Source organism: Pteropus vampyrus, unplaced genomic scaffold, assembly GCF_000151845.1.
Source record: "Pteropus vampyrus isolate Shadow unplaced genomic scaffold, Pvam_2.0 Scaffold2, whole genome shotgun sequence".
Classification (NCBI taxonomy): Eukaryota; Metazoa; Chordata; class Mammalia; order Chiroptera; family Pteropodidae; genus Pteropus; species Pteropus vampyrus.
In genome coordinates, this window is record NW_011888783.1 from 15,290,618 (window position 1) to 15,361,895 (window position 71,278).

Genomic DNA, 71,278 nt, shown 5'->3' on the forward strand with positions numbered 1-71,278 from the left:
TGGAAATTGTTCTAGTGTAGTATGATTTTGTTTGCTTTTAACCTTGCAGTACAGAACATAGTTTTCCTACTCTTCAACATCTCATAACATGAAAGTTATAAACCAGAAACAAGCGGAGAATTGTTAGAGAATCTCTATATTTTGTAATATTTTTCTCATATAACTACTGTTACAAACTATATACTAATTATATAAGATATATAGTGAATTATTATAGTGCATATTATTTACATAGAACTTAAACTCCTGTAAGGTTTTTTTAATTTAAAATTAAAAAATTTTTTTTTTAGTTCAGAATCTTTTAAGAGTAAGTTGCCAGCAGGATATCCCATTATCTTCAAATACTTTGTTTTCTCCAGTAAGATGTTCTCCTACAAAACCACAATATAACCACGAAAATCAAGAAATTAACATTAATATATTATTACCATCTAATTTGCACATCACATTTATGTCTTGCCACTTATTCCAATCATGTCTTTATAGCAAGAAGATTCAGTCTAGAATCTCACATTGGAGTTAATTATGTCTCATTGGTCTTTATCAGTCTGAAACAGTTCCTCAGCCATTCCATGATGACTTGAACACTTTAGAGAATTATAGGCCAGTTAGTTTAAAGAGTTTACCTCAGTTTGTGTGTAATATTTCTTGATAATTAAGTTTAATATGTCCTCAGTATGGCTGTCATGGAAGTGATGATATGTCCTTTTCATTGCACCCTTTAGGGGGCATGTGATATTGATTTCCCTTGCTTCTAGGGTTGTTAACTTGGATCACTGGAGTAAGGTGATGTTTGCCAGGCTTTTGTACTATAAATTATTCTTTTGCCTTTAGTAATTAAAATGTATTTTATAGGGAGATACGTTGAGAGTATGTAAATATCCTGTCTTATCAAACTTTCAGTTTATTCTTTTATATCAGTAGGAATTAATGAAATCTTAATTTATTCACGATATGACCCATTACTATCATATATTTTGATTCTCAAATTATTCTAGATTTGGCCACTTTCTGGCCAAATCCATATGTAAGTCCTTCTTTACTTTCTGAGACAAGATATTCAAGGCCCATCTGTACTTTCCCTGCCCCAGCCCTGGAATCATCCAAATTTTCAAGGAGCCCAAGTTCCTTTTGGTGGAGATTGGTATTTAGACATCAAGATCTGGGTGCTAAGTGGGCTTCTAGCTATTGCGATATCAGTGTTCCAAAGCCCTCTCAGTGGACACAGCTAGAGAAACATAGAAATATATATGCACGTATATATGTACACATATATACATATCTTTATATCTATATATCTTTATATCTATACTGAAAGTCATGAGTTCACACCAATATCTCTAAACCTCATCTAATACAAAGGTTCGTTCTGTATAAATAATTACCTTCACTCATAATGTGAATTTGCCTTCACCCACCACATCCTTTATATTTACTTATTCATTTAATCCCTATGTGTGTATATAATTAATTATATGTTTTTACTAGATCCTTTCCTCCTCATTGAGCAGATGTCTTTTTGCTTGGGCCCTGATATCCTTTGCTAGACTAGTGCCAACCCTCTTCCTTACTTCATGTGGATAACTCCTCAACCTGCTTGGGCACTGACATCCCGCATCAGGCTATGTACCCCCTCCACATATTTTCCTCACCCAACTCAGACTCCCCTCTAGCACAAACCCCCTTCCCCCACCCGTAGACACCTTTATCACCCTGTCCAGGCTCTGACACTCTGCACTGGGCTGCCTTCAATGAAGATACCCTTAAATATTTTTTGTTCTGGGGCTTGGCTTTTATATTAATTTTAAGTTATAAGAAATGGTTTGCCAGTTAATTTCTTCCATTTGCTTCTATTCATCTTTTCTTAAAGTGTTCTATACTATTTTCTTATTGGCATTTTTTATTATGTGTGATTTTAATAGGTCAGTGGAATAACTCTACAAGTCCCAAAAGAGTCTGTCTATACTATTTTTTTAAAGGTGGTTTATATAAACTTTCTGACTAGTTGGTAGGTATAGAATAGCAAGGTATAATAGTTGGTATGCTTAGTAGAGCAAGGCATACCAGTTGGTAGGCACAATATAACAGTAGAAGGGTTCTTGTCCCATTTTTTACCTTAAGTAAGTCATTTCAGCTCTTATTATTACAAAAGGAATTGAAGTTAAATGACTGCATTTCTCTTTCTTCTGCTAGAATGAAAGTTTCTCAAGTGCAGGGGCTTTTTTCACCTTTGTATTTTGGCATTCATTTGGTGTTTAAATGTTTCTGGAACTTAACTAAGTTTAAATATTACTTTGGTTTTTAAAAGCAATATAAACTGCATTTTGTTATTAGTTTTAGAAGGTTTTTGTTAGGTAAAGTGAACTAAACTTATTTGACTTGTTCATATCTAATGGCTGTCTATTCATTCCTTAATATTTAATGAGTAAATGATATGAACAAGGCACTATTTTAGGTAGTTAACCTGAAGATAAATTCCTTGCCCTCATTGAGCCCACATTCTACTGGTAATGACAGAAGGATAACCTATATAGGTTATTCTAGTGTTCTTTTCCCTCTTAGCACAGACAGCATGGTAAAGTTGGATATAAATGAAGAAATGGAATCCTACCAGATACAAGTTTTGCCTAAGGCCAGGGAAAAACTTTCTTCGTCCCATCTCCCATACCAGATCACTCTTGACTCTAGGACTCAGAACTGTGGCTATTTACACATTTCTCTACACGAATTATCCACTTTTTCTGACATTCTTGATACCATAATTTTATAAGCAAAATTATGAAAAATAAGATTTCTTTTCTCTGTACCATTGGCTTATTTGAATAAGTGTAAAAAGTTACTCTCATCACCACCAGATATGGTTTCAATGATTGTAAGATGAAATAGTATTAGCAGAATTTTAAAAATGGATCACTGACCTGGATAGTTTTAGTATATTGTACTTGTCCTTAAGATAATAGCTAAGTAAGTTATAAAGTTATGCTTATATAGACTAACTACATTATGAGACAAATAGGTTTTGATGAATTAGACTAAGAACCTGACCACCACCAACTACATTTTAAAAAATTTAAAAGCCTTCTGAATAGGTATTTTGAAATACTAGATCTCATCTTTTTCAGGCTTTTCACCCTCTCGCTGGTTGCTCTTCAACCACAGCCATAAAGGCTGAATTAAATGTTTCTTCCTCTTTTATCCTCTTTGTGTGGAATTGGATATATTAATATATACCTTTGTTTAAGGCATTTACATCAGTGTTCATATTTCAGAAGGAGTACTCTGTTATAAAAGATTCTTAATGACTGGATTTCTAGATGACAGTAATGTTATTGAGTGTTTTTACTTTCTACAGTGTTTCAAGAAATGTTTCAAAACTATTATTACCAGTGGGAAACCACTTTGTTTTTCAGTATCCTTGCCATGAAAAAAAGGACGTGATAAGTTGCTCAACTTATGAAATTCAAGTTACGTGTGAATTCTGCCAGGTGTGTATGCAATATTTGGTATTAGCCATTTTAAATATTTTAGATTATAAAAGTTTTCAAAAGTTGTTTCTAAATAAATATTTTAGTGTTTTCTTAAGAAAATACTTATCTAGTATGTAGTTTAGCTGATACTCCTATTGTGTTTTTAAATTATCAAAGAGAGCATCAAAATATACTTAACTATGACAGACATAATAATACTAGTCCCATGAGATATTCTGTGAAAAGGGATTCAGATAGCAAATGGGTGTGGCAAAATGCCATATTCTCTGTGCTCCTCCAGTCATTGCACTTGAACATGTTAATGACTCTGAAAAGTCCTACCAAAAAAAATTACTCCAGCATTTCCCAAATTTTTTGGCCACATACCTTTGTTCTGTAATAACTATTGTTATCCTATTGAAAATGCTTTGGGAAACTGCTGTGAAAGGTAACAAGCTAGTGTTGAAAAGGAGCAGTGTTATAGAATTTTTAGTTGAGTCAAATACAGTTATTATATATGTAATTTCTAGAAAGAAAGCAAAAACAATAAAAACCTACAAGTTTATAGAAGAAATAATTGGGAACTTAAAATCTAAATCGAAAAGTGGGAATATAATCTTGACTCAGAAAAGTCTTTTTGTAGTTGTTTTGTTCAAATCAGGATCCAAAAAGGTCACCATATTGCATTTGGTTATTATGTTTATTAAATCTCTTTTGACCTAAAACAGGTTCCTCCCTACCTCCTCTCTTCTTTTGTTCCCCATGATATTTATTTGTTGAAGAGATAGGTCTTTTGTCCTATAGAAGTTAGCTAATTGCAACTTGGTATTGTTTTACATGATTTTACATGTTTGTCTCCTGTATGAGATTCAAGTTTGACTTTTTTCCCCCAAGAATACTTCATGTTCTTTCCATTGCATCATATCAGGAGACGCATAATGTCTTTGTGTCCTAATTTAAGACTGACCTGTGAGTTCAGGTGCCGTTAGCCTGATCCAACCTAAAGCCATTATTTCATTAGGGATTAAAGTGGTGATTTTCTAACTACAGTATTTTATTCTTTCTGCAATTATACTGTTGAACAGAACAAATTTAGCCTGATAGTCTAGAGTTCCTAATTTTTTTTTCTGTAGTATAAAATCTGCATGTTACATATATTTGTCTACTCAAAATGGAAGAGAGGGTTAAAATGTCAGTAAAAGTGTTCCATTTCACATCCAAATAAAGAGTTAATAAACTTAGTGAAAATAAAGTATAACATTTTAAATTACTCTTTATTTAAAAATCTGTACTGTAAAACATTTAGCCATCTTTTAATGTTTTATTATAGGCAATACAAGGACCTGTGGAATATGAGTGATGACAAACCCTTTCTATGCACTGCCCCTGGATGTGGCCAGGTAATATATAAATTACTTTAAATCATTTTGTATATTCACTTTTATTAAAACACTGATGACAGTATATGTTATCATTAAAAGGATTCTCTTACAGTGTTTTGTACAATTTTGGAGTTAAATGAAAATAATCCAGAAAAATTTTGGAAAGAAATTTTTCTTTTTCCTCAATAGCATTATCTGAGTTTTTAAAAATTCGATCTAATATAAGGGAAAAAAATGAAGTCATATAATGGAAAAGTAGAAAACCTGGACGGAATCCAGGGTTTAAAAGTAGTTTCATTTGACCATTATTGGTTGAAAATCATTGTAAGCTGCCTAAATGGAAATCAGATGTACATTATCTTATATGAAAATTATTTTACTTGTGAAACTTAGGAAATTAACTAAAATATTTACCTGAAGAATATTACTAATGTATTAATGTTAAGTCTAACATCTTTAATACAGAGCATGTGTGGAAGAGTTTTCAGAAAATAATACCCCAGTTTGTTTCCGAAAATAATATTTTAGTGTTTTTAACAGACTATATTAATCTATTGCTATCATAATTAATCTACTCCTAAAATAACTAGACACTAGGAATGGAAGAATAAATTTAATGCGTACTGAAATTACAAAATACTTAAATATACAAACTATAAATGATAAACGAGCATTAAAGTGTCTTATGGGTTCTTATTTGTTTTGTTTAGTTCATTTTTTTTTATTTTTTTAGTTCATATTTTAAATTGAGGAATATTTGATATAAGTAAACTTCACATACTTATAGTGTGTAATTTGATACATTTTAACATATATATACCCATAAAATCAACATAATATAGTGAACAAATTCTTCATCCCAAAAGTGTCCTCATGCTCATGTTATCTCTTCCACCCCTCCCACTCCTGTCAACCACTGATCTGCCTCTGTCACTATAGTTTGCATTTTCTAGAATTTTATATAAATGCAATCATACAGTAGGTACTTTTGTCTGGCTTCTTTCATTCTACATAAATGATTTATAATTTCTCCATATTATATGATCAATAGTTTCTTTTCATTGAGGAGTAGTGTTTTGTAATTCCACAGTTTTTCCAAATATTTGTGGACATTTGCCTTATTTCTAGTTTTTACGTATTACAAATAAAGCTTGTGTGAATATTTGTGTACAAGTCTTTGGACACATACTTTCTTTTCTCTTGGGTAAATATGTAGGAATGTAATGGTGAGATCATATGATACGTATATATTTACTTTTTAGGAAATTGTCAAACTGCTTTCCAGGATGGTTGTGCCACTGTACATTCCCACCAACAATGTATAGATTTTATTCCATATCCTTGCCAAATTTGGTGTTGTCAGTCTAATTTTAGCCATTTTCATTGTGTGTATACTGATATATCTTGTGATTTTAACTTGTATTTCTTTGATAACTGAAAGATGAGCACTGTTTTGTGTGCTTATTGGCTGCTTGTATACTACATTTTTTGTGAAATATCTTTTGAAATCTTTTGCCTCCTTTTTTCTTTCTGGTCATTTTAATTAGGACCCCTGGCTATTCATTCATTGAAATATAATTGACTTGTTCTCCTCTTATTTTTATAATAGACACTCTAATCTAGACCATGTTTATTTGGCTAATAAGAAATGTCAGGAAGAATTGGAACTTTTCTGCGTGTCCCTATTAAAACGGAAAACATGCTACCCTGTCTTTTACATGAGCTGCAGTCATTTTGCATTGGTCTCATTTTGCCTGTTTTTAAAAATTGGGTTGTCTTTTAATTATTGAGTTGTATGAGTTCTTTATATATCCTGAATACCAGTCCATTGTCAGATAGTTGCTTCAAGTCTGGTTAGCATCTTAGTTTTCTTAATATCTTTTGGTGAACAGTTGTTTCCAATTTTAATGAAGTCTAATGTATTAATTTTTTCTCTTCTGTGTTTGTTGCTTTTTGTGACTTGTTTAAGAAACCTTTGCCTACCCTAAGTCACAAAGATATTCTCCTTTGTTTTTCTCTGAAAGCTTGGTTTTTTGTTTAGGTTTTTGTTCTATCTTGAATTAATTTTTGTATTTAGTGTGAGGTAGGAGTTGAAACTTAATTTTTTCCCATATGGTTTTTCAGATATTCTAGCATCATTTGCTGAAAAGATTTCTTTTTCTTCATTAAATTGCTTCAGCTTCTTTGTTGAAAATCAAATGATTATATAAATGCGGGTCTATTTCTGAGCTTTCTATACTGTTCTTTTCATCAATACGTCAACATTTATGCCAATACCATACTGTCTTAATTACTCTAGCTTGACAGTAAGCTTTCCAGAAAGGTAGGGTAAGTTCTCCAAATCAGTTTTCCTTTTTCAAGGTTGTTTTGGATACTCTTAATTATAGTCATTCTGGTGAGAGTGTAGTGGTATCTTATTGTGATTTTAATTTAACCTGATGTCTAATGATGTAGAGCAGAGTAAAGATAGGAGTTACTGGAGTTGTGCTCTTTTAGATAGGTCGATCAGGGAATGCCTCTCTGATAAGGTGACATTTAAATAATGACATGATAGTGTAAGAGCAAATCCTACACATACTTGGGGGAAGAGGTTTCCAGACTGAAGGAACAACAAATATAAAGGCCCTGAGGAGAGAATGGGTTTGTTGTGTTTAAGAACAGAAAGATGATTGTTGTGGCTAGAACATATAGCAATCAACAAGGAGGAGGGTAAAAATGAAGTCAGAAAGATAGGGAGAAAAAAGAGTCACTATCCTGTTGGGCTTTGTACACCGTGATAAGGTATTTGGGTTTTATTCATAGAGCAGTGAAAAGCCCTTACTGAGCTAAAAGTGGAAGCAGGTAGAGCATAGACTGGCAGCAGTCAAATGAGAGACAACAGCAGCTTTGACTAGGTGGTAACAATGGACATAGACATATACTGATTTGACATTTTGGAGATATATTTGATGTCTCTTATTTTTATAAATTCAGGAAAGCTAAAAATAACAGTTCCCAGAATCCCTTGCAAGTAGAATTCTGGATATGATTTTAGGTTCCACCAACCAGATTTTTTCATTTTGGTAAATCACATTTACTCCTTGGATTAAGACTGAGTTAAATATAAAGAGAGGTGGCATTACTCAAGATATCCATTTTGCTGTAGTAGATTGAACAAACACAACATGACTCTGTAATCCCTGGATTGCAGTGAATGCAGTATGTTTCTAGAGGCAGGCTTTAGATAATGACCAGTTTTGCTATGTTGTTCTAGGAATTGTTCTTAGAACCTCAGTCTCAAACAAGCCCCTAATTCTTCTCCTTGTCTTTTCTTAAAGTAGTAAGAATTGTTTGTTATTTTGTGATTGACTTATTACTAATGTTATTTTTTAATAAAAGCATTACATTTAAATTTAAATTCAGCAGGACAAAAAGAAACCTATTGCCGAATATAAGAATATATGTTGTGTATTGTAAGATTGTTTCTTAAAAGACCTCTCTAATAGTAAAAAAAGGAAAACATTAAGTTAGAATTGTTTTTTAGACTCCTTATTATGAAAGGAGTTAACATTCATGCTTCTTACCTCTCCTAATGCCTGATAATTATCCTAGTTTTACATTTTCAAGATTTATAAAACATTTTGATAATCTATAATTCCCATATTTGCTTAGTTTTACTTTTGTATTTAAATAGTATAGAGAAGAAGGGAGAGAACTAAGCTTTAAGACACTCCAGTGTATAGAAGTCAGAAATGAGGAGGGTGGTGGATGGAGCAGGAGACTGAGAAGCAAAGACAATGAAGAAAATTATGTCCTGGAAGTCAGTTAGAAAAAGTGTTTCAAAGTAGGGGGAACAATGGAGTCATATAGTTGATAGGATATGGTGAGAATTCAGTAATTACTATTAGAGGTTATTAGATACCTTAATAAGAGTAGTTTCAGTGAAGTGTCAATGACAACAATGTGGTCAGAATAGATTGAAGAGAAGGGAGAACCAGAAGTGGAGACATTATAAGAAAGCGAAGAAAGCTCTTTCTTGGAGTTTAGCTTAAAGGGAACAGTAAAATAAAGCCAGAGGAAGATTGAAGATGGCGCTTTTTTGTTTGTTTTGCATTTTAAGGTGTAATATCACAGCATATTTGACATCTCAGAGACAGGGACTGTTGCAAAGTTGGGGTCCATAAGTAAATAAGAGAAGATGGGATCCAGTGCTCAGGTGGTGGGGCTGGCCTTAAATAGCACCACAGACAATCTATAGTAACTGAGTGAAAAGCAGGGAAGAGGTGTAGGTTTGACTAAAGAAAAGAAAGCATATAGATATATTTCCTTTGATATTGTCACCGTAAAAAAACTACTTTTCTCTTTATTCCATTGCACAAAAGAAATTACCTTTAGAGGCTGTCGTGTTGTTTTAAATAGTCTTAGGGGTGACACATTTTTAGCCACTTGTATTAGGATGCAGGTTAAGACAGAGACTCAATCTAACAGTAACTTGAACAGTTTCTTTCTTTCTTTCTTTTTTTTTTTTAATGTAACAACCCAGAGGTAGGAGTTCTGAGCAGGCTGGCTCTCTGCTATCTTAAATATGCGACTTCCATTTCTAGGTCCAAGATGGCTGTTCTAAGCTACTGTCATCAAGTCTACATTCCAACAATAGTGCGAGAGAAGGAGAAGCAGAGCACACACACATATCCACCATTTTAGGCACATTAACTAGAAGTAATGCAAATAATTTTAACTTATTCTTTTTGGCAAGTACTTGATCACATGGCCACCTAATTGCAAAAGAAGCTAGAAAATATAGTTTTTATGTTCTGGGCAACCAAGTACTCAACTAAAATTTGGAAGTTCTGTTCTTGAAGGAAAGAAAGTAATAGATATTGAGGGACAGCTAGCAGTCCTTGTCATAGTTTTCAGAGATGATGTTACATTGGGGGACATAGCAAAATGTCATTTGGAGCCTGAATCTGGTTAAGCTGGGTATAGTAAGTCCTCCATGTTGTCAATAAGTTCTTTGACTTTAGGCCAGATGACATAAAATGAAACCAGTTGTACCATAGACAAATTGATAAAAACAAGAGTTAAGTTCCTACAGCATTTCATCAATGTTATAATGAGAAACATGAAACACAGTATACCAAAGTCTGGGGTTTAGTTATCAATAATATATCAGTGTTGGTTTCTTAGTTTTGATAAAGGTACTCTGCAGTAAGGTAAGATGAGGACATTAGGGAGGATTGAAAGTGGGTAATGGATATACAGGAACTCTAGTACTATCTTTGCAACTTTTCTGTAAATTTAAGATTTTCAAAATATAAAGTTTATTCAAAACCATCACTAAAACTCTATCCCAGGAAAACACACACACACACACACACACACACACACACACACACACGCTGCCTAAGTTTGAACCCAAGCCTATTCTTACATTACATATATAGTGAGTCATCCCTAAAAAGAATGTTCAGACTTCAAGGTATATTTGAATACAGGTTTTTGCATATGTTATCTTTTCAATTAATATAAAAAGTTTTTATTTCCCCTTAATTACAAAAGTATCATAGAAAATATCGACAGGTTTAAAAAGACAAAATACGATCCAGAAAACTTCTGTTAACATTTAATGCATTTCATAAATTCTTCTCCCCTTTTATTTTTAAAACAAAATTAGGACCATACTGCACACATAAGTTTTGTTTTCTCTTTGTATGCAGATGACATTGTATGTGTCGTGAACATTTTGTATGTTAACTAAAAACATTAGTTTAAGTTGCTGTGTAGCCTATCCCATAATTTATTTGCCTATTCCTCTCTATGGGCTTTCATAATTTTATAACTTATAATTTTTTAATAAAATTTAATTTTATTTAAGTTACATAATATATGTTATATAAGAATATAAAATATAAAGTAACATACTATTTTGTAATTATATAATTTTATAATTCTAGTGTTATAAGCAGCATTGTGATGAATAGCCTTCTACATAGCCCTTTATATGCATCTCTAATTCCTTAAAATACATTTTTAGAAGTAGAATTACTTGGTCAAAATATACACATATTGGAGGTTTTTCATACATTTCGTCATATTATCTTTAAAAGCTAAACCAATTTTTCATTCTAATAGTTTAAGCACTGTTTTCATCATGAACATTCCAATTTAGGTATGATTACTGTTTTTCTTTTTTACTTATGTTTGTTCTCTAAGAGACTTAAAATAATCTCTGTGTTGTAAGAATATAACTGTAAATGATCAAAATAGTACCCTGGCTATTGTCAGCATCACATTTGTTAAATAATGCTGTAAGAGAAATGGTATAGTCTCTATTTAGATTAAAATAGTATTTCCTAAGAAATCAAAAGTTCAAATAAAAATTGATTTTAGAAGCACCAATTCAGTGATGATAGTGCAAATTATTTTTTGTCACAACTAAATGATGACATTATTCCAAATTTGAATTTTAGCTTTAATACACTTAATAGACTTAGTCAAATTTAAATTTTCAAATAGATCTTTAAAATTTAAACTATATTTTGTTGATAATATCATTTCAGAGAGAGACCTGTAGAAATCAATGCAAAGAATTTTAACTGTTGACTCTTGATATTAAATCTTTTTTTATATGCCTCCATCACTATTAAGTATTTCACAGAGTTCTGTTAATTTCATTTGTTTTAAAGATGTTCCATTGACTTCAGTTAAAGAGACAAAGTGAGATAATTTAGTGAAAGATTCATTTAACATTGGAATTCTTCTGTTTTATTGATAATATTTTTGCTTTTGGTGATATTCTCATTGAAAATTGTTTTTTTTTTGGTAGAATGTAAACATTATAAACTATTTTATGAAGGAGATAAAGATTTGTTTTATTTAGTCTAAAGTTTCAGTGGAGAGATATGTGTGTGTTTGTGTGTGTGAGAGAGAAAGAGAGTTAATCAGTAACTACCTGATGTTGAATAGAATCCTTCAACTAATGTCCTGATGGCTTTATAATTTAGTTGTATCTATTTATCTGTTAAATAGGAATAATACTTTACATTGTATATGTAAATGCATGTATTAAATGCAAGTGACTGATTTCTTAGGAAGTTAATTCTGGTGAGCGTTCAAGCCTTGGAAACATGGATTTCTCAGATATCAAAGCTTATATCAATTTATTATAGAAGCATCTGATTCATGTCCCTCCCATCTCTCAGGCTACCCTTTTTTTAACCTTTTAAGATAGTTATCCTGTCCTACCTTTTTTGACTGCCTTTCCCATTGTTTACTCAGTTGTATGCTCAAAGTCTTGTTCACATCTGTACTCAAAATACTGAATGCATCTATAACATTTTACATTTGTACTCTCAATTGCTTGGAAGAAAGAAATTATATGCATTCAATATGTTGTTATTACTAGCAGTATCATTACAATTTTTGTACAAAACTTATTTTTAGACTAAATTTTTAAATTTGACCGTGAAAGCAATTCAAATATATTCTGCAAAAATTTTATCTTAGCATGTATTAGCTCCTTTATAAGTATTTGAAAAATACGTGTGTGTGTGTGTGTGTGTGTGTGTGTGTGTGTGTGTGTGTGTGTGTGTGTGTATTTATACATGTATCTTGGTGACTGCCTTTTGACAGGATTGCCTTTTGACACTATCTTTAGGTTTCTTGTTAGAGGTAAATAAATTTTCTTACATGACAGCCAAGGTTAAACTCACCTGTATCAAGGGCCAATTTCAGTATATTTTTTCCATGTATGTATATAAAGTCGCTTTATAAATAGCATTTAGGTAAATTTGATCTGTAGATCTTACATGAGACTTTGTAAATTCATATTTCTTGTATTTCCTTTTTAATATTAATATGACTGTAAATGTTTTTAAGGATCCTTTTAGTGGCTCCTTTTCGCTTAGAATCAAAATCTTGGTGCCATTTCCTCATGTTTGGTACAAAACAATGTTACATATCCTATACGTAGTTGCACTTGGATATTTGTGGTCAGACCAATCCAAGCAGAGATACTGGTAGAATAAAATTTCTAGGAGATAACTCTGCAAGTTCTTATCTGTTAATTATGCTGACTTTGCCATTTTAAAATCTAGGACGTTTACCAGAATGCATTCATTTAGAATTAATGATTGTCTTCTGTGAAGAATCCACATTATTAGGTTATTTGGAACATAAAGTGCATTTTGCTTTGGAATGTAAGACATATACATTTAAAACTATATTGCTAAGTAAAAAGCAATGAAATAATGCCAGTAAACTCTACAGATATGTTCATTCTCTAAGAGCTTTGTTTTTCAACAGTCTATCAAAGGATGACAACTTATTCCTCCAAAATTGGGGGCGGGGAGGTGGGGAGGGGGCGGTTCTTACAATGATAAAGCAATAGGAAAATAGCACTCGAATGGGAGAAGAGGTGGATTATGATCCCAGTGCCTAAGTTGGTGCTCAGTAAATATTTGACAAGTGAATAAGTCAAGGGGTAGAGGTACTATTGCGTTTGAACACTCATCTTCAAGAAGGTTCTGAAGAGGGGTTATATAATGATGATTTCCTGTTGGTGTGTACAGTAACCTAAAGACTTGGTAGTAAACCATATTTATTTTGATAGCAAAATATAGCCAAATTAAATGAAAGCTAATTCACTTTACTGTACAGTCTGTGATTTTCATGGGTTTGTTTTTTCTTTAGACTGAACTTGAAGATTCAACTTTTTTATTGTAAGGAGCTTATTCTTTCAGTGAACATTTATTAAATGTTTACTATATGCTAACTTTGGGGGAGCTCAAACAGTAGGAGCTCAGCTTACTTAAAAGGACAGACATACAAAAATATCAATATAATGTTGAAAGGTGCTATGATCAAGGCATTGTGCAGAGCATAGTGGAACATAAATGAGGCATTAATTTCTACAGATTGAGGATCTGGTGGGCAGCGCTAAGGATGAAAAAGGTACTCAGTGACATACTTTTAGAATAATTAAAAACTTTTAGAATAAAAAGTACAATGGAAAGACATGTTTTATTCTTTTACATTGTTTTAATGTTACCCTAAAGCTACTATTATTAGATACATGAAAGGATATAGTGATTGGATAGAGGGAGGAGGGACCATAAGAGAAGGAATTCATTTTGATGGTTTAGGGGAACCAAGTTCAAATATGTAAAATTTTAACATCCCCATTTGTAAGGACATAGTCTAGAGATTGACTTTATTTATTTAGTTTCCCCTCTTTAATGCCCCCACTTCTACCCCTGACCTGTGGATGTTGCCGTTTCCCCTTAAGAACTGGATCTCCTCCCACATGCTCACGGCATGCGCCCGGAGCCTGCTGCACCCAGAGTCTGGCACACCCAGGGGGGCTGGCGCACCTGGGGTATGGTCCATGGCTCTACCAGGACCTTTTGCGTGCAAAGTAGACGTGCTAACCACTACACTATGGAGCCACCCCTAGAGACTGAATTTAGATCTCTTAATTTGGCATTTTATTATAAAATGAAATAAAAAGTAAGTGCCCCCTATTTTCAATTGTAAATGTTGCTCAGTAAAGAGCATCTTTGTAAAGCTTGATATCCAGACATGGGAGATATTTAAATGGTGCATTTATTATGCTGTAATCATAAATGTTACCTTTGGCATGCAGGACCTATGCAAGTTAAGTGTATCTATAAAAATAATTTGGCTTCATTTTTAATATAAGAACTGTGATGAAACAAAGTGAAGAAAATATCACTTTAATTATTTTAAGTTAAAAATTTAATCGTATTTTAAAATGAACTGTATTATTGTATTGCTTGCTGTTTCTTCACTGAATTATGACAGAGGCATTCTTTTTTTATATGGTAACATAAAGAACCTGATTTACTTCTTAATTCATCCAGGAGTAATATTTTTATTAAAAAATTCTCATTTTAAAAGTGGTAAGTAACCTGAAGTCTATGTAAATACAGTACTTCCTTCAAAAGTCATTACACCATGGAGCATATATTTCTACTATGATATGGCAAAAAATTAATAGTGTTCTGTTTTTAATGTCCAAAGGAAATTCATATAAAGTTTCTTTGCCTCAGGTTTTGTTTTTATATGCTCTCAAATGAGCTATGTGACCTAGTAATATATTAGTATTGCTTATTCTTGGGTAATGAGTTTCTCTATGATTATTTGAAGTCTAGTTTGTTTATCTATACTAACAATAGATTCTTTTATAGTTAACAAACTGCTATTTCATTGTTAATGGTGGTTTTACATGTTGTGGAAATGAATTTCCTTATTTTACTTATTTGATCAAATTGAAAATCTTAACTATATTTTAAAACTTTTTGCCACAGCGTTTTACCAACGAGGATCATTTGGCTGTCCATAAACATAAACATGAGATGACACTGAAATTTGGTCCAGCACGTAATGACAGTGTCATTGTGGCTGGTTAGTATATGCTTTTATTAATAGCTTATATACATATTTCACCTGGAATGTGCACAATTTTTGTGTATTCTCTGTAAATAATATAGTCTGGTGATATTCCAATGATTTCATTTACATTAAATGTTGGCAACATGTATTTTACCCATTACATCTCCATGTTTCCTTCTGATCATTCATTTCACTTTTTTGTATGGTTTTCAAATGTAGTTTCGATGTCAATTTTGTGGAAGTTAATTAGAACTCTGGGAACATTCATATCATCTCCAAAGTTTACATTTAACTGATAATTGAACTAATGTGATGTTTAGTCATTGTTTCTTTTAGCTGTTTATACCTGGTCTACAATGCTGTGGGAAAATAGAAAATAATCAGGCTCCTCCTATTGGAGGAGCACAAAACAGATTTTTTCATTAAGATTCTGTTTATGTATCTTTTTTGGACTAAACATCTGTGTTAGTAAAATATTCTCAGTACTCTCCTGAATTCATTGTTTTTTTTTGGTATGATCCTATGAACATACAGTATTACCTAAGCAGATGATTATCCTTCACAGTACGTGAAAAGAGAAACTCAATTCATACATCGATTTATTGTTCTCTATGCTATATTAGTTGCCCCATTTTTGGTATTTAAATATATATCAACACACATCTATGTTTATGTATGCACAGATAATTTGTATTTCACTGCATTTTATATATTTTAAAAGTATGATAAGGTATATAAAATTTAATATATTTACATTTATGTAAATTTCAGGCCTTTTGTGTCATTACCACAGATTCAAAGATCGTAAATATTAACCCTAAAATCTTTTCTCATGTAAAGCTTAGGCTATTCTATTTGTAAATCTATAATACTGCATATTCTTAATACTTTTAAATTATTACCCAGACATAGAGATCAAATTGTTGTATGCAGTCTTTGGAGAGTTAATGAGGCAAATATTAGGTGGTTCTACCTGTACTTTCAACATCAGAATTTTTGTAATGAAAAAATTGGAGGTAACAAAAAGTTGGTAATTTATCAAAAACAATTTATTTATGAAAATGTAAGGGAATGTTCAGCATATCTTCAGTTCCATAAGTAAAAGTGAGCAGAAAAGAGTAAGGTGTGCATTTCTTTAGAATATTATACGTCAGATGTTAAGAACGAGAGCCAAAAAAAAACAAGCAACATCACAACAGCCTGGAAGGGTCACTTCATGCCTAAGACACTTATCTGAAACAGACTGCTTAGAGCAGTGTCTCTCTCTATAACTTTTTAACTCAAAAATGTTTGAGATTGCTTTGTAGAAATTACTTTCCTATTTACATTTAATACAATAGAAAAATAGAACACATTCAAACATAGCACTTGACCATTTTTTTACTAACATTGAGATGAGTAGTTTAGCATTACTGTAAAATATAATGCATGATGTGTGTGATATATATTTGATGATCAATAGCCATAAGCCATCTGCATGTTTAAATGAATGTGCCTGTGTTGACGTTTCTTAAACTTGATCATTCCAGTAATCACTGCTAAAAGTTATTTATGCATATGCATTTTATTTTTTTAAGACTTTAACACAAATTAGGAACCCTCCGTTGGGCTTAGATAAATAAACTCTTTAAGTGTCAACAGAAGATTCAAATTTATATTCACCTTACTAATTCAGTCATGATGGACCTAAGCTGATACATGCACGCTGGGCCCTTACCATAATATGATTTTGGAAGTCTTTTCAGGAATAGGGAGTATGTAAGTTTCAGACTAACTAATAGGTAAAATGATGATACAGTAGAGCTCCTTCAGTAATTCTGGTAATACTAATAGGCCTCCATTATGTCTAATGTGTGTGACAATAGCGTTAACTATATATGTAGTAAACGTTCATACCTTAATATCATATAGGTGTGGGGGCAAAGATAAAACAGTAGGTAATACCTACTTTGGAGACACAATAGTTAAATATATGAATTTTAAATTCCCAAAAGATTTTATGAGTATTTTATGTTAAACAAGGAGTCATCTTTATACTTTTATTTAGCTTATATCCATGGTCTAACCTGTAAAATTGATGCTTTAAAATGTATAAAACGTGAATGGAATTTGAATGTACTCCCAGCTGTGATCAATATGAACGAGTAGCCGTGAAATTAATAAGACTAAAAAGGCAAAATTCATAAATTATTTTTTTCAACATGGACCTTAACTGTCACTTATTCTATAACCAACACATGTACACACATGCATTCAGTACATGTGTTAATGCACATTATATGAGTACATATTTAAGTATAGTTAAAATATTTCAAGTTTTGAGAATGTAGAGCTGACTATTCTTCTGCTGCTTAGAAATTAAGCTAGAACATTCCATAGATATGAAACTTGTACAGGCTTGAAAAATGCATTAAAATAGAAAATTGGTTTCATAGATGGTAAAAAGAAAGGTTTTGTTTTTTGTTTTTGTTTTAGAGCTCTTGTTTTAACCTTCTTTTCTTCCTTATAGTATTTTGATCTACCTACTAAAGATTTTGTTTTATCTTAAGCTTGCTTTCATATAGATTATGAATACTAGTGGAAGGGCCAAGTTAGAATGAATATATACATGCTCTTCTCCCCAAATTGCATGTATTTTTAATGTAATTTTTTATAATATAAATATTTTTAAATTTTTGCGTTAAGTAATGATAATAGTTGATCTCTGCATAGAAGACTCTTATGTCACTCTACTCAGAGAGATGATATGAACTAAGGAACAAGGAGGACTTCTTTCATACTTTTATGGTTCATAAACTTGGAGGAAGTATCTCGAACTGCAAAAGAACTTAACCAAATTTTGTTTGCCTTAAAGGAAGAGGTCTTTCCAAAGAGAGAATTAACAGCTGACTGAACCAGTCCTGCTAATTTGTTAATTTACTAGCTATATTTTAGGGTCTTATATAATATTTAAATCTATGTGATTGCTTTTTGACATTTATTTCAGATCAGACCCCAACACCAACAAGATTCTTGAAAAACTGTGAAGAAGTGGGTTTGTTCAATGAGTTGGCAAGTCCATTTGAGAATGAATTCAAGAAAGCCTCAGAAGACGACATTAAAAAAGTATGTTGTTTAGTAAAAAAGGGGAAGGGATTAAGGAGTACAAATAGTAGTTACAAAATAGTCATGAGGAAGATATAAAGCATAACAGGGAATATAGTCAATAATATTGTAATAATTATGTATGGTATCAGATGGGTACTAGATTTATCAGGTTGATCATTCCGTAAGGTATATAAATGTCTAATCACTATGTTGTACACCTGAAACTAATATAACATTGTATGCCAACTGTAATTGAAAAAAATTATTGTAAAAAATTTTCTGATGGACTACATAGGAAAAAAAAGTATGTTGTTAACCATGAAATTAAAAAAGAGTACTTCTGATAGAACAATAATTAAAGTTTACAGTTCCTGTTTTCTTATTTTAGATATACTGATTTCTTATTTTAGATATACTGATTTTTAACTCCTAACATTTTCTTTAACGTTTGCATTTATCTTAGATGCCTCTAGATTTATCTCCTCTTGCAACACCCATCGTAAGAAGCAAAATTGAGGAGCCATCCGTTGTAGAAACAACTCACCAGGATAGTCCTTTACCTCATCCAGAATCTACTACCAGTGATGAAAAGGTTAGAAATTTGTATTTATGGTAGAAACACAGACTAAGTTGAAAAAATCTCCCTGTTTTAATATTTGATCTACATAAAATGTTAAGAGAATAAGTTATACATAATTCAGTGTCAGGTTGTAATAGTCTTATGTGTAAAAGCCTGTGAATACTCATAGAAATTTCAAGGAAAGAATATTTCATTTTTGTAGGTAATTAGCTTTTTATTACACACTGAAAAATTATAGGGGCGAATAGCAGTCATTTTAGATAAAACTTATTTTTGAAAGGATATATAAATTTATAAATTTAATTTTTCTGGGTTTTATTTTTCACTACTTTTATATGGTTACAGCTTAGTTAAGAATCTTTACAACTAAAAATTATTTGAACAAAAGTTATTTAGGCTTTTAAAGGGTTAAGGGCATAGTTACTCATTCTTAGCAATGGATCTACTATAACTACATAACAACTACGGTGATGATACTGCCTGAGTACAGGTCTTTGTAGGTGTAGATAGTTTCTGCATCTTGAACAGCCTGGTAACTTGGGACCACCTGGACTGTCATCTTAAACTTAGTATGTCTTAATCAGAGCTCTTGATTCTTTCTACAGATTTCCTATCTCAGTAAATTTTCTCCCCATCCATCTAGTTGCTCAAGTCAAGAATTCTTAATTTCTTCTTTTCCTTCACACCGAAACCAACAGCAAATCTTATCAGATCTGCTTCCCGAATATATTTTTAATTTATCGTCTTTTGTCTTTAGCGTCACTACCTTAGTCCCAGCTATCATAATACATTTATGTCACTTCCCTGCTTAAAATTCTTCACTGGTTACCATTGCATTGAAGGTAATTCACACTCCTTCCATAAGTCCTCACTGATCTGGGCTTGTTTACCTATCCATCCTCTCCGGTGTGTGCATCATATATTTCAAACTTTTTCCTGCCTCAAAGACATTACTCTTGGTGTTGTATTCTTCCCCCTAGAATGTTCTCCTTATCCTTTCATTATCAGTTCAAATGCCATTTTTTCAAAGAAGCTTATGTTACTTCACTATGCTATCTAAAGTAGCCAACTCCAACCTTCCTTTGGTTAATCTTTCATGATTTATTATGTTATACTCTTACTCTAACACATTTCAATGTGAAATTTTCTTGTTTGTTTTACTTGTTTATGGTCTCTCTCTTCTCACTAGTCCTTGAGGGCATGTTATAAATTCTCAAACTTGTTGAATAGATGAAGTTCCAATAATACTAGATTATCTTTCTTCCTATGTTGCTTAATAAGATTTTGATGCTAAGTGGCAGCATAAAGGCCAATTCAAAGTTCACATAGACCCAAGTAGTTACTACTTTTATACTAACTAGTGAAGGAGTTACGGGTACCCTTAATCTGTTTTCTGATCTGTAAAACTGGGGGAAAGACTATCTGTAAGGTCCTGGCTAACTCACAAACTCTGTTTTTTCTTTAGTTTGGAAAGACGTCACTTTAATAATTATTTACAATTATATAATTATTTTACATTCAAGATATCAATATTGGCTCTTTGATACTGAGAAATTATTGGTAATGAAGGTGTTTTGTACGGCTTTAAAATTTGTGTTGATTTTGTATTGCTTTAACATTTTTTTAAACATTTCTATTATTGAGTTTGTATCAACCATAACACAGTCTTCCTGGATCTCTTTCCTCTTTTTGTAGTGATGGAGTAGGACTACCCAATCCCTTCTGAATTTTAAGTTCTATGATTCCATGAGAAAGGATTGCATTTTTTATTTATTTTTACTAAAATTCTCATGGAATCATAGCTGCGTTGCTCAGCCTAACTTATTTCTGGATTAATAGGAAAATAAGTTGCACTGAAAATAACACTCAGGTGTTTTAAAATTAAATTATGAACCTTGTATTTGAAACCTTACAGGTGCTTAAAAATTTTTCTTTTAATTAACTTTAGATATTATTTGACTTCGTGGGGTTATTAAATAGTGTCCTGTGGATGCTTTTGAAGTGTGTTATACTGCTTATTAAGGTATGTGAATTTGCTTGCATTTTTATCTATTGACTTGTGTATTTTCTCTATCATTTAATAGGAAGTACCATTGGCACAAACTGCACAGCCTACATCAGCTATTGTTCGTCCAGCATCATTACAGGTTCCCAATGTGCTGCTTACAAGTTCTGACTCAAGTGTGATTATTCAGCAGGCAGTACCTTCACCAACCTCAAGTACTGTAATCACCCAGGCACCATCCTCCAACAGGCCAATTGTGTAAGTGATTTAGGCCAGTCATTGAACTATTTATGAATTGTTAAGTTTTTGTTGCCATGACTTTTTTCTAAGACATTTATTCAAATTGTGACTTTAGTTGTGTGTGTGTGTCATATTCTGCATGCTTGGATTTTTGGAAAAAGTACTTGAGTAGTCTTTTTTAAATATAAATATTACCTAATTAGAAAATAAATATCTACAGCTTAATTTTAAAAATAAATCAACATAGAATGTGAGTTTAAGATGGTCTCTTATTTTCATGCTATTTCACACAAAACACATAAAATTATTCCATCACCACATGACATACCTTTCAGACAGGTAGTTCTCAAGACCTTTCTGATAAGAATTTTTCTCATTTACCATATCGAAGATTCTCCTAAGTAAATCCATAATGTTTTCCATTTTTTTTCCTGGGTTTTTTCCCCCCGCACTGCTGCGTACATTATGCATTTAAGATGTAATTAAAAATAATTAAATTTTGCACTTTGCATTGGTTAGAAAATTTATTTTTAAATAGTGTGGTAATAGGAGTAAAAATAGTTGTGTATTTTTAGAGATAATTGATAGAGATTTCAATTTCCCTTCATTTTTCTTAGTCCTGTACCAGGCCCATTTCCTCTTCTGTTACATCTTCCTAATGGACAAACCATGCCTGTTGCTATTCCTGCATCAATTACAAGTTCTAATGTGCATGTTCCAGCTGCAGTCCCAGTAAGTCTGACATTTAGACTATTTGAATCTTTTCTTTATAGTAGAACTGATCTTTGTAATCCAGAAATACACTTCATGAAACTGAATTCAAACAAAATACTAGTGGCAAGTAGTATTTACTCATTGAGCTTTATAGTGATAACATGCCATTCAAGGCAGTCACAATTGGATAGAAAACATTTTCCATCCTTCAAAATTCTTAATTGTTTTTCTTGTATTTTTAATATTAAGAATTATTCCTATTCATCCTATTTCAATTTGACTAGATTTATAGAATTCAAATATTAACACAGATTTCTATTCTTTAAGAAGATATTTATATTCGAACATTCGTCATGTAACTCCTTGGTATTTTTACTTATTGTAGAAATTGTTTACAAAAACACTTTCTGTGAACTTTTATGGTCGGGTTGGGTTTAGAGAATATTTTTGCTAGCCCAAGCATATGAAAATCTAAATAGTCGAAACAATAGTTAGCCCCCCACTTTCTTAATGAGAATATCCGAAAGAAAAGCTTTTTGAAGAGTATGTTAATTATATAAATTTTGAAAGACCCAATAGTTAAATATCTACTTACAATATTTAGTAACTTAATGAATGTTAAAGAATGTTATTCTTTGGAATAATGTAAGTTAGAAATAATGTTTTTTTTCTATTCTCACATTTTATAAAAGTGTTATTCAAACTATTCAAATGTGTCTTCAACATTAAAGTTTTCATCATTAGAACCACTTTTTAAGACATCTAGCACAATTTTCTAAAACATATTTTCATTTTTACCTAAGTAAATTCCTTATAACACTTTTTGAATTTATTATTCTCTTCCTGGAAATCTTACCCCAAGCCTTAATACTCATTTATATAATAAAAAGATAGTTTCTTCTTTTATCTCGTAGATAGTTCTGATCAGTACAGTGTAACCATTTATCAAAGAGCTTTTAAAAATTATTTTTAAAAACTTGCTTACAGTAACATCCGACACTTTCAATGATCTCATACGCCAGGAATATTACTAAAATTTGTTAAATATTTATATTAACTAATTCTTCCAAGTGACCTACGTATCCAGAGTTAGCATTGATTGAAATAATGTCAAGATTATGTGATCTTCAAACAGAACTTTGCTGTTCAAAATGCATTATTTGAGAGACTTAATAAGGACTCAAATATAAGGTGACTACTTTCCCTTTTCTGAGAATATTTTTGAGGGGGAAACATTCTTGCCCTTTGCCTGAGATTATATGGTTATCCTGTTAAATGTAACTGTATTTAAAGAAATCGAAATGAAAAAGACATATACTTTAGTTATACAATAACTAGTCACTCAGTGTTGATACTAGGTTTTTTTAAAAAAGCAAGAAACAAAATGGAAAAATCTGTTCCAGATTATTAGAGAAATTATTAGAGGTAATCGGGTTCTTTGTCATGCAGTATATTAATATATCAAATTTTTATGTTTTAGAAAAGCAGAATTGTTGAAATTATTTTTATGCCTAGTTGTTGCAAGTTTTGACATTCTTTCACATTCAAAATGGAAGTGTGATGGGGGCTAAAATTTTTAAAAAATGAAAACACGATAGATCAGTGAGAAGTTTTGCATCTATCACTGATAATTGTGAGTTTCTTTAAGAAGGAACCATTAAAAAAGAAATTGTGAAAATTGAATAGGGAAGCAGATGTCTCAGAGAAATTGTCAACTTTTGGAGAATAAATCAGGATATAAGATCAATAAACCTTTTTAGTAGAGACAGTTTTCTAAGTCTCAAATTATAGTAGTTTGTGCAAAAAAAATACAAATCTCATTTTGAATTTATTTTCTAGTAATTACTTTTTACTATCTTTCGCATAGCTCGTTCGACCAGTCACCATGGTGCCTAGTGTTCCAGGAATTCCGGGTCCTTCCTCTCCTCAACCAGTACAGTCGGAAGCAAAAATGGTAAACAAGATTTTATGTGTTCTGTATATTTCTTGAGCCTGTTTTGAATTAGTCTTTTCCATTAAAGCCCACTTCAGAGGCACAATTTAGATCACATTTTATAAAATTATGGACTGTATTACACTATTAGAAGAACCAGAAAATTTGGAAAAGGAAAGCTTCCATTAACATGGTGACTAGTTAGTGGTACTTTAAAATAAATGGATGGACTGGGAGTAAATTTCTAGTTCTTGTAATTGGTTTGTCTGGCTTTTGGCTGTGGCTTTTTAAACAAACTCCTCCTGGTGGAGGCTAGGAATATTACAGCTGAAACTAGATGTACATCATTTGATGGCAGTGCTGCTATAAGTACTTTTCTTCTTTTTGCTGGGATTTTTTTTTACATTGAAATATTTTTTGTCTTTATTGAAATATAATAGACAATTATTTACTTGTATTTACACTGTACGATTCATTGAGGTTTTTTTTCACTTAGAGTTGGCATACAATAAAATACCAGTTTCAGTTGTATAGCATAGTGATCAGAGATCCATATAACTCGCAAAATGATCACCCCACTAAATCTAGTACCCTTCTTCCCCCTTACATATTTATTACAACATTATTAACTATCTTCCCCATGCTACACCCTACATATCCATGTCTATTCTGCAACTATCCATTTGTACCTCTTAATCCTTTTGCCCTTTTTCACCGTCCCCCTATGTCTCTCCCTCAAAACATTCTCTGTATTCGTGAGTTTATTTCCACTTTTGTTGTTGTTTATTTTGCTCTTTAGATTCCACATGTACATGAAATCGTGCGATCTTTGTCTTTCTCTGTCCGACCCATTTCATTCAGCACAGTACCCTCTAGGTCCATCAAGGCGTTATGTTTTAACATCCCTTCCTTTTAGTCTGTGTGTGTCTTTTAATCTGAAGTGAGTCTCTTGTAGGCAGCATATGTAGGGGTCCTGGTTTTTTTATCCATTCAGCTACTCTATCTTTTGGTTGGAGCACTTAATTCTTTTCCAATTGAGATACTTGTTGATAGGAATTTAATTATTACCATTCTTTATTTCTATTTTTGATACATGTTTTTTCTTCTTAAAAAAGTCCTTCCAACATTTCTGTAATACTAGCCTTGGCGATGATAAATTCCTTTAGCTTATTTTTGTCAGGGAAGCTCTTTATCTGTCCTTTCACAGAAAAACAGCTTTGCTGGATAAAGTATCCTTGATTGTAGATCCTGGGTCTTCATCACGTCGAATATCTTTTGCCAGGCCCTTCTGTCTTGCATAATTTCTTTTGAGAAATCAGCTGCCAGTCTTATGAGTGCTGCCTTGTAGGTAACTGCTTTTCTCTTAAAATATTTAGTATTTTAGTTGTGATATGTCTTGGTGTGGGCCTCTTTGGGTTCCTGGTTTGGGGGATTCTCTGAGCTTCCTGGGGTTTTATATCTAATTCCTTCACTAAGTTAGGGACGTTTTCCATCATTATTTCTTCAAATATATATTCAACTTCTTGTTCTCCCTCTTCAGGTATCCCTATGACAGGGATATTTTTACCTTTAATAGTGTCCCATAGGCTCCTTAAATTATTATTATAGTCTTGGCTTCTTTTTTCTTGCCATTCTGATTAAGTGTATTTGGCTTTCCCATCCTCTATATCGGTGGTTCAATCCTTTTCTTTATTCACTTTGTTTATTCCATTTAATATACTTCTCATCTCAGATAATGTGTTCTTCATTTCTCATTGGGTTCCCTTTTATAATTTCCATTTCCATTTTTATGTTTATCTCTTTTTGTGGAAGTTCTCACTGAATTCATCTATACTTCCCCTAAGTTCATTGAGCATCTTTATAAGCAGCGTTTTGAACTCTGCATCTGTTAGATTGCTTGAGTTCATTATTTCTGGATCTCTGTTCTGTTCTCTCATATGGTTTCTGCTTCTTTGACTTCCCATTTTGGCTGCCTTTTCGTGTCTATTTCCATGTACTAAGCAAAGCTCCTAAGTCTCCCAGTCTTGTTAGTGTGGATTTGTGAAGTAGGTGTCCAGTGGCACACCTGAGAGGGGTTCAGCTGCAGGCCAAATTTAGCCCAAGCCTGTACCCCTCCAGGACCACCGGTTAAGATTCAGCAAGCAATCCACAGATGCTGTGCTTATAGTTGCTTCAAAAGGCCTTTCCAGAAACTGAGGCCAGCTGCCACCGCTGTGAGTCTAGGCGCTGCTCAGCAAGGAGCACTTGACTCGCTAAGGATACACCTGGATGTGGCTTGGGTGGGGCTGCGAGTTGGAGGAAGTGGGGTTTCAGAGACCTTTGTTATCCAGTTTGATGACTGGCAGCACTGTTTCTGCACACTGGAAGCAGGGAGGGCTCATCAGAGAAACAATAGATACCACAGCACTACTGTATAGAGCGAGTCTCACCTCAGCCCTTACTCCAACAACTCAGTGTCTCCCTATAAGTCCCTGATGCCCCCTGCATGCAGCCGAACTGGCACTGGTGCTCAGAGCGAGCAGGTCCGTCACCTTGAAAGTCCGAAGGCCACTTTAAGAGGCGTCTGCTGCTGCTGCCACAGCCTCTGTCTCACTCAGCCACTTAGGACCTAGCAGCCTCGCGTCCTCACCCTGTCCTACCTTCTGCCTAAGAAAGCACCTAAGGGTGCTTTCTTAGATTTCTCTCAAGTTGTATGGCTTGTTCATCTAGATCCCAGGTGATTTTTCCTTGCTGTTTGCTCCTTGTTTCCATCACAACTTCGATCTGATTGCCAGAGGGATGAACAGAGCCTCTATCATCTACACCATTTTTTTTTTCTGCCACACTATAAGTGGTTTTAAACAGGGATATAAATTTGTAGAACAGTATTGACAAGAATTCTGAAGTATACAAGTTAGTAAACTATGCACCTAATGTATAAAGGAAAACCATATTTCTGAGTTGTGTTTTAGACACTGAGAAATTGGTGTTGTTTAAGTGATGAACTATAGATTGTCAAGAGACATGTATTTTAATTTTTAATCCTAACCCTGCCATTCACTACCCTTAACCAAGCCACTTTAACTTTTCTGAGACTCAGTTTCCTCATCTGTAAAATAAAGAGATTAAACTTAGGTTTCTGGGGTTTCTCTTAGTCCCAAATTCTATAAATTTGCTAATTTTCTTGACAGAAAACCTGAAGCTGCTTTTTTCTTTTTTAATTCTCTCTACTCTTTACGTGTCTTAAATTTCATCTAGAGTCTTTATTTAAAATGACAGTAAACTCTATATCATATATACATGAATCCCCTAAGAGGCCTTGTAATAATTAATTCATGCTGAAGGATTACAGAGCCACAATTTTGTATCATGGCTTTGGAGAACACTGCTAACTCTTCTTACTTGATTTTTGAACCTTTGAAGCAAAGGGTAGTAGAGCCTGAAAAAGCCTTGAATGTGTATTAATTCATGATGCTTTTTCAGATGGAGTCCCCAAGAATATTTTTTGAGATTGTTCTTCAGTTGTTTTGTGTGCTCAAGTATATCACTGAGTTAACTCATATTTTATTTTTTTAGCCACCCAGTTCCCTGACCCTAGGCCTCAGGACCATGGTGCATTAACTCCCTTGGAGAAGTTTTCTGTGGTTTGTGGGGTGAGGGTGAGGACAATTGTTTATGCTGAGCTTCTTTACAGAGGGTGTGGATTTCCATCACAACTTTGGAAAGAGACCTTACAGGGTCCATATGCCAAAAGAAGGGAATAGAATATCCAGATCGAATGCCAGCTAAGGTCCCTTGCATGATGCCATTGCCCCCGTGGAATTCTAGAATGGGAATAGAGGCTCTTTTTCCTCCCTCCACAACGAACTTGCAGGATAGCCAGCAGCTGGGCTGGTTTTCCAAAAAGCTATACAATACGATGCCTCATCATCGTATGCATCATCTTTTTTTAATCAGTGTAATTCTCCCTTCTATAATCTAACGTACTTCAGGGCTAATTCTTCTTAACAGCAATTAATGAATGTGTCCTTAGGAAATCAACAGATAAATAGTTACGAGTCACCTATTATTTGCTTCAGTTATATGCTGTGCACTATGCTAACAATATAAATTTGTACACGTAAAAACCATTATATATTGCTTTAAAATTTTTATTGCTGTTCTCCATTAGTGCAAATAATCTGAAATTGGCATGTGGTAACTTTTAACAATAACTTACACACCATCTGAATTAACAATAGGTGGTTGAAGAGTTCAAAAATTAGCTGTTTATTCATTGTAGTGGGAGAACTTGAAAACCTGAACGGGAAATTTTTCACATTAACAGCATGTATAGGTCAAAGCTTTGGATATACTAAGATAAATCTTATTCACTTGATAGCCAAAGAACTTCACTGGGAATGTTTTTTACATTTATTTACTTTAAACATACCTTACCAATGAAAAATTCAGTTAGAACCAAGTATAGTAGAAATAGGAGTTAAAGAGATCATGTTGTTGTACACTGCATCTAAAAATATTACATATTCACTGGATTTCTTTTCTTACAAATTAATTCAAAAAGAACAAATGAGATTTAAAGAAATACTCATGGCTTACAAGAGTAGGCCCTATTTGTAGAAACTATTAAATTTAGCACTTCCCTAAATAACTTTTTTCAAGTCACCAGGAAATTAATAAGAATAAAGTGTTTTGTATGCTTGTATATTTAAAAATGTCAAAGCTGTAACTTCCACAACTTTATATACGGCAAACAGTCATTGGTAGAGGGTCCCAAAAATAGCACGGAGAGTCACAGATTGCCCCACTTACATTTAATAATACAAATAAATTTCTTATTAGAATTTTGCTTATGTGAAATAGCTATATTTAGATGATTGCCTATTTTAATTGGGATAGTAAATAAGATTGTCCTGTTTTTGATTAAATAAAAAGACTTGGAAATAAGTCTATTTCTTTTTTTTTAACTTTTTATTATGGAAAATTTCAAACATATACAAAGTAAACAATATAATGAACCCCCACGTACCCACCACCCAGCTTCAATTATTAATAATATAACCGCCATTCTTATTTTATCTATACTTCAGACTACTCCTTACTCTCACTCAATTATTTTTAATAGGCCTTTTTAAATGTAAAATTTACATACCATTGAAATAGACTGATTTTAACTGTACAGTTTTGATAAGTGCGTTCATGTAACCCATACTCCTCTTATGGTATAGAACATTAACATCTACCCAGAAAGTCTGTATTTTCCTTCTCAATCATTTCACTTCCCCAACTGTTCTGATATTTGTCACCAGCAGTTCTTGAACTTCATATAAATGGAATCAGTATATATTCTTGTGTGCAGCTAAGGTATGTCTGTGAGATTTATCCATGATGTTTCATATATTATAGTTTGCTTCTTTTTATTGCTGAGTAGATTCCATTGTGTGAATAGAATATAACATAATTTCTTTATCCATTCTATTGATGGACACTTGAATGTTTTTTAGTGTTTAGCTATTGTGAATCAAGCTACTGTGCGCATTTTTATATACCTCTTTTTGCAGGCATATATTTTTATTTGATTTATCTACAGAAGAGTAGAATTGCTGAGTCAGAGGGTTGCTGTACATTTAGCTTTATAAGAAACTGACAGAGCCTTTTCCAAAGATTTACATTCCCACAAGCAGTGCATGGAAATTCCAGTTCTTTCCACATATTTGTCAACATTTGGTTTTACCGTTCTCCTTGTAGACATTCTAAGTATATAGCAGTATCTCGTTTTAATTTACATTTCTAATTTAACCAGATTTTTTTTGTAATATCTTTTTTCCCATTTTTAAATTGGGTTACTTGCCTTTTATTATTGTTATGTGAGTTCTTTCTGTATATACTAGATACAAATTTTTTGTTTTATATATATTACAAATATTTTCTCTTAGTCTATAGCTTACCTTTGTTTTTCTTAATAGTATATTTGTACTATCACTAATTGCAACTGTTATCTTTAATATATTCTTTCTCCTACTTAATTGGGTTTGATTTGCTTTTTTTAGCTTCTTAAAAGTAGAAGCTTAGATTATCGATTTAAATCTTTCTGCCTTTCTAATGTAGGCATTTTAAACTATATATTTCTGTGCACACATTTTGATATGCTATATTTTTTATTATTCATTTTCTGATTTCTCTCTTGATTTCTTTGGGCTGTGGGTTATTTAAAAGTGTGTTGTATAATTTCCAAATATTTCATCTTTTATTGATTTCTATTTTAATTACACTGGTTTGGTAGCATACCACCTTTGATGTATTTGATTGTCCTGTGTTTCCATTTTCTCATATAGCTATTTGTGAAAACAGTAGATGTTGCCACCCTATTTAAGTAACATGGGCTTGTAACAATATTAATTGCCTGGAATGTTAAGGGAATTATTATTGGGGAGTTTTTGCTGTACAGAAATTATTTTATTTCACAATTCACTATTGGCTTTATATTTTTATAAAATATTAGTCTGTTTTCCCTTAGTAAGTTACATAGAATGAATCTTATTTAGTATCTGTCTGATTCAAGAATTTTCAGTGTTTGCATGTCATTATCATCAACATCATACATATATTAGTAGAAGTACAAAATGAATCTACCAGCCTTAGGGCAAACCAGAAATAGTTTGGTTTTTGTAGTTTAATTCATGTTTATATATTTTGCCTCAGTCTCAGTTAACAATTATTTCTATCATTATTTATTTAACAAACATTTTTTGGGTAAGAAGAAATTCGGTACATGTGATCTTACATTTTGAGGGTTTTTTTTTTTTTTTTTTTTGCAAATGTCTCCAGTGATCATCAAAAGAATGAAAAAAGTCTTACCTTAAGAAAGCCATTATTGAGTTTTTCTAACATATATTGACAAGATTATATTATTTCAGCAAAGTGTTTGTTTTTTGTTTTCTATTTTTTGATGCCCTTGATATGGTGACTTTTGTGCACAAAAACCATTATTCAGAGACTACTTTTTAAAACTAATATTAGATTTATTAAAGTTACAAACTCAAAACTTACAGTTCTTCCCTAAATTCCCAAGGCCAATTTATAAATCTACTTAAATAATTATCACTTTTAGTCTACGGCCATGCCACCCTGAACAAGCCCGATCCCGTCTGTTGTCGGAAGCTAAGCAGGGTTGGGCCTCGTTAGTACTTGGATGGGAGACCACCTAGGAAGACCAGGTGCTGTAGGCGTAAAAAAATAAAAAATAAGAGATCTTAAGCTGACAAGGTCCTTGGAATCTGTGAGGTTGCCTCGCCTAAAAATAAATAAATGAATAAATGAATGAATAAATAAATAAATAAAAGATAAACTTGAATTAAAATGTCAGTGTCATTGAGTTACTTTTTTAAACTTCAAGGGGCTAAAAAAAACTTACCAAATGAAGGAATAATTGTATCATCCCAACTGACAAAAGTTGAGAGTTGGGTTCATATCCCAGTATACAAAGGTTTCTTAGTGACCAGATAAGTGAGCACAGATCTTTACTCTTTTTCATCAGTGATAGAACTCCAAATCCATCTTTCCAAATGAGTGGTTTCCAGCCAAATCTAAATTCACTTTACACGTTAAATAATTTTTCTGTTTACCAGTGTACAGCCCCCCAATAAAATATAATTTCTTTTTTCACTGCTTCAGTTGGATTTTTCTTTTTTGTTGTTTTCAACTCTCCAAAAATATTTACAACATTCTTTCTGTTTAGTTCTGCATCTCCTTTAAGGATTTATTTGACCTTTGTGGTCACAATCTGAATAGTGTAGCAGTGATGATTCTGCTGAAATGACCTAGGGTTAAAAAATAATGTAAGAGAAATAGCAGCATTAGAACACATAAAATGAGTAGTAGCACATTACAGCTTAGGATACAAAACTTATTTGTTTCCTAAGATAGCCACAGATGCTTTTGTATTCCCCTGATCTTCAGATGCCCAGTATTACAGGAAGATATATATACATTGTCTTTGGTCTGCTCTAAATATTGAAAAATAAGATCCTCGTTTCTGCTAAAGAAATTTCTTCAGAGTAGTAGCAGCTTTTTAATTTTAAGAACTTTTTTAAGTCTTTGGGAAAATAAGAGTATTGTGAAAAATTAGATGGAGGTCCACAGTCACAGGTTATATAAGTACTTTAAATATTACACAAAAATTCTATTTTCTGCACAATTGTACTGGATCTCACCAAATAAAATCGGTTTAGCTGTTTTGTTTGTCATTAAGCACATAAACCATAGATATTTGCTGTCTATGTTAGTTTTCTAAGAAAACCATTATCTGATGTAACATTTGTAATCAAAAAGTAAATCTAAATGTTAATTATCTGGGAGTTTTGTTTAAGAAGATTTAGTAAAGTATTTAAGTAGCATTCTCCAGAATCATTCCTTTAAGACTTGTGTGACAAACTGAGAAATATCTTTGCACACAGTGGGTAGCCGGTAGGTTTTCTGCAGGGGGTTTCTACTGAGAGCTGACAGAGGGCATCTTGGCAAATGTTCAGAAACCTACATTAACTTAGTTGGGCCCTGCATGGAACCTCATGTTCAGCAGAATTCTTCTGACCTGCCTCTGCATGCCAAGCTAATCAGCAAACACCTAATGAGCCCACTCCAAAGAAACAGACTCTCAACCTACTTCATTTTCATATGTTCTCTGGGGGTGGGGAGACAAAACTTCATGAGGACTGATGATGCTGCAAAGACCACAATAATGATAATTAGCTTGCTGAATTTAGAAGATTATGCTGTTAATTAGTTGCAAAATAAAGATAAGTAATAGAGCAGCAGATGGTAGGATAACACCCAGGAGAAGGAGGGTTATTACTCTGATGAGCTGTTGTGGCATATATGAAATATGGATCTGGCTTTTTCATAAATTGTTTCTAGAGAACATTATGTTTTTTTTCTTTGAACTATGATGGAGTACTTTGTTCCTACTAAGTTCTGACAGATATGATAAAATTTGTTTTCAAGGGTGCAACATATAACAAAATTTGAATAGCAAATTATTTTTAGCAGATTAGCTCTTAAAATGAATGTCAGATTGATCGGCATAACAAACTGTTCACCCTTTAATTAATTCAGCCTCTCTAAGAAAAAAAATTTTCAATATAAAAAATAGTTGAATTTTACATCGCTAAAAATTAATTCTAAACATTAAGACACTAGTCTGCTTAGAAATAAATATATTTTAGTTTTCTTTCCAGCAGTGTATATACTTTTAGTTCAAAATTAAAATTATACCTACATTTTATTGTACATGCTTGAGAATATAGACGTTTTAAATCTTAATTTCGTTGAGTACTCAGATCTTTTTTTCCTTATATTAAATTTCTCTATTGAGAAATAGATCTTAGTAGTAGACTGACCAGTGTCTGGTATTCTTATTATTTACTTATAATACTTAATATTAGACAAAAGCTCTAATTTGGCAAAACTTTTTTTTAAAATATGTTCAATGAACTAGGAGTCAATAAACAGAATTTTTTGTCCTAGCTTTGCTTCTGACTCACTCTATGATTTTGGAAGTAACTTCGCTCTTTGGGCCTCTGTTTCTTTATATGTAAAATGGTGATTGGACTAATTGATTTCCAGTATCTTTATAATATAAATACCCATACTTCTCTGTTTTCATTAATTTTTGAACCAAAGTATTTGTCCTCCTTTAAAATATCTCTAGCATATATATACAGGGAGATATTGTAGCCATCCTTATATTAATTATAAAGTTTAAATGAATCATTTAGTGACAACTTTTTCACTTAACCTATTCTAATTTTTTTAGCATACATGTGTATTTATTGCCAGGTTTTTGTTTTTGTTTTTTTTTTAATCTGCATTTCAGAGCAGTGTTAATTAACCCTTGAAAATCTTTTTCTTAAATTTTGTACCCTGTGGCACACTTTCCAAGTCAGACCCATTGTAATCAATGTAACAGCATGGAGCAAACATTAGAGCTTCCTCACTGGATGAGTACTGTATACCCTAGGGCAGTCAAGAGAAGATAATGAATGAATACTGATGCTGCTTTTAAGTGCTCCTATAAAGTAGTAACTTGCCCTATTAAAGATTATTCAAGAGAGTGATGTTTATGTACTTCAGACTCCCCTATGTGCAGTTACTGTATTTCATTAATTCTAAGAGTTAAGCTCTTCACTATAAAACTTTAAATGCTCTTCAGTTCTATGATGTTTTCTACCTAAGGACTTAAAAATGTTTTACCAACACATAATTTACCAAACTTTTCATCTCAACCGCTACTTATATTTATGCACATTTTATATCCAGAAATGAAAGGCCTAACCTAACACTAGAAACTAGATACTGTTCATTGTATTTTGATGTCTAACATTCTGTTTTTAAATGATATAATTATGCAGAGTGACCACCTCCCCAGATTCTCCTCTTTTCTTCTGTTTATATGAACCTACACTTTCAAACTCCTGTCTTCCTACTTTTAATTGTTCTTCGACCATTTAGCCTAAGTATTCCTACCTGATTATAGCCAACTACTGCATTGGTCACTTATATAATTTCATTTTTAATTCATCCTCTTCCACACTATCCTATCAGTTCTGAGTGTCCCAATTTCCTGTATCTTAGCCACTAATATGATTATTTCCACTTGTTTGAAAAAAGAAGAAAAATAAGGAGGGAACTAGGAATCTTATTTAATCTGAAAGATGCAGTGTATGTTGTGGCCTCGAGGATATATTTTACATAATAAAATGTCTGAGACTAATCCAGTGCTTAAGATAACCCCTTAGTACTTTTTTTCTAAATATATTTCTAAAATACACAACTCTCTTATGCTAAGAAAATAGAGGCCTTAGTAGCAATTTTTGAAGACATAAGGAAGCTGACATTTGAGAAATCTTTTTATGAGTCAGGTGGTTTTGCATTTTCTATTGAATCTTTACCTTAACCCTACAAGAAAGTTGTTATTATTACCAGTTTTATAGATAAGGAAACTGTGACTCAAAGATTAAATGATTTGTTCAGAATCACAGACAGTTTGAGGCAGAGTTAAAATCTGAACATAAAGTGTCTTCTCAGCTGTATACAGTATGTACACAAATATGTATACAGTATATAATATGTATACTAAACAATGAAGATACTAGGACTTTACATATTATGGTGTTGTTTGCAATTCATAAAGGAGCACTCTGTTAGAAAAGAAGAAAACAACATACCAAATCTTGGGGTGGTGTGCCTTTAGCAGTTGCAGTATCAGACTCGGCATTCCTGATCCTTTGTGGTTGGCTTTTGAATCATTAAGCCATCTAGCCTCAGATAATATCTTTTGATCATTCCTTGTGTTTTTGAACAAATCCAGGATTTGAACTAGCTTAATAGTTGTTTGACCTTGGGCAAATGTCTTCTGGTTTCCTAACCTGTACAATAGGGATATTGTCCTATTAGAAACTCACTGATAGCACAACACCACTAATGGATCTTAAATACATTATGCTAAAGGAAAGAAGCTGTATTGAAAAGGCTCTACACTGTATGATTCCATTTATATGATATTCTGGAAAAGGAAAAACTTTGGGGCTCAGAAAACAAATTAGTGGTTTCCAGGGGCTGGGTGTGTGAGGAGATGGGGACAGGAAAGGAGCATGAGGGAAATTTGGGGGATGATAGAACTGTACTTTATCCTGACTAACGGTTCCATGATGGTGCTTGTTAAAACTCATAGAATTGTACACTAAAAAGTTCATTTGACTGTATGTAACTTATACATCAGTAAAACTTTTTTTTAAACTACTGACTTTGTTTTTAAAATCATATCCAGAATCTACAGTAATTAACAGTAAGGAGAAAATATCCACTAACAATTGTCCAATTGTAAATATTGCCTCAGTGGGCATCTCGGTGATCTCTTCATATATGTTCAGTTTTTAAGGGATCTAGATTACTTATAGAAGGGAAGAAGATATACATAGGTTAACATAAAGAAACTACAAAGTTTTGAGCAGTTGTAAAATTTTCTAAATTGTTCTTAGTGTGAATGAAAGCAATTATACTAGAATCATTTGGAAGCCTTTTACAAAACCTCTTCTCTCTTACACTTTCTGCTATATCTAGGGAAGGGAGAGATAAAATGTTGCCAAGAATATGTTTTTAACATGGAACATCATGACAGTTATTTACTTCTATTTACTTTGGGATACACTGTACAAACTGCAACACAATTTTCATACCAATATTTGTAGCCTCCCTCCCCACAAATCTGTGTCTGAGTGTGGATCTTAGGAAAATGAATGGACTTATTTCTGCATCAGATTTTGTGAGAACACTTTATTTTGGACTACACTTCGGTTATTAAGAGCAGTATCAGCAATAATAGTTCAGTTCTCTCAGGTCCCTGTGGTCTCTTTCATTGCTAAGATCCTGTGGTATGATTATCTTGTGCTAATTATTTCATATTTACAGATCATAACAATAAAACTACTCCAAAAATCACATGTGCTGTTTTCACCAAAGAAACCTATTTGTTTATTAGAAAATATTCACCATGTAGCAAACCAATTTGTTATTCACCGTGTAGCAAATCAATGTACCAGTTGCTAAAAGGGATGCAAAGAAATATAAGGTAATCTCTGCTCTTAAAAAGCTTAGGGAGATAATATGTTCACATAGGACATGTTTTTGCTGGTAGAATAATAAACTTTATTCAAATTGTGTCCTTAAAAAGAGATAGCTATAAACGTCTAGGGCCTCATTCTAGTACTAGATCTGTCATGCTCTGACAGTGGGTCAGGTACAATCCAGTTAACTGGCAAAATGAAACAAAGTGGAAGGCATAGACTTGGTACTAGATCTGCTTACTGAAGACAGAGAAGCCATAAGAGAGGCAAACCCGCTATAGATTCTCAGAGGAGGTTGACTTTGACTGTGCAGTGGCCTAAAAATTACAAGCAGAAATCAGATGGGCCCAAACCTGAAAAAGAAGAGATTTAGGTCTAAGATTCTAAGAGCCAGAGAATATTGAGATATAGCAGCGATCCCCAACCTTTTTGGCACCAGGGACTTGTACTATGAGAATCTAATGCCTAATCTGATGTGGAGCTGAGACAGTGATGCTAGCCCTGGGTAGAGGCTGCAAATACAGATGAAGCTTTGCTCACTAGCCTGCTGCTCACCTCCTGCTGGGTGGCCTGGTTCCTAACAGGCCACTGACAGATACCAGTCCATGGCTCAGTTTGGGGACCCCTAGGATATAGGATACAGGAATAAGATGGGAAAAAAAATAGATGAAAGTGTAATTAACTTTTGTTGCTTATTTGAGTTGAACAAACTGCTTATTTTCGGTCAATAGTGTTTTTGTGACTTTTCTTGATTAGGAACAGCAAAGTATAGAATTGTCTAGTAATACTAGACAGAAAGATTCAGGGAAGATTTCCAAAGTCCTTTTGTTTATCTTATTGATATTTATAATGATCTCAAGAACTCAGTGAATTATAATAAATAAAAACTTAATTTTAAAGCTGAATGAATTTATGCATTCCTTAACAAATATCTTTTTTGGTTAGCCAAAGAGTATGTTAGGAGTTGGATTTGGGTGGAAAGCAGAAAACTTTTTTTTAATTGGTGTTTCCATTTTAGAGATTAAAAGCTGCTTTGACTCAGCAACATCCTCCTGTTACCAATGGTGATACTGTCAAAGGTCATGGTAGCGGATTGGTTAGGACTCAGTCAGAGGAATCTCGACCACAGTCATTACAACAGCCAGCTACATCCACTACAGAAACTCCGGTATGTGTGTTGTTTTTATCATTCAGCATTCTTATCCTTAAAAAAACAAATACAGTGTAACTTAAATGACTATTTACTCTGAAAAAATTATTTCTAGTCATATTATGAAAGTGTATCAGATGTCTTAGGAAAAGGTAGTTCAATCTAAAAGTATCGATGTTAAATAAAGTCAGTACAGTCTGATGGTCCATCAAGCAGTTATCACTGAATAAGACACCCTGTATGGTAATTTAGTCTGACGTGTCACAATATCCATCACTACTTTGTAAAGGGAAACATTTTTTCTGTTGATCATATTCAAGTAATGTACATATGTATCATATTACTAAGATGATCAAAATGATCCTTTAATTAAAAGATACGAAACATCACCAAAGGAAAAAATATGCTTTATGGCAGCCGTTTGTATTAGAGGCCTTTTCACTTATCTCTAGTTTGTGACTGCTTATTAGATGATTGATATTTCTATATGTTTGCAGTATGTTTCTGTTAAATGTTTCAGAACTCTAGACCTTTTATCTTCTATAGTTAAAGAATGTTAGCATTGGCATTAAAAAGCAAAACCTTCTTTTTAAAGAAACACAGGTAACCAGCAAGTTTTAGAATGCCTCCTAAGCATAGGTCTTTAGGTAATTATATTTTATATTTACAAAACTTAAAGTAGAATATAGTTCTTATTCACTAAACAACCTTAAGTGTCCAAGAGAGAGGGAAAGTGAGTGAATGTGTTTTAATGTCATAATTCAGGGGTTAGCAAACTGCCTCATGGGCAAATAAAGCCCAGGACTGTTTTGTATGGTCTGCAAGCTAAGTATGATTTTTACAATTTTAGAAGTTTATTTAAAAGAAAAGAAATAAATACAATTATTTCCTTATACTAACTATAGCTTCCCTGGATCTAATTTTTTATTTATATCTTTTTTTTTTAATTGTATTAAATGAAGTGGAATGAATGAATCAATGAAAGGAGGGAGAGGAGGAGATAACATGTTTCTAATTAGCCTCACATCCTTGTTAGATGTAAAAATATACACATGTAACAAAACACTTTCTGCTTATAATACTCATGATTAGATTTTGCTATAATAACCAAAGTTAAGAAAAAAGAAAACAAAGTCAATCCCAGTGTTAACATTGGCATTAAAAAGCAAAACTTTCTTTTAGGGGTGACTCCATAGTGTAGTCGTTAGCATATCTGCTTTACACGCAGAAGGTCCTGGATTCGCACCCCAAGTGGAGCCATGGACCATACCCTGGGTGCGCCAGGCCCCGGGTGCACTCTGCAAGTGTGTGAGAGGAGACGCCCTGCCTTTAGAGATCCAGTTCTTATCCAGTTCTTAAGGGGAAACGGCAACATCCATAGATCAGGGGGTGGAAGTGGGGGGGAATTAAGGAGGGGGAAAAAAAAAAACCTTTCTTTTAAAGAAACATAGATAACTTTTTAAAAAAAAAAAAACTTTTTAGAAAAACAACTATTTTCTCATATTCAGCCAAATGAGTAAATGGAAAAAAAAAACTGCTATTATCAATGTTAAGATGAAGAAAAGAATATTTCAAGGTTGCCATTCTTGAAGCCAGCCATAGAAATAATTTTCTAAAAGATTAAATTGCAATTATGTACATAAAATAGACAGTCTAACACTTTATCCTTATTACAATCAAAATAGAGTATAAATGGGAATACTCATAATTTTCAGTGTTACTTATTTAGAAAAGGTATTAAATCATAACTTTATATTTTTTTGGAGTTCGTAGAATGAAAACCAGTTTGGTGATTTTCCTGTGGAACTTATCTTGAGCTTATATGTAAGATTTTTGCTCATTATATAGATTAGGAGAACATAGAAGTTTTATTTGTTCACATCATTTTAAAATGTAATTTTATAGATAAAACATTGTTTCCAGGCTTCTTCTTTGGATCATGTGCCTGTGGCCACAAAGTGCTGTTTCCTTTGCACATTTCTTGTCTCTCATATTCAAATGTTCTATGGAACGATTTTAGGATTTGTGAGAGGCTTGGAGATATTGTTCTGTAGTTCTAGATGCTAGATAATATCACTAGCAAGGAAGACTTCTGTCTCTGGCTGATATGTGATAACCAGGCTGATCGGTTGAGGGGTCGGGGATGAATTAAAATTAAAATATGGACTCATGGGATTCTACCCACCAGAAAAATGAGGATTAATAATTAGATGAACGTGACCCCTAGAAAAGGATGACCCTAAATTTCAAAAACTCAAGCAAAGCTGAATAGTCATGTACCACATAATGACATTTCGGTCGACAACGGACTGCACATACAACGATGGTTTTGTAAGATTATAGTGTCTACTTACAAGCAAATCTGTGATGAAAAACAGTATCAAACTAAGATTTCTGAAAAGAGTGACACCTCCTGAAGAGCCTCAGACAGGTTGTTCCGGAAGTATTCTAGAAGAAGATATTGTTATCACAGGAGATGACAGCTCCATGTCTGTAATTGCCCCTGAAGACCTTCCAGAGGGATGAGATGTCAGTGATAGTGATAATCCTGACCCTGTGTAGGCCTATGCTAATGTATGTGTTTGTGCCCTAGTTTTTAACAAAGTTCTTAAAATAAAAATTTTAATTTTTAAGTAGAAAAATGTTTATAGAATAAGGATATAAAGAAAAAATATTCTTGTACAGCTTTACAATGTGTTTTAAGTTTTAAGCTAAGTGTTATTACAAAAGAGTAGAAAAGTTTTAAAAGTTTAAAGTTTATAAAATAAAAAACTTACACTTATAAAGTTTACAGTAATAAACAGTAATGTCCTAGGCCTTCACATTCACTTACCAGTCACTCACTGACTCACCCAGAGCAACTTCCAGTCCTGCAAGCTCCACTCATGGTAAGTGCCCTATACAGGTGTACAATTTTTTATCTTTTATACTGTATTTTTAGTGTACCTTTTCTGTGCTTAGCTATGTTTATACACACACATACTTACCATTGTGTTACAGTTGCCTACAGTACTTAGTATAATAACAAGCTATATAGGCGTATAGCCTAGGAACAATAGGCTATACCATACAGCCTCGGTGTATAGTAGGCTCTACTGTCTAGGTTTGTGTAAGTACATACTATGATGTTGCCACAGTGATGAAATCAACTTAACGATGCATTTCTCAGAATGTATCCCCATCATTAAGTGGCACCTGACTGTATACCAACATATGTACCTATTTTACTTGTGAATTTTACAGAAATTAATTTTTAAAGAAAATTTACAGATTTAATGCTATCTTTTATTTCAAAAATAACTTAGAAAACATGGTTTCCCATAGTAAATTTAAATGTTACTAAATTTTTTACTTTAGTACCTTATCATTTAGTACCATTTAGTTTTCAGAGGCTTGAACAATATATTGAACAATACCATAATGTATTTTTGTTTAAGGATACATTTGGAAAAATATAAGATCTATACATGATCATTTTTGTAGTATTTCAATTTCTTCATATTATTTCTATATTAATGAAAATATTATAGAAACTTTTAAAAATATTTAGTAGTGACAGTGAGAATCTTGTTTTAGCAATGCCCCAAAATACTGATATATATAATGAGACTTCAGAAATAAAGTTAGCTCTCCCCTTCTGTTCCTCTTTACTGCCTCTTAATTCACTCACTAGATACAAATAGAAAACACTTCCATTTATGTTTATTATAGGCTTCTCCAGCTCACACGACTCCACAGACCCAAAATACAAGTGGGCGTCGAAGAAGAGCAGCTAATGAAGATCCTGATGAAAAAAGGAGGAAGTTTCTAGAGAGAAATAGAGCAGCAGCCTCAAGATGCCGACAAAAAAGGAAAGTCTGGGTTCAGTCTTTAGAGAAGAAAGCAGAAGACTTGAGTTCATTAAATGGGCAACTGCAGGTATGTTACATATATGTAAATTTTATTTATTTTTAATAATTGTGAAAATATCTCTTCCTTGTTTTTTGCTAGTTAGCCATCTAGACATTTTAAGACACAATATTGGATGGGTTTGGAACCTGTAGTAAAGCATAGTTTTATAAACCTATTTGAATTCTGAGATGAAGTAATATAAAACTTTCAGTACTGATACAATGAAGAATTTTAAATTTAAGTGTCTAATTGTGTAGTAGAAAAATACTTAAACTATCTGGCTTAAACTTTATCAAGTTGTTATATAAAGTCAAACAAACACTCTTAAAATTAAAAATAACACTGGTACATCATTGGTTTATATCGTAGCTATAAAATTACTTCAGTATCAGTCTTGTTTTTAAGTTCTTTTGTTCTTTGAATTACAAATTTTGTTTATTTAAAGTGAATAGTGCCAGATTGATAGCTTTGGAAATTGAAGGACTCTAATTATTCACAGAGCAGGTACAATATGACCAGTGGCAGTAGAAATCATTTCATACTGCCTACCAATGTGCCTCAGAAAAATTTCTTAGGAACCTCATGGGGTATAAAGATGTTAAGGCTCCTTCCCATTCAGTCTTTGGTAAGATTACCAATGACAGTATGGGGGCAGCACCAAGTCTATGTCCTTCCTTCTATTTTTTCCTTCTTTCTTTTTTTTTTTAAAAGAAGTTTGAATGTTTCCAATAAAATCTTCTACCAATTGATAACCATCGATGAGAAAATTGATACTAATGAATCGTAGTTGTTATTGGTCAATCTTCTGAGTTAATTCATTCCCATTTAAAAACAGATTTTTCTGTATCACGATAATTTTTGATGAGAACTACTCTCTTCTCAAATCTGTCTTTAAAGAAGCCACCAATATAAATATCTGCTTAAATGCTTAGGAAAAACTTTTTAGCATCAAGCATAGCATTTAACCTAATATAAATTCTATAACAAATTTTTCATACGTGAGGCGGACATCTTTTAAAATTATGTTGTGCTTTGAATATTGACATGTTAGCTTTAGAATAAATTGTCTTGCAAAACATTTTTAACCATGCAGAAAAAATTTAAACATGATTTACCATATCACAGAGACTTCAAATATATACTTATATATTAGGGTAGGTTAAGAAATTATGATATTTATCATCTGGTAAATGAGGTCTTATTCAAGAACTATTTTCATAGTTTTTTAGAAATAAACTTGTGAATTTTTTCCTCTTAAAATGAAACATTGTAGGAACCATTTTTATTTATACACTATAAAAATGGCTATTTTCTACCAGGTCTCTCTGTTAAAATATTAACTTCTTAAAAACTATTTTGACAATTTTTTAAAACTATTTTTTAATCATTACATTTTCAAATAGTATTTATATCACATTAACAGAGTGATTTAGATGAACCTATTATTTTCTTTCTGTTCTTAACTAACAAAAGCATTCTTCTAAATAACTTGGCTATTTTATAGTTGTATGACATTAAAAATACCATTCTTTGTTAGTCTCAGTTTTCTTACGCATTGAATACATGCTAGTCTACTTCTGTGGGTTGTTGCATAAATCATTTGAATTAGAATGAATGCAAGTATTTTTAAATGCATAAATTTTTAATTGTAATAAGGTAAATTTATCAATATTTCTTTTTAATTCGGCTTATACTTTTTTAAGAAGTAAAAAATGTTTGCAAACTATAAATAGTATGTAAATATATAGTCTCATTTACAGGGTATCCTTGTACTTTAGGTTAGATCAGTTTTCTGCTTTGACCCAAGTTATAGCAGTATTAACAGCTTTTAATGAGATATTGCTATTTCCTTAGTTATACTGTAGAACTGGTCACCATTATTAATAGCAATGGTGCTTTTTTTGAGAAAACCTTGGAAAATTCAGTATTCAAAATTAATATAATCTTTACTTCATTAATCTCATGTTTTTTCCACCATACAAACTATGATTAAAATGTCATCGTAAAATGTGTTACATTTTTATATTTCCTAAGTGAAGTAGAAATTTCTTGATTGGAGGAATAAAGGCAAGATTTACCATCAAGGTGAAAGTTAGCTACCACATCATTTTCAAAGCATGAAACTTTTAAATAGAAGTCAAATTCAGGAAATTACTAAATTAACTAAATTCATATCCAACTATAGAGCTTAATACCTCAAGTTACAAACAGAACAAGTAAATCAGTATTTTTAATCATTAAAAACTGAGTGATAATGGCATAATAAATAGATAAGAAAGTGTTCTCACTTTTAAAGGGGATACCAAAATACGAAGATAGGCGAAATGATGTGTTGTCAGGGTTTTCTTTAAAATACTTCTGCAAAAAAGAATAAGTCCATCTGTAATTATTAGCCTGGCAAATGTCTGTAATAGATTGTTGTGGGCAAAAAGAAACGTTACTGGAAACAGCCCAAATGTTCATCAGTGGATGAACAAATAAATAATGATATATATACAATGGAATAGTAGCCATAAAAAGGGATATAAAATACATGCTACAATGTGAATGCTTAAGTGGAAGAAGGTAGACACAAAGTCATGTATTATTATATGATTCCATTTATACAAAATATCTAGAACAGATAAATCCATAGAGACAAAATGCAGATTGGTCATTGCTGGGCCCTGGGGGAGGAGGAATGAGAGAGCAACTGATTAATGGATAAGGGGTTTCATTTTGGAGTGACAGAAGTGTTTAGAAGTAGATAGAAAGAGATGGTTGCACATCATTATAACTGTACTAAAACTGAATTGTTAGCTTTTAAATGGTTAATTCTATATTGTGGGACTTTCACTTCAAGACATTTATTACTCAATAAAAAGTTGTTAGTTGCATACTAAAATGTATACCATGAATGTTTTTCATTAATAAAAGGTTTATAATTGAGTTAGATGGATAAACATGTAGGTATGGAAATCGATACAGAAATGAATCCCTAAATATAGGTAAAATTTTAGGAATGGCACATACTAAGATGTAACAATGGTAGAAGAGAGGGTTGAGAAGCATGGATGGTTTGGAAAGAAAAAATACTTCAGTTATGACTTTCTCTATTATTTCAAGTGGACATGTGATTTTTTCTTTTTTCTTTTTCTTTTTTTTTTTTGTTCTTTGTCAGATAAAATAAAAAGGTTTTAAATAGTTAAGTGGCAGGTTATAGTTTTCAGAGTGTGAAGAGTCAACATGCTTGTAGTAGATTCAGGGGAAAATTTTTTTTCAGTCTGCCAATAGCAAAACTACTAACTGAATAGCAGAATGACTTGTATAGAAAATTGAACGTCAAAGAAATAATTAAACTCTATGTGAAAACATTCATCAATTCTACATTTTTAATATAATCCTTCACGTGACATACAGGCTTAGCTGATCAGTATAGTGGGCAGTAATGACCCATGGTTACTTATATATTATATATAATAAAACATTTAATGAATGTTGAGGTATAACTTATCTATATTAGATTTTAAAGAAAATATTGCTTATTCAACCTTATTGCCGTACTCACTGAATTTAATTATATTTTAGCTTTCTGAAATCATTGCTATAAAAGCATTTTCATCAAATTGTATTAGAGACATTTATGGTAATCTAGACCAAGAATTGGATACTGTTGGTTATAAAGTATTATATTTTTAAGGTGATACACGTGATTTTGTTGTCTTTTACTTGAAATGGTTTTTAACCTCTTTATGGCTTTATCTTTCAGTTATATTCATTTTGATGGTTTTCAGTTTATAATTTCAGCATATTCCCTTTGTGAACAAAAGTCAGTCTTTTCTTTACGAACTTCTCTTTACTAACTTCTCTTTACTAACTCCTTAACAATTACTCTGTGTATAAAACTTGGGGATTTTGTTGTAGATTTTGCTTTTAACACTTAGGTATTGCAAAGTGTATGTGGGGTAGATTTTGCTTTTAACACTTAGGTATTGCAAAGTGTATGTGGGGTAGATTTTGCTTTTAACACTTAGGTATTGCAAAGTGTATGTTGGGGATTATGTTGTAGATTTTGCTTTTAACACTTAGGTATTGCAAAGTGTATGTGGGGTAGAAGCGTTCTTTGATAGCTGGATATGTTTGGAGCGTTCACTTATCAATTAATGATATGGAAAAGGTTTTATTTGTTGGTTCATTGACTTAAAGGGAATAGAATCAAATCTTTAGCATGTATCTTGAAATAAAAAGGAATAACAACAGTTTAAGATGCTGTACAGGGCCTGTTGTAACCCATTTCCCCTTTGCCCTGTCAGCACTCACCGATGGTGCGATGGCGCTTGCAGCATCAACATTTACCCAGAGATAAATTGTGGATTACAGTCCTAACCTTACTCCCAAAATTTCCCACGAAATATCTTGCATCACTCCAGTATATGAGTAGTCCTTGGAAACAAATGAAATCATTCTATTTATAGCATTCTGTTTTTAGTAGTGATATTTCCATTTACAAAATATAGTTATTCTCAATCGCCAAAAATGTCAAATCCTAGAAAAGGTGGCATTCCTACACATGATGTTAACATTGTTCTAGAACAGTTAGCCAAAGATTCATTTGATGAATCCGATTTCTGTTACAGTAGGATTAGATATAAGTTCTGTTCAGAAATAACTCCAAGAACAGTTTTTATATTTACATTGAAAACCAGTCAGATTTGCTTCAGCCTCAAAGAGCATGTTTTTGTAAAATTAAATTAATTCTGAGAGCGAGCTTGCACTTTTTTTTTCCTAAACAGTAAACGAGTTAATTCCTCGAAAAAAAAATTATCCTGTGATATAACTGTCTTTCTTTTTTTCTCCCTGAGTTTTTAGCTTTGTTGTTGAGGGGGCAAAAGAGTAATAGTGATGAAACCTCAATCTCTTGCATTTTATTAAGAGTTTGAGACCTAGCACTCCTTTTTACTAGCCTTTACTAAAAATCTTTCTGAGGCTTTAATTTCCTACCTGTCAAAGTCATAGAATACTATTATGAAGATCAAATATAGAAAAGTGTATTTTAACTATACTACGCAAATACCATTTTATTTATTATTCTGTCGTTAAGTATCTGTTGTGTGCAGAGCATTTTATTAGACACAGGGGATATAATAGTGAAAAAGACATTGTCCTTGCACTTACAGAATTTGTGGCCTAGCAGAGGAGACAGACATGAAAGAAGTAAAGTATGAGAAAAGGAGAAGAGTCATTACCATTCATAAATTTATGGCCAGATATCAATGAAAAGTTTTGATTGATTAATCAGTTGGCTACCTTGTCATGATTTTATCAGTCTGATCTGCTACAGGTAAACTGTAAAAATATTATTTGTTCATTAGTATATAATTAATTTTTGAGTAGCTACAAATACAGTGGAGCAATAGTAAAACAATGCCAAGATAATTTACATTTTATTTTAGGCCGGAATATTTTTTCAGCATCTGCTTTATCTTACCAAATATATTTTACTTTGATTTTTAAAAATAATTGCTTGTATTTGAATGGGACTTTGATGTTTTCAAAATGTTTTCATGTCCCTTATTTCACTTAGTCTTCAAAATGATCCAGAATATACTTAACATATTCTGTAAATATACTAACAAATAGTATAGAATACTACAAAATGGGCTCTGCAGGCTGAATCCAATTAAAACTCAGTCTAAAATAATCCACAGAGTAGTTAGTATAAGTGTAAATATTCCTTATATTCATTTAATATCAAAGTCTCTTTATGGCTTAATCTTTATCCCCTTAAGAGTCCTTTGGCTTAGGCAAACTGGTTTTATATATTTATATAAATACAAATAAGTACAAATTTATCCGTCACTGCTTTCAGATAAGGTCTCTGTAGAATCTTCAATTTTCTCATTATGTGTATGTAGGCTTTTCTCTGATTCTGCCTGTTTTCTGATTTTTCTTCATAGAAAAATTATAGAATTAAAGTCATGATTAATACACCCATTTTATCTAAATGTTGTTAATATTGCCGTGCTTTCCTTTATACTTATGGATGTGAGACTACAATTCATGAATGTTTGGATTAATTTGTCAAATTTTACTACATTTGTCATATATGACTTAAAAACTTCTGGGTTTAAGCCTCTTCTGCATAATTCAGTTATATGACCTTTAACTGCATAATCCTCCTATTTTCAGCCTCTGCTCAAACTTGATCTTGACCACTAGCATATGTTGACACTTAGGGCTTTGTAGCTCAACTAAATCTACTTCCTTCAAAAATTAGCCCACTCTTATTCCTAGTCAGCACTCCAACTTTGAGTATTTCTCTCAGTCCCAATACCTTGCTAATAACTATGTTCCATTTGCTGCTTTCAGTCTAGGGTTGATACCAGCTTTTAAAGGTATCAGATATTAGGATACAATAATAATATAGACTGTTAATTTAACCTTTCAATCAAAAGTCACTTGAGATTCAAGATCATTAGGAAAACCTTTTATCATTGTAAAACATTTTAGATCAGGATGTTGTAAAAGATTGGATGGAATTTGTATTGAGCATACCTTGAATTTGTTTTTTTCTTACCAATTCTGTAACTTAAAAGGTACAGAGGAAAAATTCAATTATTTGAATTTTGGGTAAAGATCAGCAGCATAGTTGTGTATTGCAGGGGTCCCCAACCTCCCCACCCTCATGGCTGCACAGCAGGAGATGAGCTCAGGCAAGTAGCAAAGCTTCATCTGTATTTGCAGCCACTCCCCATTGTTAGCATCACAGCCTCAGATCCACCTCAGATCATCAGGCATTAGATTCTCGTAGGAGCACCAGTCCCTGGTGCCAAAAAGGTTGGGGACCGCTGGTATGTTGTATCCTTTAGGTAGATGTAAATTATAGTAAAATGTTCAAAAATTTTTATTTTTAGTTTCTTCCTTTTTTACCTGGTCTTTTCAATTGTTTGCTCCAGTTAAAATTCACTTAAGATAAATATAAGTTCTTGTAACATGATCATGTACCTTAATCTCTTCAGTCCTTATGTTCATAACCTATTGTTAGCTAGTGACTTCGTCACATTTATTCGTTTGTTAATGGACCAGGTAGTAGTCTAATTAGATGTACAGCCATAATACCACCAACTGTTAAGTTTGAAATATAGAACTTGATGGTCCATTTATCAGTTTCAAACCTGCCTATTTACAGAGAGATTTTTAATCTATATTATCAATTCTTGTGTATCAATTTAATCAATTCATGACTGCTCTCTGAAATTTTATCTAATATAGCATTTTGTTTCATAATATGGTTTATTATGAATGTCTATATAGAGTATTTAGGAGAAAAGACATTTTTGATTTTTAAGATTCTGTAATTGAGTTGGTGCTGTAAAATATGCCGATTTTCATTTCATGACTGAGAAAATTAAGAGTATAGATGTGTTGGTGAGGTTATTGGCATAAATAATGAAATTAGGACCTCTGGATGTTTTTACATTAAGCTATTTCACTTCACTGTCTTTGATATTTTTAGCCCCTGGACATAGAATTACCATGGTCCTCTCTAAATATAACTATGTGCTCAGTCTATGCCAGGCTGTGTGCTATATAAGCTCTGGGGATACTAAGAGCAAGATAATCCCTGCCCTTGAGACAATCCTAGTCTAGCAGAGGTGGCAAACAAGTAAACCTTCAAATTGCAATCCATTGTGCTAAGTACTAGGTAAATACACACATGGATGTGAATAAATGACTGTGGGAGGACAGAAATTAGATGCCTAACTTCTTTTCCTATGCAAGTTTTACTGTACTGAGTTGATCCTTAAGTATGAGTGAAATAATTAGCAAGGCAAAAAAAAGATTTTCTAGGTAGAGATAACTGTACATATTTAGCCATATGAAATTTCTGTTTTTATAGGTAAAAATGATTAAGTATTATTTCATAGGTTCAAACTAATGTGAAGGGTGGTCACAGGTACCAGATTATAAAAGAATATATACACTCGACTACTATAAGTACATATCCAGGCCTAATTTTATATTATGGAAATTGAGAGAAACTTACAGATGTGAGTCTCAAAGTCAAGCACATGCAGCAGACATCCTTTTGGATGTTATATATTGGATTATTCTTAACATGGTTTCTCATCAGGACTGCTGTTAATAAAGAACTGTAATTGATAGTATTGACACTAATCACTACAATATTTCATAGAGATGAGTTTTCTAAATAAGTTTATTTTTAAAGCAAAACTTTAAAATATTTCCTTTTGTACTTTGATCACTATAAAACCATTGTCTCAAATACAATATTCTAAACATAATTTAACCTTTCTATTAATGGTTCAGAGTTATTATGAGCATCAATTTTTGTTCTGTGCTTTAATACAGTGTTGCAGTTCATTATTATTGAGGTGTAAGGAACTATTTGACCCAACAGACTTGCCTTGAGATTGCTTTACTTTTATTCTTTTGATTTTTACGTTTATCATTAATCATGTCAGGAGGCCTAATGAGTCTAATCTGCTAAATTATTTTACATTCAGCTTTCTGGTTAAGAGAATAGGGGTGGAAAATGAAGTTCCTGAGCTTTTACTACACCCATTTGCTATATTTCTTCATTTATAGATCACATCTGAATGGTTAAAATTTAATGTAAGTCCAAATAAGTGGGGTTTGTAAATTAAGATTTTTTTGTTACCAATTAATTAAATTTATATTTCTAACTCTTGAGTACTGGTAATTATCACGAATTTAATATTTGGGTGTGACCCAAAGAAATTACCTAGACTCTCTTCATTTGAAATTTTTACATATATTCTTCCAGGTTAATGCATGCAAAACACAATCTAAAGTGCTCTTTCTGTAATAAGGAATAGGACAAGTCACCATTGATTTATCATTTAGATGTGTACAAACTGCCTACGTCAAAGACAACTAAGTCATTTACACATTACATCTACTGAATTGATTCCATGTCCAACACAGTGCCTTAAAAGCATTTTAGGTATCCATGATTCTTTGGTTATTTTTGTTTCCCATATGGAGCTTTTCCTAATTTCTAGAAAACTAGAAACTTGCTTAATTGAGTTTTCAGGATAAATTTTTCATTTTCAAGTGAATAGAGTGAGCGAAAATTTATTCTAACTCCCTTGATGTTTCTAATTGTTCACATAATCAAAAGAGCATATAATGTATACAAAATAAAAATACCTTGAACAGGTAACCTGTAGTATGTAAGCAGTCACAAGGCAGATGGAAATGTAAAAACTTTGAAATATGCTATCTGGTCATGGTATTATCCTCTGTAAATTTTTATAAAAGTTGCATTTTTGTACAAATGCTAAAATATAAAAATTGATATGTACTGATGAAAAATATTTAAGCAGTTATTCCTTGATATTCTGTTAAAGATGTCCTGTTTTCATATCTTGATCTTCACTTGTTTTAAGCAGTAAGAAATGTTTAATCTGATGCTGGTAAGGTACATAAGTTGTTTCTTCTCCAGAGTGAAGTCACCCTGCTGAGAAATGAAGTGGCACAGCTGAAACAGCTTCTTCTGGCTCATAAAGATTGCCCTGTAACCGCCATGCAGAAGAAATCTGGCTATCACAGTGAGTAATGTTCCATTACCTCTAGCCTTAGGCTACATCAGTGAAATACTGTCAGAGTGAATCAAGCTACCATTAAAAAAATGGAGACTGCAGTGCTAATATTTAATATTAATTATCAGAACTTCTACAAGGTTATTATGAAATTGGGTATACCTCTTAGAATCTAGAGTTTTTGAATTTTCCTATTTCTAGCTTTTTTCTAGGGATTGCTATAGATCAAAATGAACTAGTTAATAATTTAAAATATACTGTATTGCTGATTATTTTGATTATCTTCCCAGTGTAACACTTAGATTGACAGACTGAAACACTACTTTTACAGCCTCTATTCAGTTAATGATGTATATTTTTAAATCAACTCTCTTCACTTAATAATATATGTTTATAGTATCAGACCCTATCATTCTTTCTTAGTTATCAGCATTGTGCAGTTTTTTTGTTAGGAACCTTTATATTGAGTCTTCTAGTTAGTCAGAAAAAGGCTAAAAGAGAACACTATTTAATTTATCTGCTTGTAAGTTTCCTCTGAAATGTTTTTCCCAAAAACAAGAGTCTTCTGTTTTCAGCATTTTAAAGGTTAATTGTGCTTTTTCCTTCTTGTAATGTCCTTCTTTTTGATAAGATGCACAACGTTGGAACCAGCTGTTACTCTTGAATAAATGGCCAATTTTGTCCATTGTACACAAATTTGTAACAAATAACAGAGCTGGGAGTGCATTAAGCAACATTCATAATATATAACCCATAGCTTTCATTTTTATGATTTAGTGGTATTTCAGGATATTTGTAAATGTGAAGATTGTTTCAACCATATGTATCCACTTCATTTTAATTTGCCAGTGTCAGTAATTCAAAAGAAAGAAACATTTTGTATTGGATGCAAACAGTTCCTCAGGTGCTCACGATAAAACTTAATGGCCACCATCTTTACTTGTAGTCATTGTAAGCAGTTTCATCAGAATGGGCAATATTTTTTAATTTAAAAGATTCAGTAAATTTAGCAGCTCTCTATTGCCATATATATTTAGAACATTGATTTTTGTCAGTTTCGAGCAAATAAATCTCAGTCCTTTGATATCTAGTCATTCCGACAGGATGGTGAAACACATTGTGGAGTAAATTGGAACCATATAGAAATATGTTTGGGGTTTGTATTAACAATGATTGCTGCAGGGATGAGGCCATTATGGCTCCCATCTGACTTAACAACATAATTTCCTATAGAAGCTACTGAGTTTAGCATTATGCATAGATGATTTTAACACGAGAGCTGTCTTGAATTTAGATAGCTCAAAAGAAAATATACAAATGATTCTATAAAATTAGAAAATTAACTCTTAAATTGCATTCAATTCAAAATTATCTGCAATTTTTAAATCTTAAATAATTTATTGTATAATCCTAAAAGTTTTATCTCTTATTATTTATTATCCAGGCAGTATATGTTCAGCCAATGCAGGCTAATTTTTAATTTTAAGCATGATTTATAAAGGTATTTTTAAGTATATAGATATATGGGTTTATGTATTATACTCTAAAATAAACTGACTGAAAATCTCAATAAGTTTTTAGTGAACATATATTATACTTGGTTGTGAGAATGCAAGACAGTTTGAATAAGACATTTTCGGTATTCAGAATTACTCTTACCTTTGTTCCTGTCTAGTCATCTAGATAATCAAATTAACTGAAGTATAGTTCTAGCCTAAAATTCTCTTCAACTCTTGGGAGATAATTGGATTTTGTAGAAATTTTAAAGTAATTTCTATCTTCAAATTTGAAGTCTTTGGAAAAAACTCTGACTTCTGTTGTTTAATAGTCAAGGTAAATATAGAAATTGACTAAGGGAATATTTAAATCTTATAGAAAATAAGGGGAAATCACAAATACCTAACACTTTTCATCATGTTGCATACAACAATTGCCAGTGGTAGTGAGCTGTAGTACTAGTTAACTCTGTCAAAACATTTGTGAAAGAAAACTGAGGTTTAGTAGAAATTAAGGACTATTACAAAGTCTTACAGATAAAAGTGACAGTATAAAATCACACTGTGTCATAGGGTCTCAGTTTTAACATTGAAAGTCCTGCATCCTAGGAAACCCCTTCGTCATGGGAAGACCATGACCATTGGCAATTTAACAGTCAGATATTGTAAAACGTGAATGAAAATATGAATACATTCTAAATATTTGGGTTCCATGAAGAATAAAGCATGAGTGATCTTATGCCATTAATTCACCTTCCGTAGATCTCTGGGCATAATTAAAATTGTGTTGTAGTTATTTAGTTTCTATAATCATAAATGAGAAGGAAAGCTTCTTGGGTCCTAAATGTAGTTGAAAGCTTATATTTTCAATACTGAACACATTCAGAGAGAGTGCATTGTCAAACAGCTGGTTTCTGTTCATTTACGTAGGGCCGAAAATGGACCTAGGAGTGCCCTAAGGTCTCTTGTATTTTTCTAGTGCTTGTGATTATGCTAGTAATCTTAATCACCTCACCCTCTAGAAGTGGACATAGGTGCAGACATCTCATTATAAAGGTATTTTATATATAAAATTTGTATTTATAGAATTTATAAGTGAGTACTTGATTCTTTGTACAGCCTAAAGATTCACTTTACCTAATTTTAAAAGACGAGATAATCACTTGTCCCTTAGAATTTACTGTTTAATTTTGAGTCATTGCCTCCACTACGTATTTACATTTCCTTATTCCACTCATCACAGATCAGCCTCTTTATTTTTGAAAGCTGGTGTATTCATAGAACTTAACATTGAGAGAAAGGTCAGCTTGTGTTCCCCTTAAGAATAGTGGTAAAGTAAACAGAGAAGGCTTTTTAGTATTCTCTTCAGTTCAACTGTCATTGCTAGTGTTTTCTTGGAACATGTAACTATGGTGTTGTCTATTTAACTGAATTTAAATATTTATAACACTGCTTTATGTAATTTTAGAAGGATTACTGATTATGTTTTTTTTCATATCCGGAGGTCAAAATTTTATCCAGGAGTGTGGTTTTGCATTCATAGCAGATTATAGAGAAGATGGGATTCTGTCTCACTTACTATTTTAAAACCTTTTCAAAAATGATTGAATTTGGGACAACTGTGTCAAAATTCTATAAGAATGACTGTATTTCAGAAAACCCTCAAAATAAGGAATTTTATTTGAATAAAAGTTGTGCTTGCTAGGTTCCTCCTCCTCCATCTTCTACATTATAAATCATGAGATGAGTCCTGCTTCATAGGGTCCATGGTCTTTTAACAATTGTCTTTCAAAATGGGGACTTGGCTATTGGTAAGCAGGCTAGCATGCATTCTCAGATTTGATAGAAAGCTTGCTTCTCGTCACTTCTAAACACTAAATAAAAATTATTTTAATGCCAAGTGAAAAACAAAGTGCAAAAGAATGTATCCAGTATGATACTGTTTTCAGAATCTTCAGTAATAAAACTAAACAGTATTGTTTAGAGATACATACCTATTTGGCAAAACGTCAAAGAAAAACCAAGGGAGGGGTTAACAAAATATCATAATGGCGATTACTTTTGGTAAGGAGACAAGCTTCCAGGAAGCATCAGGGTTATTGGCAGTGTTCTCTTTCTTAAGTTGGGAGTTGGGTTCACAGGTGTTCATGTTATTACGTCTCATAACTTACATGCACTGTAATTGTGTGTACGTGCTGTGCATATCAAATTTTTCACTAAATGAAATTATTGGATTTTATTCCATTAAAATGAGAAAGATATAGGAGATTCATTCAAGTCTAAAAATTGGTAGATTTATTTCCATAAATATTTAGAATGCCCTTTTCTAAATATCTTTTCAATTGCAGTATGTAGAGTTTTATGTAGATTTTTATTTGAATCTCAGTTCATGCAACGATAACAGCTAGTGTTGCTTATTCTCATGCGTATGCATCATTACAGTCAGGTTTTGTAATCATCCATTGCTGCAATAAATGGAAAGTCAGCCAGAATAAATACAGTTTTGGAGAATGTAGAAGGAATAATTTAAAGGTATAATTTGTATGTAAGAATTCATTTTGCTTATGCATGTGGTTATACATTTTTTCATCTTTTAATAAGAATGGGATGTTAGGCAAACAGACTGGATTTGTTAAATGTATTGTTTGATAAGTGTTTGATTATAGCTATAGGAGGCTGTCTCCCAAATTCATATCCTGTTTTTTTTTTCTTAATGCTATTTAGCAAATACTTCTTTAGCTCTATTCTCTGAGGCGCTGCGCACCCAGATGTTTCCATGTGCATGGTTGTGCCTTTGACCTATTTCAAATAAAATTGCCTACTTCATGACTTATAGCCACCTTTCAATTATTCAGTGCCCCTCACACCAATGTATCTAAATAACTGATTTTGTAAAATACTTTCTTTTCATTCTGTATATTGACAAAACCTATTGAAACATTCTTACAGAAATTTTAAGAAACTAATTTTTCTTTTTTCCACTCAGCTGCTGATAAAGATGATAGTTCAGAAGATCTGTCAGTGCCGAGTAGTCCACATACTGAAGCTATACAGCATAGTTCTGTCAGCACATCCAATGGAGTCAGTTCAACCTCCAAGGCAGAAGCTGTAGCCACTTCAGTCCTCACCCAGATGGCAGACCAGAGTACAGAGCCTGCACTTTCACAGATTGTTATGGCTCCTTCCTCGCAATCACAGCCCTCAGGAAGTTGATTAGAAACCTGCAGTGCAGCTGTTTTAGATACTCATTAGTGACTTCAAAGGGAAATCAAGGAAAGACCAGTTTTCATTTATGCGAAATCTGTGGTTGTACATTTTTTTTTTTACTTGAAATTAAATTTGGCTCTAAAGTTGGTGTAGCACCAGTTGATGATCAGACTGAACAACAGTTTTTAGTCTCTGGAAAAGGACATTTTGCTTTTTTATAAATATTAGATTTATTAATTTTTCTGTGCTCAATGTGTAAATTGTATTATAATTCATCATGGTTTATTTCACCTTTAATTTGGTGGTGTTTTAATAAATGGGGGTGTTACTGAACCTCTCTCCCCACTTCCATTTCTTTTGACCACCTCTTAACCCTCAACTGTGATGGTAATATTGTTAATATCATTTATACCAAAGTTCGGCTTAAGTCCCTATTGACTTTGTAATGTTAAAGTCATAAAGCACTAGCAAGAGAAAGATAGAAATTTGCTTTTACTCTTTTTGCCTTTTATTTTGCACATTACACAAAAGGAAGAACATTAGAGAATACTGTTTAAGTGAGTGAAAACATGGTAAAAGACATACAGTGCTTTTATGCACACTCTTAATCTGAACCTAAATCAAGATCGTTAATAGTGCATTTTCCTTTTTAAAGATTTTAAGTAAACATGAATTTTGGAATCCTTTTTTTTCAAAAATGACTATTTTTCAAGTCTTAAATTCAGTATTTTAAACCTTATGTTTTGAGGCTAATATGAAATTATGTATAATACAGGGTTATCAGGTATCCAATAATTTTTTGAAATTAAGTTTTTTTTTTATTTTTGCAGATTTCAGGTTATAAACTGAGAAGTTTATGCATAATCAAGTATGGTATGGTTGCCAGAAAAGCCTAAAAATTACTACTTAGAAAATTTAAGACTGTCTACCCCCATTGTCTTGTACTTGCAAGCTAACTTGTACTTATTCTTGTGAAAGCACTGTCATCTTTTAGTAGCAAATTTTGATAACGTTTCTCGTGGGAAAAAAATCAGTATCTATCTTTAGAACAATGTAATTATAATGTGAGAAGCAAGAGTGAGTGTGTGTTTGTGTGTGTGTGTGTGTATGTGTGTGTTTCTTTCAATAGTTTATGCCAGCAATCTTTGCTTGAATGTTTAACGATGCCTTTCAGTGTGATGCTGGCCAATAGATGATTGCAATTTAAAACGTCATTACTGTGCAGGCTTGGATAACTAACATTCCATGATGTAGTTTGTTTCTGATGAGATGATTGTAGGTACACTTTTCTCATTATCCAGTCATCTGTGGGATACTGAGTTTTCTAATGTGCCATTATCTATTTTTATTCTGCAGTTATGTTCAAAATACAGTACACTATTTTAAAATAGACTAAATTGTTAAAAATTAAAAAGTAGTAGATGTGTGTAAGAAAACTTTGTAAAATAGTTATGAGTCCTACCCAGTAGCAACTTCTGGCATTCAAGCAGGATTCCATTATGTAAATATCTGCAATGCATTTATAATAAATTGTGTAGTTTGTTCTGCATCCATACTACACTATTTGCTAAAGTCTCAGTGCCATCTTCTAATGAGACTGACATTTAAAAACCTGTATGGAATATCCTTAATAATTCAAGGAAATATCCCACCTGCCTAAGTTCCAAACTGGGAAACATTCAAATTATACAAATGACATTTCAGGACTTAAGTTATGAAGATAATAGGAATTTTATTGTTTGGCTTATTAAAAATGAGAGCATTTTTAGTTGGTAATTCTACTTCTAAAAAATTTTTTAACTGATTTTATAATTTTAAAGTAATCAATGTCTAATCATGATTTTCTCATAATTATGTTAAGGAGTTGATCTCAAAGGCACAAAATATAAATTCTGCAAGAAAGCTATTTTTTATTGTAGTTTGAATGGGCCAGGAAAAGCCTCAATTTTTCTCTTAAGTCCTTCAGTGCATTTTCCTTTCATTTTATTATTTATGCAAGTTAAAGTTCTTTGATAACAGGAATTCTTGCAACTGTAAAATAAAAATACATAGATGTAAGAAGTCATGTAAACGGTTAATCAGCTTACCAACGTTAGCAAAACTTTCATTGTAAATCAGTCTGTACTCGGCAAATAAAAATCATTATTAGTTGTATAAACACAAATTTCATTTTAACTTTCAAGATGTCACACTACTTCTGTACCTAGCATTTTGAGTCCTTATATTTGCAATGTTACACAAACTGTACTATTTTCTTTTATGTGCAGTTTGCATGAGTAAACCATCAGAGAATAAATTCTATCTTTAAATTATGTTCATAATTTGCTTATTCTTACCTGTCATCACCCGATAATGATATTTTTTTTTTCCTTCAGGGCACTTATTACCTGAGAAGAACCTGATACTCTTTCTATTTCTGTGATAAAATTTATTCCTTCTCAAAGACTTTTTAACTCCAGGTGGCTCAGGCCTTATTCCTTTTCTCTGCATTCACTTTAAGCCCCATTTATGTACAGTGAATCTTTAATTTATGTCCCTAGTCTGAAACATTCCTTCAGCTTCAGCCACACACAGATCCACTAGCCTTTGGTGTCCCTTGGTACCCGCCTAACAAAACATCTTAAACGTAACATGTCCAACGCTGAACTCTTAATCTTCCTCTGCCACCTTACCCTCAAAGGTAACTCCTCCCACAATCGTTCATGAGTCAACTGATGACAACTTCATTCTTCCAGTTGTTTAAGCCAGAAGAACCTTATTGTCATTGTTGATTTCCTCTCTTTTTCTCACAGCCCACATCCAACCCATCAGGAAATGTCCTTTGTTTTACTTTGAAAATAAACCAGACTTCACCATATTTCAGCATTTACACTGCTATCACCCTGATCTTTGCCCGCATCATTTCTCACCCAGATTACTGTGCCTCATAACTGTCTCCTGGCTTCCACCCCATTTACTATAGCCATCCTTAATACAGCAGATAGAGTAATGTTTTTTAAACATAAGTCAGGTTCAGCCTTCCTCTGCTCCAAATCCTGGAGTGGCTCCCCATTACACTCAGAGCTGGAGTCCTTATAATGGCCTACAAGGCCTAGATGATCAGTTCCCCCACCTCTATCCCCTTAACACCTCTGACCTCATCTCCTACCATGATTTTATTCAGTGAATGTCTTGAGTGCTAGTAGGTGTCCGTCACTGCTCTAGGCACTTGGAATATACCACTTACCAGAACATAAAAATTCCTGCCTTTGCGGAGCTTACATTCTACAGAGCAGGGGATGGGGTGTGTGTTGGGAAACACAGTTAACAATAAAGTACATTGTGCATTATGTTAGAAGTGGTTAAGCGCTAAGTGAAGAAAAAGACAGCAGTTATGCTGGAGAGCATGTAGAGCGACATTTCAATCTTATCTCAGGATGAATCAATCTGAAGAGATGCAAAGAAACACGTGGCTGTCTTTTAAGGTACACATTCTAACAAAATGTGCTTAACCTAGATTATGTGATATTAGATAAAAGATTTCATGAAGACAAGCTGATGTATTTCTGTAACAGAGTTTGACAACTGATATATTAAAAGATCAAACACATGTTTCCTTTGATTTATTTGAGAGGACAGGGAAGATAATCTCTTGTCTCTGGTGTGTACTTACTGTTTTATGCAGTTTTGCTAATTCCGCATCTCTGCGACTATAGAGTTTGATGCTTGACACTAAGAATTTATTGGTGAGAATGTAATTATTCAAGAAACCTATCTACTCCTAGGCCTTCGTCTGATATAAATATACAGACACACACAAACACCTAGAGAGTACTGTTACCAAAGCAATTAGTTCTAAAAGAAATTTAGAAGATTTTTAATAACATTTCATTATTATCTTGACCACAGGATAATAGTTATTTTTGAAGCAATCTAAGTTACAACATTTTATTTGGTCTGAAGTAATTGTGAAAAATCATTTCTTTAAACTTTTAATAAATACAAATAATTCTTTTCTATAATTCTCCCACATGGTTAAAAAATACAGGTCTTTCCAGACTATAACTATAGATTGAGACTTGGGTGTTCCAGAGACAAATATAAAGATCCTATAGTGCTAACATCCAATGTGAAAAAAAAACCCTCAAATATGTAGAATAAAGACTTTTTTGAATAAATTGCCTTACCATTTGAATAAATGGTAAGTTGCCAGTTATTATATTTCCATAGAAAATGTGATCAGTGAAAATTTCCAAAATTAAAGGATTTATTCTAAAATAAAAGCCATATGACATTGGAACTTAAAAAAGGAAATATATATAATTGTATTCTATTACAGCAGTCCAAAGCGCCAAATCAAATATTAATTGTAAAATTATCAAATATGTCACAACACTCAAACTAGAAGGGTTCTATTATTATTCACTAATGGGCCAATGAGTTGCATCTTTTTTCCTCAAATGTATATGCAGATTTTTCCAATGGCTTTCCAAGAAGAGGATGTACACCCTCATTGTCACAATGCCTTCCTTCCCCTGCCTCTTTATTTTGCATGAGATTTTTATATTTAAAGCCTCATTCTTTGAGCTAGAATTTTTTTAACATAACAGTTGCCATGGTTTTATTATGCAGTACTTCAATTATTTGAGAAAGTATTTCTGATTCAGAATCTTATTTTTAACTCAGTTATGTCAAATAAGGGTTCTGAATCAGAAATACTATAAATAAAAATCATGAATTTTCAGATTCAAGAAACAGTTTACATGAAACTAAGTTTCTACCTAGATACATCATGTTAATGCTTTTAGAACACCAAATACAAAGAAAGAGTGTTAAGAGCAGAGAAAAGATACTGTCCCACAAAGAAATGACAAAAAAATGACAACTGACTTTTAACCATCTCCAAAGTGCTGAGGAAATGTATTGTCGATAATTGTTAATGCTGGATTCTTTTCCCAGTGTTTTTGAAAATTTCCATAATAAAAAAGTTTTACTAAAAAATTTTAAACTCAGAGAAAAATGATAGTCAACCCAGAATGCTATTTAAGAGTGATAAGAGTGAGGACGAACACAAGAGACAGAAAAACTGACATGTCAAAATGTGTGGGTTGCTGCTAAATCAGTACATAGGTTTTCATAAATAGGAAAAGGAAGAAAATGAGCTAACCATATAATTCAAGAAGTAATGAAAACAGTAATCAAGAAAATGCAACAATAAATAGGACAAAGGGTAAAATAAAAGAAGAGAAAAGTGGAAATTAATATTTTTGAAAAACAATTAACATCCGAAGGTGGTTTTGAGGAAGAGAGAATGGATAGAGGTACATGAAAGAGGGAGGGAGGGACTTGAAAAAAAAAAAAAAAAAACAGGGAGAAATTATTTAAAGATTAAAAGGAAAGTATACAGTTAGTGTGCTTTTCTATGTATAATGTTATTCTTCAATAAAGTTAAAATTATAACAAGCACAAATAAACCATGCTAGGAAAAAAAGGGATTAAATTCAGAGCCATAAAACAGAATAACAATAGCAATAACTTCAGAACTTTATAAAGAATTCGTTAAGACGGTAACATCTAAAATTCACAAATATGTAGAGGTTAACATGCTACTGAACAACCAATGGCTCAAAGAAATCAAAAGAAAAATCAAAAACTACTTTGAGACACTTGAAAATTGAAATAAATACAACATACCAAAACTTCTGGCTGCAGCAAAAGCAGTTCTAAGAGGAAGTTTATAGTGATGTCTACATCAAGAATGAAGAAAATTTTCAAATAAACAACCTGGCTTTATATCTCAGGGAACTAGAAAAAGAACAAATGAAGCCCAAAGTTAGTAGAAGGTGGAAATAAAGATCAGAGTGTAAGTAAATGAAATAGAGACTAAAAAGACAATAGAAAAGATCAGTGAAACTCATAGCTGATTCTTTGAAAACATAAAATTGACAAAATTTTGTCTAGACTCACCAAGAAAAAAGGACTCAAAACCAGGAATGAAAGAGGAGACATTACCACAGAAATACAAAGAGTCATAGAGGCTGCTATGAACAATTGCACACCAACAAATTTGATAACCTAGAAGGAATTGATAAGTACCAAAAATATACAACTTGCTAAGACCGAATCATGAAGAAATAAAAAATGTGAAGAGACCAATTACTAGTAAGGAGATTGAACCAGTAATCAAAACAATCGCAACGAACAAAAATGCAAGACCAGGCGCTTCACTAGTGAATTCTACCAAATATTTAGAATACCAATCCTTCTTAAACTTTTTTAAAAAATAGAAGAGGATGGAATATTTTCAAACTAATTTTATGAGGATAGCATTTCTCTGATACCAAAACAAGACAAGGACAGTACTGGAAAAGATTACAGTCCAGTATTCCTGATGAACACAGATGCATACATCTTCTAATTAACATACCAAATTCAACAATACATTAAAAGAATCAAATCACAATTAAGTGGAATTTATTCCAAGGATGCAAGGATCATTCAACATCTACACATCAATATGATACCCCACATTAACAAAATGAAGGATAAAAGTCATATGATCATCTCAGTAGATAGAGAAAAAGCATTTAACAAAATTCAACATCCACTTGTGATAAAATCTCTCAACAAAGAGTATAGAGGGAACATACCTCAACATAATAAGGGCCATAGCTAACATCTGGAACAAGACAAGGATACCCACTTTTGCCACTGTTATTAAACATAATATTGGAAGTCCTAGCCAGGAATATTAGACAAGAAAAAGAAAAATTCATCCAAATCAGAAAGGAAGAAATAAAACTGTCACTATTTGAAGATGACATGGTACTATATATAGAAAACCCTCAAGGTTCCACCCCTCCAAAAAAAAAAAAAAAAAACTGTTAGAGCTAATAAATAAATTCAGTGAAGTTGCAGGACACAAAATCAGTATACAGTTATCCCTTAATATCTGTACGGGATTGGTTCCAGGATTCCCCACAGATAACAAAATTCTCTTATGCTGAAGTCACATAACATGGTGTAGAGCAATACATGCAGTCAGCCCTCTGCACCTGTGGATTCCCAACAAAAGATCAAAAATACTGTCTTTAATCTACGTTTGGTTGCATCTGCAGGTGCTTAACCTGCAGATATGGAGGGCCAACTATATTGAAAAAAATTCACTTATAAGTGAAACTATGCAGTTCAAACTTGTGTTGTTCAAGGGACAACTGTACAAAAATTTGTTGCATTTCTATATGATAATAGCAAATTACCAGGAAAAAAATAAGAAAATCTCATTTACAGTTGCATCAAAAAAAATAAAATACCTAGGGATAAATTTAACCAAGGAGATGAAAGACCTATACTATGAAAACTATAAGATATTGAAGAAAGAAATCAAAGAAGACAAAAATAAGTGGAAAAATATTTTGTGCTCATGGATTGGAAGAATATTGTTAAAATATCCATATGACCCAAAGCAATCTACAGATTCAACACAATCCCTATCAAAACTTTAATGGCATTTTTCATAGTATAGAACAATCTTAAAATTTGTATGGAACCACGAAAGACCTCAAATAACAAAAGCAATTTTTGAAAGAGAGCAAAGCTGGAGACATGCTCCTTGATTTCAAACTACATTACAAAGGTAGAATGATCAAAACACTATGGTACTGGCATAAAAATAGATACATAGATCATGAACAGAATCGAGAGCCCGGAAATAAGCCCACACATACATGGTCAATTAATTTACAACAAAAGTGCCAAGAATATACAATGGGAAAGGACAGTCTTTTCAATAAATGGTGTCGGGAAAACTACAGCCACATGCAAAAGAATGAAACTGGACCACTGTTTTACACCATACACAAAAATATTGTTTAGCTATAAAAAAAGGAAAGAAATTTTGCTATATGCAACAACATGGATGGACCTTGAGGGCAGTAATCTAAGTGAAATAAGAGGAAGATGAATACCATATGATCTCACTTATACGTGAAATCTTAAAAGAGCAAAGAAGTTAAAAACAAAAACACCTGAGCTCATAGAGAACAAATTGGTGGTTACTGGAGGCGGTAGTGGTGGGGGAGGGGGGTGAGCAAAATGAGTGAAGGGGGTTAAAACAAGTCATGGGGATATAATGTACAGCATTGTAACTATACTCAGTAATGTATTGCATATTTGAAAGTTGCTAAGAATAAGTCAAGAGTTCACATCACAAAAAAAAATTTGTATAACTATATGTTAACTAGACTTATGGTCATTAGAAACATATCTAATCATTGTTTTACATATGAAACTAATGTTATATGTCAATTATATCTTAATTTTAAAAATCACTGGATAAAAGACATAGTTTTCTATTTGTATAGCAAGTTACCACAAACATTGGCTTATAACAATTACCTGTTTATTATCTCACAGTTTCTTTAGAACAGAAGTCTGGGCATAGCATAGCTGGCGTCTCTGCTTAGAGTCTGGCAAGGCTGAAATCTCATCTGAGGCTCCAGATCCTGTTCAAAGCTCACTGCTTGTTGACAGAATTCAGTCTCTTACTGTTGTAGCACTAGTGACACTGCTTATTTGCTGGTGATCAGCTCCTAGAGGCCACCCACCATTCCCTGCTACATGAGCCCCTCCATAATATGGCAGTTTGCTCCTGCGAGGCCAGTATGAGATCTCACTTACTTTGAATCTGATTTAAGGGCTCATCCGATTGGACCAGGCTTCCTGAAAATGACTCAAAATTGAGATGATTCAGAGTCAACTGAGTAGGGGCCGTAATTACATATGCAAAATCTCTTCTGCCAGATAGGCAAGATAACCTCGAGAATGATATCCCGTCCTATTCACAGGCCCCACAGGCACTCAAAGGGGAGGGCATTGTACAGGATGTGGACACAAAGTGAAAAAAGAGTGAGAAAAAAGAATAGGACAGAGCATCCAAGAGCTGTGGGGACAATAACACGTTGAGAACTTGACAGGGGTATTATTCGAAGAGGTATATTTTCCACAATTAATGAACAATACCAAGCTATACGTCCAAGAAGTTTAGAAAAACCTAAGCAGATAAACACACACACACCTGGATACATCTTCTACAAACTTGAAAATATAAATCTTAAGGCAACAAGAAAAAAATGATATATGGAGGAAAATGATAAGAATTACAGCAAATTTCTTGTCCAAAATTAAGCAAGCCTCCTTAATGACTCCTTTAAAGTATTGGGTGAAAATGATGAACCCAAATTTCTATAGCCAGGGAAAATATCTTTCAAAGCTGAAGGGAAAATAATGAATTTATTACAAGCCGAGTTGCACTGCAAGAAATGTCAAAGTAAGTCCTTCAATAAGAAGAAATATAATGGAAACTTGGAGTGACAAAAAGAAGCAAAAATTTCCGGAAATGGTTAAAATAAAGTTAAATATAAGACATTCTTTCCTTTTGTCTAATCACTCTAAATGATTGCTGACTGTCTAAAGCAGAAGTAATAGCAATGTATGATAGGTTTATAGCGTATGCAAAAATAATACATGTGAAAACAGCACAAAAAACATGGAAGGAGAAATTGAGATAGTACCGTTGTGAGGCTCTTATACTATATGTAAAATAATATGATATTTAAAGACATTGTAATTAAGTAAAGATGAATATTGTAAATGCTAGGGCAACCACTAAAAGGAGGTAAAAATAATGTTTCTTTAAAGAACTACTATAAACTAATATGAAAAGACAAATATTACATTAAAAAATAGACAAAGACAAAAAAAAGGAAACCCAAACAACCAACAAATACAATATGTTTAAAAACAACCCCAGTAATAACCAGAATAATGTAAATAATAACAATATGAGATAGAAAATTTCTCAACTTGGAAAAATAAATCAGATGTGACCAAGTATTGGGAGAGGATGTGAGGAAATCAGATCTCCCGTACGTTGCTGGTAAGTTGGTGCAATGATTTTGAAGAGCAGCTTTGCAGTACTTTATGAAGCTGAAGACATATGCATCTTATCACTCATCAGTTTTACTTCTTATGTCTAATTTTTCTCCATATATAATTGTTTCATAATTTAAAGTAAAATTTAAAAATGAAAATATTCAACAATGCTAGATAGAAAATAAATTTACTAAAATTATACTGATTTTTTTTGAGTAGCTCATTGCCAGATTTTCTCATAACAACCTGCTTTTTAAAACACCATGCCCAAATCCCAGCCCCTGTACATCCTTAACATATATTAGAACAAATATCTTAGGACATATATCCTCCTAAATGAAAAACCTATTAGAAAAATTAGATTTAGAAGGAAAGCCACAGTCAAAAATTTTTTTAAAAATTAAGATCTTCAGATCTAGCTGTAAATGAGTAGATCATATATATGTTCTACTTGATAAATAATAAGCAAAAGCCAGTAAGAAATCCACTGCAAATATATTGCATGAGAACCCAATGAATATTATGCAAGCATTAAAATCATGACTTGTGTTCTAGTTACGACTGTGTTAAAAACATGCATAGGATAAGATGTGATAAGTATATTTTTAAAAGAAAAATGAAACTAATGCTTCTGTTTTCCCAATGATTTAATTCAACTTTTTTTTTTCTGAATTTTGGGATTCTCTTTGAAAGTTTGCTGTTGTTTGGGAGAACTTTAGAATGATGTATAGAGCTAATGTAGAATGCAACCCTACCTCCTCCAAATAAATAAAAATGCTACATGTAGTATTTGAGGTAGTTTAATACATTGCTGAGCTATAAAGCAGGAAGAGTGCCATAAATATAAAGGAAGCCCAAAGCAGAAATTTAAAGTTAGATGTCCTGTGTAGTTCACCTGACCTTATAGAGCAGACTTTTATTATACCTTATAGTCAGAAGGGGAGAGGAATCAAGGCTGCAAGTGAGAGGCTGCTGCTGGGCTTCCATTATGAACCCAGAGCCAGTAAACGCCACTTACTGCCAGCATAACTATGCATCTTCACAGCAATATCTCTACACTATGGAAATGGAGCACAATTTTATGGAAGGTGATCATCTCTGCAACAGTTCACCCTTTGGCCACTAAATCTTTTTTTTAATTGAATTTATTTATTTATTTTTTTATGGTGACATTGTGAATGAAATCCAATAAGTTTCAGCTGTACATTTTAACTGTAAGGCATATATATATATATTTACACCATGTTCACCTCCCATAGTTAGATTTCTTTCTGTCACCGCATATTTTACCCCATCTACCTCCCCGCTTCCCCACTCTCTACCCTCTGGTAACCACTAGTCTATAGTCCATGTCCATGAGTCTGTTTGTTTGTGCTGTTCACTTGTTGCTTTTAGGTTTATATCCTACATAAAAGTGATATCATGTGATTTTCAACTTTTTCTGTCTTGGCCACCAACTCTTGAGTTTGCTCTTCTTTCACAGTGAACATACTCTCACCATCCAAACAAAGAGAAACCAGAGTCCCACCGAGTTATTGCATCCAGTTCACAGTCCAAGGTCGATGGGGGAGATTGAAGCACAGACCTCTCTCTTTCGGACCTGGATGTGGCTCTGTGTGACCTAACAATACATGAACTAATGGACATGTTATCTCTCTTGGACCCCCAGTGCTCTCAAAATAGCATTGCAAGCCAAGGACAACAATAGAACCCTCCAGAAAAAGGACTGGTAGAGGTGTACCGCAATCATGAAATCTGATGGCACAGACATTGCAAGAGCCCTCTTCTGGCAGTTTGGGGATTTTCCTTGATTGGACCCAATTCTGCTTGTTGGTGGAGTTCCTCTATCCTTTGTGGCCCTTGGATTGCCTTTTTGAAGGTTCTTCTGTGTCCATTACACTCCTTGGGCACAACTCTGGTGGGTGTTGGAGATTATGCGCTCCTTGGGAGCCTCAAGATTTCACAGCCCACTTTTGCCTATGCAAGTTTGGAGCCAGGGATTGTTCCAATCTGCTGAAGGCTTTTTAGCCTAGGCTTATGGATTCTTCTGCAATAATAACTTCCTCAGAATCTCAGTTGGCTTATGATCTATTTGCTTCATGTCAGTTTCATGAGCCAATAGGCACATCCAACATTCGTTCCTAGACATATCTTTCCAAACATATCAAGTCTGGTTTATTACATTAAAGTCTCACTCTCAGAGTTCTTTTTCTCTCTAATCAATAGCAGCTTGAAGCCATCAGACCTAAGTGGGAAGACTCAGTTCTTCGCTGCTGGGTTCAGTATTGATTGGCCTTTGACAGTCAACCTTTTTCTTAAGGTTTCTTATTCTTTAGAGCATAGGAGCAAATAGCTTCTCTAACTCTGCCATTCTAGTCCCCTCTCACCTGGACAAGAAGGACTGCTTCCCTGAGCCCCATACTTTAGAGAGTCCCTCTATCACTCAAGATCTAATGCTCAGCCCTGGCAGAGCACAACTCCTAACCTTAAACGGCTGTTCTCATAACTTATACCATTCAGGCCCCAGAAAAACACTTCTCTACATCTCTGTCACATGTCATCAAAACAAAAGGAATGACATCAAATTGTCATGAAGTTTTGGTGGCTATTTAACTCTGATGTCAGATTAACACTAGTTTGTAGTGGAGTGAAGATGCAAGTCGTGGAAATAGTTAGGTAAGAAATAAGACTAACTTGTCAAAATTTTTCTCTCAAAATAAATACCATACATTCTTTTTTTTCCTTTTTTTTTATTAAGTTTATTGGGGTAACATTGGTTAATACAATTATATAATTTTCAGGTGTACATTATAGTTTGACATCTATATATTCTATTGTATGATTACCACCCGAAGTCCAATTTCCTTCAGCTACCATATATTTGATCCCCTTTACCCACTTCACCCTCCCCCAACTCCCCTACCCTACATTTGACCCTTTTTATCCCATCTACCTCCCCCCTCCTCTCCTACCGCACTAGTAACCACTACTCTATAGTCCTCTGGTAACCACTAGTCTATAGTCCATGTCCACGAGTCTCTGTTTGTCCTGTTCTTTTCTTGCTTTTAGGTTTATATCCCACATATAAGTGATATCATATGATCTTCAACTTTTTCTGTCTGACTTATTTCGCTGAGCATGATTATCTCGAGGTCCATCCATGTTGTCGCAAATGGCAGTATTTCATCTCTACTTATGGCTGAGTAATATTCCATGGTATATATGTGCCACAGCTTCTTTAGCCAGTCATCTATCATAGGACATTTGGGTTGCTTCCATGTCCTGCCACTGTGAATAATGCTGCTATGAACATCAATGTGCAAATATCTTTTTGGATATGGGTTTTCAAGTCAGACTTTGGGGTAAATATCCAGCAGTGGAATAAATGCAATACATGCTTGCACAACACAGTATTATTTGCCAGTAATGTCAAACACCCATCTTCTTTTCTCATTCCAATTTGTAGTATTGTCAAAAAGTGCACATAGTATCTGAGAAATATTTGGCAATATTATTAATTTTTATCTTAAATTTGTAAATATCAGATCTAGATGCATGCATGAAGTGATACCAATTCCCTTTATATTGACAACTAGGTGGACATTGAATTAAAATTGCAATAAAATTTGCAATAAGTTTGATATTCATTAATTGAAATTTTTCCACAGATAATTCTATTATTATGAGAGAAAATAATGTTTTTGAAAACAAAATTACTTTATGATTTTTACATTTACGTAGTTTTCCATTTAGATGAAATTATAATTTTGTAGAGTTTGAATCATTTACTTTGCTTTTTACTATTGATACCACTACTGTCAAGAGAATAGAAATTATGTAAATATATTATTCTATCAACATAATTAGTGATTTTATTGAAATGAAGGCAAGAATAAATATATCAGCTGTCGTAGGTTTTGTCTTAATTTTCTTACTCATGTAAATATTGTTGACCATCAAAGAACACCCAGAATATGTGCAATAATTATTGAATTCAGTCATATTTCTTATTTTGCTGACTCTTGATCATAAAAAAATAATTACATGATTTTTTATTTTTTTATTATGGAAATAGCATTTGTCAAGGCAAGAGGGTAGAACATGTTTGATTTAATAGTTTGTTATCTTAGTTTATAAGTCAAATATCTAGACAACTGGTATACAGAGCTGCTTTTGTGCTCTGTTCCAGACTTCAGAAATGTTAGGGGCAGGCCTATTTAGAGGGCCTTAATTTAAAGATGCTCTTTATTCCCATTTATTTTTGTGCACAAAATGTTGCTTGTCAGAGTACCAAAATGGGAGGAAAAGGAGAGAACTCTTGGGGACCTCAAACCAGCAATTCCAGAGACCACAAATGTCATTTCTATTCACAACCAGGAATTAGTCACATAGCTTGACCCAGGCACAAGGAGACCAAAAGTGAAGAACTGGAAAGATTAGGTCAGCACAGTTGGTGTATTATCTTCCTATTTTATAGCTGAGACAATGAAAATTTAAGTAACAAAGGTCACAGTTACTCAAGCAACAGATTCAGAATTTGAACAAAGGCCTGTGCTCTAAACCTTTCCACCACAAATCCTCGAGGAATTTGAAGAAATCTTGGGGAGTGCTTGGACATGTGCAAGATGTGAAATCAGGGTTCGAGTCGATCTCATCTAGTTCTCAAGGACACAAGAAACCCCAGCTAATATCTAAGAGTAATTTTTAGTGTTCTGACCCTAGAACTCCATTCCCAGCCAAATTATCTCTTTTTGTGTTAGTGCAAACAGTACTGAGGAGACAAACACCCAAACGGCTCTGGAGGTTCATTTTCTCACTTCTTTCAGCAGCTTCCTAAGAAGCCTGTTCAGCAGGTCTGAGTTAACTCAGCAGAAAATCAGAAGCTACGCTCCATCTCTTTATCAGGAAATCCCACTGTTATATCCACTAAGTGTTCTTCATTCTCTTCCATCCTCCCCGTAAATAGATAAAGTTCTTTAGGGTCTCCCCTCCTGGAAACCGGTCCATGTGTATGCAGTCCAGCTATGCCACCCCGAGATCGCCCTGCTGTGGGATAATGAAAGCTCAGGGCACTGGTGCCCTGTAGTACATCTCTGTAAGTTTTTCTTAATTGAATCGTTTTATTTTGTATCACACCAACATGTGTACCCATGGGCGACTTGTGTACCCATTCACTATAGAGCACATTTTTGAATACCCGGGAACCCAGAATGTATGCCCTCCACCGCCACATATACAAACATCCTTTCTTTAAAACAGTACCCAGGGAAGGAAAAAGAATCAGAATAAAGGAACTTATAAAACTGGAAGATCTGATATACCAGAAAGAGTTGTGAAAAACAAAACCAGTAAAATATATAGTTAAGTCCAAATAATTACTGATACTATATTTGTGAGTTTGAGTAGAACTGTTTAAGGAAGACTTAAAATGCTGTGATCATAAAGTACAAAAAATAATGAACTGGAACAAAACTCAAGATGATTTCAACAAATCCTGAAAGGTATGGTAGAGTATAAGTGAAGAATAAAATTATAGTTGTCTTCAATTTCCATTCTCCCCTTCTTAAACAGCAGTAGAATTTTTAGTGGCACTTGGTTATCCAGCTACAGACTAATAATATATCAGGCAGGGTCCATTCAGGAAAACCAAAACTATA

General features: G+C 32.9%; 1 protein-coding gene and 1 pseudogene across 1 annotated transcript; both read left to right on the forward strand.

The window, feature by feature from the left end:
• Positions 1–3,366: 3,366 nt before the first annotated feature.
• ATF2 (activating transcription factor 2) lies at positions 3,367–58,027 on the forward strand. Its single transcript, XM_011357218.2, has 12 exons — positions 3,367–3,485; positions 4,798–4,867; positions 15,157–15,253; positions 18,228–18,346; positions 18,792–18,920; positions 20,993–21,171; positions 21,771–21,885; positions 23,735–23,821; positions 37,418–37,567; positions 41,261–41,467; positions 50,910–51,015; positions 55,489–58,027. Exons 1-12 carry the CDS (start codon positions 3,454–3,456, stop codon positions 55,713–55,715), a joined length of 1,518 nt encoding a protein of 505 aa, XP_011355520.1. The 5' UTR covers positions 3,367–3,453; the 3' UTR covers positions 55,716–58,027.
• LOC111739922 lies at positions 30,890–31,008 on the forward strand (annotated as a pseudogene).
• Positions 58,028–71,278: the final 13,251 nt, after the last annotated feature.

What these genes read in the sequence shown, in the direction of transcription:
- ATF2 (XM_011357218.2), top strand. Translation starts at nt 3,454, where the DNA reads ATGAAATTCAAGTTACGTGTGAATTCTGCCAG. An exon ending in TTACGTGTGAATTCTGCCAG is followed by an intron (nt 3,486 to 4,797) that starts GTGTGTATGCAA and finishes GTTTTATTATAG; the next exon opens with GCAATACAAGGACCTGTGGA. An exon ending in CAGAAGACGACATTAAAAAA is followed by an intron (nt 18,347 to 18,791) that starts GTATGTTGTTTA and finishes CATTTATCTTAG; the next exon opens with ATGCCTCTAGATTTATCTCC.